Genomic DNA, 72,089 nt, shown 5'->3' on the forward strand with positions numbered 1-72,089 from the left:
AAATGAAAAATGTTTTCATTTTGAAAAAAAAGAGTTCGAAAATTCGCTCACGGTGTGGAAACTTCACGATCGCTTAGTTGAGAGCCTATGCTATAGCGCCCATCGCTTAAACGATCGTACACCCGTGCACTAAACGATCACACGCGATTTCTAAACGATCGCTTACCTTCTCTAAATGATTGCTTAGCGCGCCGAGCTTTTCTAAACAATCGCTTACTAATTGCTAGACGATCGCTTAGTAAAACCTACACGGTCGTGTACCTTTCTTTAAGCGACAAGCATCCGACTATACGATAGTCACCTACTATCTCCCACTTGCTTGTTCATTCTACACGATCGTCCTTTACTTCTTCCTCTACCAATTCCATCAAAGTCCACTCTTTGGATTCTTACTCCGAGAATACCAAGGGCTTCAAGTGGTGGTGTCATCCCGGTTGTTGTTATCCCAGTTGTTGTTTGTTCGTGCGCGGCCGTTCGTATAGACGATCGTGGTGCTACTAGGCAACTGTTTTCTGGGTGAGGGTCGTAGAGGGGTTGCTTCCGCTGGTTTGAGTTCGAGTGAAGATAGTCTTCAACTGGTACGTTTACTCAATCTGTTGTATTTTAATTGTTAAAACATGCCTATAATTAGTGTTAAAATTTTGTTAGAATGTGTGTGGTAATTCGGTCACAATGAAATAGGAAAGATCCGAACCCGCTCATGGATACTCTTGTTTAAGAGTTCCTTCAATGATTTATAGGTCCATAAGGTCCCTTTACTAACTCGTAAAACATGAACATTTTGAATTAATAAATTGAGTGAATTTGGAATGATATCAGTTTGAATTGTTCAAATTGAATTTCAATTTGAAAATATTCAAATTGAAACTAGGGTTTGAATTTGAATAGGTTCAAATTCGAATTTGGGTTTGTATAATTATATATGATATAACTAACGTTTAGTTTATTAAAATTAGACGGGATTGGAAGAATTCATCAAAGGTATGAAACTTGAAACCCTCTTGTGTTTTTCTAAAAATGCATGCTTTAGAACTCAAATTAAATGTAATTAAAGTACTTATTCATTTTGTTTGCTTCCGTTGCATACTTGTCACGAACCAATCTAACCTATAAAATTTTCATTTATTTAAACCCAACCCAACCCAAGAAAATTCATAACCCAATCCAAAACGAACAGATTAAGTTAGATTGATCAATTTTTTCGGGTCATCAAGTTTTTTGAACACTCCTAACATGGACAATAGTAGTACAATGAGCTCTACAATTTCCATCCCTATAGCAAGATGAAAAAGACAACAAGGGATCCAAAGAGAGCGTTAGCTCTTCGATTTCATCGATGGATCACAAAACTACCGACTGTTTTCATTAGAAACCCCTCTAAAATATTTTTGGCTTCTTTTGAGAACGATTCAACATTATACTCAAACATGTATCATTAATAAATCAAAAGCGGTTTAAAGAACCAAAAGCACTGCCAAATAAACTTTAAAATGGATCACTCAAGCTCAAAGTTCAATACACACTATCTATATAATACAGCCAGCCAAACAAAATTCTAAAATGGTGTTCTATGAAAATTCCTCATGATGGACCCTTGTGAATTTGTGGTCAGTACTACTACAGCTATTGAAGAATTCAGACTAGGATACATGAACATTCAAGCTGGGAAACTAAAGTTAGAGGCTTTCAATAGCCAGACCTTAAGCAAATCCCCCAGGATACATGTTGCCCAAAGGAGAAAAATTGTTGCATAAACACAGTTTGTGCGTATCATGTAACAGCTAGTGAGTTTATGCAATAAAAAGACTGTTGGAAGTAAAAACACGGTGATTCACTCAGTCTACAGGATCTGGATTCAAAACTGGAAGGATTCTCAAGGCAGATGAACCAAGGTGCATTCCCCGAATAATTCCACCATATCCGATCTTCACTCTGTGACACAGAAGCAATATGGAATCCCACAATGCTGTTCTTCCCTGAAAATAAAGATCAGAACAGTTATTTTTATCCTAATAATGTTCCAAAACTTGTAGTAGTTGAGATCAATTTCAATAACATGCTCAAGGGCAAACAACCTGAAGAGAAAACTGAAGCTTCTTATCCCAATACAAAGAGAAAACTGGAGGATTTTTCCTTCCAACAGCCAGTATGCAAGCTCCGGGATGAATAACGGAAGGAACACCATATATGATTGCTATGTACTTCTCGGGAAAGCGTTCTTTTGGAGGAAGAACACCCAAGAACAAAGGATTTTTACTGGACTGAGCCCCGGCATAGATTGAAGGTTCCAGATGTAACATCCACTTTGGATGCTCTAGGAAAGCACAGAATAAATATAGGAGTAAGTGAGAATCGGTTGGAAGCTCAAGTGTCCACTTCTTGTTCTTCTTATCATAAACCTCTCCAGTCCCAAGATACTCGTAATTCTTCAAGCACGTCCCTTCGGAAAGCTCTGTAGATTCACAAAGGCATTGGTGTGAAAGTCAGTAAAGTTTTTTTTTTTTTTTTTTAATCTATTCTTCTGCAAATTCCGGAGAGACCAATAACACGGCGGGAAACTGGAAAACATAATAAACTGATAATCTACGGCCTATGCCTACCTTTGATTCTTTGTACTGTATAATCTGCTCGAATACTGCTTTGAGGCAGTAAGCCTTTGACCCATTCACCCTTCATCAAAGCAAGGAGTTTCTGGTGCTCTGTAATGGCATTAACACACTCTTGCATGGTTGGAACTAAGGGATTCTGCTGAGGGGACTGTGGTGCATTCGCCAGAGGCATTTTGACTGCATTGGAGGTGGATGATTGTAAGCAATTATTATTATTTCTATAAGTTAACCTAAACTCCACCCTCCCCCCACCCCCAACCAAAAAAAGAAAGAAAAAAAAAAAAAAAAGGAAAACCAACTATCACCAGAGACCAATAGGAAACAGAAATTGTAGAAACTTTTGAACAAAATGATGGAAAGCCTTACTTGTAGAGGCATCTATAGATTGCAAGAGAGTTGCTCGTAATTGGTGGAGGAGTCCATCTTCATCAAGAGTCAGTGTTGGTTGCCATTCATTAGTCCTGTCAACCGAAGACACAGTGGGAAGGGATCCTGTGGAGTCGCCTACAGGACTTATAGCAATTGAGACACCGAGTTTAGCGGCCACTTCTTTTACCTTAAAAAACCAAGAAGATAAGCAGACTCATAAGGCGCAAAGGATGTGTAACCTACCAATATAATTATCATTAGATTTGAAGTTCAAAACTCCTCATCCAACTAATCAAATATCACTCTCAAACACAGCCATAAATCAGCCTAGTTTGAAATTCGCACACATAAATCTTAATACAGAGATACAAAAGAAATTAAAATGTTCCACTATACAGGTTAAAATTATAGGTTATAGCACATGCTCATATATTTTCTATGACATATAATTTATATTTATACCAAAAACTTGATCATCAACAAGTTAACGTGCCCAATATAGACTTCCTAAATTTTGGTGGCTTTGACTAAAGAAAATGATTGAAATTTCAGTCATGGCAAATGAAAATTAATTACTAAAGCACAATGTAGAACAGCCATACCTGAACATGACTGGTTTCAATCTTTTCTACAAGAGGATGAAGCAATGTGGAAGAAAACCATTGCCTGAGACAATCACGCCATTCTTCAATTTGTGGATATACTCCCAAATGCTTGAAAGCTTCAACCATTTCCTCCATAGACATTGGGGAGGGAACATCGCCCTCTACTTTCTTAGGAGGAGTGGTGAATTTCTGTGAACTCGGTGACATCCTTACAGGCCTCAAGGGAGTACTTCTGGTAGTTCCAGAAGTATTGGCTGAAGTAGCCACAGTACTGGGACTGGCTATACCAACACTGCCAATGGTGGGGGGTGGAGTTGCCAATTTTCCTGCAGACTCGGTTAATTTTTCATCTACTTCAGTAAGAAATCGTTCAAAGCCTTCTTCAGATGTAATTTCTTTAAGAGAGGATACTCGCTTGCTTGACCACGGGGTACACACCACTGAATCCCGTCCTGATGAACTCTGAGTAGAAGGCAATGGTGAGGCCACTCCAGAGACAAGATACAAGGAAGATGCAGAACCCGGGGATGTCGAAGGTGTTGCAAAAGACTGCATTTTGCTCCCACTGGCAGAGTTCGATTTATCTATGTTTCTTTGAGATGAATAACTAAAACTGCTAATTGATTGATGAAGAGGAACAAGAACATAAGAAGGAGAAGGTGATGAGTAGGGTTTAGATTTTGGAGGCTTTACAGCCTTTTCAGATGTCCCATTGTCAACCTTTGGTTTTAATCCCATAAGCCCCAGTTGACGCTTGGAAAGAGGTGTTTGTTCCTTGGTTCCTTTGGTGGCAGATACAACAGACACAACACCACTGAATCTTTTCCTATACAAGGATATCGCTTTGAAAAAGGCTAATACTGTTCCTAAAAAGATTAAGCCTACCACAATCTGTGCAGCCTTGGCAGACAAATCTGAAACATAGAAGCGAAGAATTAAAAAAAAAAAAAAAAAAATCAATACAGCCATAAGTGTCCAAGGTGGTAGCTCAAGCTCAAAGCAGACATAAACAAATGAGAATAATCTAATAGCTTACAGGCTGCCTCTTCAGGAAAGTTCTTGAGCTTCAAATTGCCAACAATCGCATTTTCCCTTCATTAATTCAGGAAGAAAAAAAGAAAGCCTTAGCTTCAATTAACTGGAAAACAGAACCCAGAGCATAAAACAATATCTGGAAACGAATTCCAGCAGAACTCTTTCTCAAGCACTAGTTCAAGACAACATTCATAAAACCCTCATTCATAACTAACGAAAATCTACATCCTTACTTGAACAGGACTGTGTCCTTCAGTTTTAAGGAGTCAGAAGTAACGGAAAGATTCACAGTCCACACAAAACAAAGCCATATACAGAAAAACGAAGATAAAAAAGTTGAGAAAATTAAAAAACACATAAAAGGAAGGTGCAGTAGATCAAATTGTACCAGGAAAGAATACGAAGAAAGGCAAATGCAGATACGGAGGAGAGGGAGAAGATGCAGAGGAAGGTGAACTTCGAAGGTTGGAGGCTGTTGGCGGTGAGAGCGGCGGATAGGGCCGGGTTCTGATAAGCTGAGAACTTCAAGGGCTTCGGAGAAGAAGAGCTATCGGCTCTTCTGCCATTTTCGGCAGCTTCCATTCGTAATGGGCCCGAGTTTGGGATTCAATTTAGGGTTTTGCAACAGAAACAGGGATTCGATTATACTATGACATTGGGGAAGATTTCTCCAAGATGTTCTTCTCTACAGAATCTCTTCATCTTGAGTAACGAGTCCCGTCAGTTTGAAATTGCAGTAAAACCCCATAGCCTCCAAGGGTTTTTCTCTCTCTCTCTTTTTCTCTTCAATTTTTATAAAATAAATGTAATATTCTTATTAGAACCCCGGACCATTCATTTTTTTGTTAGTATAATAGAAGATGAGAGATTTGAAAGATAGACCTCTTTGTTGTTGATCGTATGTCAATCGAGCTTCCTTTGGTGAACCTTCAACCTTATATGTTAATTACACCTAAGTTTAAGAAATAAAGATGTGTATTTTTTTGTCTTAGTTTAAGATTTTTTCCTACTCCTATTAGAGAAAATGGACATCTCTATATATGTTAGATTCCTCCACTTCTCATAATCTCTTATCTAATATCAAACCCCAAATTCAAAAAATATATATATACAAGAACATATGCTCCAATTAATAATCGGTTAAATAACCCACACTGTGTTTGGGGCATAGGGAGTAAGAGTTGTTTTAACTTCTATTTTGCTACAATAACACTATTTATTACTCGTGGTTAAAATAATCAACTTCCTCCCCTTCCAATATTTTCAATGACTTCACCAACTAGTAACCAACTCCAACGACCACCTTCGACTATTTTCTCCAGTGAAGACCACCTCCAATAGCCAATTTGGTGACAATTACCTCCGACAATCAACTCCAACAGTCACCTTGACCACCTATGTGACCAACTTTAGTGACCAATTCATAGTGTTTAATAGTCTTTTTTATGGTAATTTAACATGTTTTTCTGCATTTTCTCTTTTCACACTAAACCCTTTGTTTATTTAAGAATTTAGTTTGTTGAGACTATTCTCAGGCTTCCCTATGGATCAACCTAGTTTCCTATTAATACCACTTACTTTTGGTAGTTGTAGAATGGTATATAAATTATTTTTTATTGTAGACCTTCATAAGTTAACTTTTGAATTGTCGCGTTACTAGATAAACCAATTAGTTTTGCCTAGGTACTTTTCTAAAAGCTTTCTTTTGTGTTTGATTTTTTTTTCTTTGTATCTTTGTCCTATGCATGTCATGACATTCTCAATGAGGTTGGAAGCGATATAATGGAGTAGCTTGGCCAAGTAACAAGGTGAGGAACCTTAACCGTTAGCTTTCTGAGTACCTTTTCTTTTGTTGGTCAAGTGGTTGCAAGGAGATTGCAGCAAGTGCAGGTAAGTACAACTAGGCCAAATTATCGTTTTGCCGCTGTAGTTACATCTGACTCCTTAAGTACCACTGATCCCTCTAATAAATAATAGATCATAGTCTCACTATGACTAAACCCCTCTCGGGCCAAGAGAGGGTGTGGTGCCACATTGTTCAAGACTCGGAACTAGTTCTTAAGGGAGTAATTTATCTACTTACCCCTGCTTTTGGGAAGGAGTGAATTCCATCATGTGTAGCTGAGTTCCTAGCTCCCCAACCAGACGAATCCCCAAAATGGTAGGTTTGTTGAGTCGGCGATCTGGCCACTCTCACCCATGCAAATCAAAGGGCCGTCTTCATAGGCATGAGTTTACAACTCACTCAGGATTAAGGTCATGTTACCTATGGTCATCCTAGTGAAATGAAAGTCTCAATTATGAATGACGTTATATAACGAGACTAAACATTTTTTGGTCCGGTCTTATACAAACTTCTTTGTATAGAATATCCTCGCTCGCATGTCTAATACATGAATGATCAGGATCAGATAATTTGTAGCACTTTACAACATTTGTAACACCTACAAAGCGGGTCATACTCGTAGTGTCACTAGGATAAGGTATCCAACCTTATCCATATACTACAAACCATTTAGGTTATCACTTAAAACATGATCCATTTGTATGTTTCCGCATACATATTTAAGTTACAACGACAACCATGGATCTTAGTTTATTGGTTTGTGGTAAATGCAACTAAAATATCAAATATTTCATAGACAACGTGAATAAAATATCATATATTATAAATCACAAAATGTTTGTTCATACAAGTGTCTACAAACTACAGGACCCTACGAGATTTAGGGCATCAACCCCAACAGTTGAGAAGTTGAAGATGTGAAGGAATTATTTGGAGGAATAATTGTAGGGTCGACTGGTTTTTCAGTGTTGAACAGAAGACTATCATTACTTATGGCAGGAGGTTGAAGACGAAAAAGAGAGCGGAAGAGTAAAAAAAAGAAAAAAATTAGAGGAAAAATTGCTTTGATACCATATTAACAACCAACATTCAAAAGAGTGAATATCTTCACATATTTTATTAAAGAAATTATGAGTATATACATACACAGAGATGGGCTTTAACAAACTGATTAGGCCCAATCGAGTACTTCATTATCGAGCAACGAGTATTGCATCGAGTATTTTAAGAACTACTGATAATCACCATCGAGTATCACCTCATCGAGCATCGACTATTTTAAGAACTTCTGATAATCACCATCGAGTATCATCTCATCGGGCATCGAGTATTTTAAGAACTTTTGATAATCACTATTGAGTATCATCTCATCGAGCACCGAATATTTTAAATAACTTCTAATACCGGACCATTTTTTTGTTAGTATAATAGAAGAAGAGAGATTCAAAAGATAGACCTCTTTATTGTTGATCGTACGTCAATTGAGCCTCCTTTGGTGAACCTTCAACCTTATATGTTAATTACACCTAAGTTTAAGAAATAAAGATGTGTATTTTTCGTCTTAGTTTAAGATTTTTTTTTCCTGCTCCTACTAGAGAAAATGGGCATCTCTATGTATGTTAAATTCCTCCACTCCTCATTATCTCTTATCTAATATCAAACCCCAAATTCAAAGAAAAAAAAAAAAAGAAAAGAAAAGAAGAAGAAAAAGAACATATGCTCCAATTAATAATCATTTAAGGGGTCTTTATGACTTTAACTTGGAATAAGTTGATGAGTTAAATAACCCACTTTGTGTTTGGGGCGTGTGTTAAGAAAATGGGGAGTAAGAGTTGTTTTAACTTCTATTTTGCTACAATAACACTATTTATTACTCGTGGTTAAAATAATCAACTTCCTTTCCTTCCAATGTTTTCAATATCTTCACCAACTAGTAACCAACTTCGATGACCACCTTCGACTATTATCTTCAGTGAAGACCACCTCCAACAGTCAATTTGGTGACACCACCTTCGATAACCAACTCTAACGGTCACCTTGACCAACTATGTGACCAACTTTAGTGACCAGTTCATAGTGTTTAATAGTCTTTTTTATGGTAATTTGACATGTTTTTCTACATTTTCTCTTTCCACACTAAACCCCTTGTTTATTTAAGAATTTAGTTTGTAGAAACTATTCTTACGCTTCCCTATGGATCAACCTAGTCTCCTATTAATACTACTTACTTTTGGTAATTGTAGAATGGTATATAAATTATATTTGATTGTAGACCTTCAATAAGTTAACTTTCAAGTTGTTGCATTACTGGATAAGCCAATTAGTTTTGCCTAGGTACTTTTCTAAAAGCTTTCTTTTGTGTTTGATTTTTTTTCTTTGTATCTTTGTCCTACGCATGTCATGACATTCTCAATGAGATTGGGAGTAATATAATGGAGTAGCTTGGCCAAGTAACGAGGTGAGTAACCTTAACTGTTAGCTTTTTTAGTATCTTTTCTTTTATTAGTCAAGTGGTTGCAGGGAGATTACGGCAAGTGTAGGTATGTATATTTTTCTCGTTCGTAGGTCATCCTATGCAAGCATGTCCTAGGTTGCAGTAGAGTCTAATGCCACACGACTACTCTATGGGAGGGTATCAAGTCAAAAGGATTACAATTCCTACTGTCCTTGATGAGAGGAATCATTTGGCTATGGAAATCAAGGATGGGAGTAGAGCCAATACGATTCATACCCCGTTGTGCCTAATATGTCGATGCAGACTCATAATGTCGACCCAAATATGTCCCTACAAAATGTGGTGAGAGATTGCTAACAAAAATGTTCTTTTTAAGAAAGAAAATCTCCGTTTCCAGCATAAGAGTCTTTATTTTGAACTAGAGACTTGAATTGAGATATAGAGTTTAAGTGATTTAGTCACTCAAATAGTTGAATCATTTAGGAGGCAAGATGAACCCTTGTTGCAGTCATCTTTTGACACCATCGAGGCACATAATTGTGAGGTAATCCACATCGATAGTAAGAGTTGGAGTATAGCATATAGTGCTCAAAACTAGTTGGTAGACTAAAGAAGAATTTGTGATGAAACCTAAAAAAGCTCGGGTGATAAAGTTTAATGTTGGAAAGGCTTAGTTTATTTTATCCTCTAGGATTTCCCTTATTCATGAGTCTTTCTTCTTTAATTTCTTACGAGTAAGAAGTGTTATTTTTCTTTTCATTCTTTTGTTTATTTTGAATAAGTTGTTGAGTCAGTTTTTATTTCTTTTACTTTTATAGATATAAAAATCCAAAATGACTTACTTGCATGAGCACTTGTTGGTTTTGAAAGCTATATTGACCCAAGCCAAAAGATACGGCTAGAGAAATACGAGAACTTTTATGTGCCTAGACATATGAATCTCGTCAAGCATAATGACATAAAAAATTTGTGCTTCTTGGACGCAGCCAAGCGTCAAACATTTACTCACTTTCTTAGTTTAATTTCTTTTTATTTTTTGTTTTTTTTTGTAGGTTAAATTTATTTTTCTTTTCTATTTCTCAGGTGTCAATTGAAAGGAGAAAGATTAGGGAGAAGCAACCCTCGCCACTGGTGCACATCCAAATTTAAGCGAAGGTTTTATGTTTTCCTTCTATTTTTTCTTCACCTTTTATTGTTTTATACATTAAGAACAATGTGTGCTTTTGAAGTTGAGGAAGGTTGGATTTTGATCAAGACCTGTGATCTTGTTGAGTCATTGAGCATCTTGTGCATAAACTGTTTGTTTGCTTTATTGCTCGTCTTATTGATTAGAACCATTGATGATATACTTTTTATGTGATGTTGTTTGCTTTTGAGCAAGTTTGAAGTATAATTATGATTTTTTAGCCCATTTTTCCAAAAAAAAAAAAATATATATAAGTTTTCATGCATGCTTAGTGCTTTGCCCATCTATTTTAAGTCTCAAGAACCTAGAATCTTGTTCTATGGTCTAATTTTTGTTGCAATTCCAAAAGACCTTAGTGGTAGTTGTTAGGTTGTTCGAAGCACAATTCCATGATGCATGCTTAGATTTTAGCTAAGCCATTTGTGAATAAATAAAAAAAGAAAGTGTTGAAAAGCATAGTAAAAAAAAAAAAAAGAGAGAAAAAGAAAAGTCTTTGTTAAACTTATATTGCTCAATGCTAGCCTCTTTCATCATTAGTTGTTAGTGTGTAGGAAAGAAAGCGAGAGAGTTACCAAAGTAAGGCTGCAAAGTTGGAGTTCTTATACTATTTAGATGCACGTTGTTGCCAAGATTATTTGCTTTGTGATACGTAATTGCCTTGTTGAAATCACGTAGGAGTAATGTTAGGATTGTGTATTATTGATGAGTTGGTTGTTCCAAGTGGTTAACATGCATTTAGGGCTAATTTTAGTTAATAAATTGGGGACACTTGTTTGGGTCAACTAAACAAAGTGGGTGAGCCTTTGCATGATTGAATGACCGTTATCTTTATATGATCAATCAAGCAATTGGGTGAATTCGAGTTCCAAAGCTAGACCCATTTTACACTTTGATGTGAATTCAACCCTTGAACCATTGCATGCACCTAAAGAACCAATTACAAGAAGCAAGGCAAAGAAGATTCAAGAGGCATTTACACTACATCTTAAAAAACTAGCAAATTCACAAGAATCGACAAATAATTTTGAAACCAAAGTTTTATATAATGTTAGTTCAATGAGTCAAGAAGAGAATGGCATAAAGATGGCACGGGAAAAGTCCTATAGTTGGAAGATGATATGGTGGTCAAAAAAAGTGTGCAGATTTTGTAAAGAAAATATTGTCAAGTATGCACTGCATGGGGAAATGTGATGTCAAACCTTGTCAAACGTGAATAACTACTTTGCCGCCTTCTAGAGGAGATATAAAGAAATTTGAAGACTTTCTACATTCTTAGTTTTGCATTTTGACTTATAATTTAGTATGCAATTAAGTTTCAAGTTTCTAGGTGTTATTTTCTACAATTTGCAATTAATTGTATTTGAATGACTTTTGAGTTTCTTGGTCTATCCACGACCATTTGGCCTATAAAATGGCTTGTAATGTTCTTCAAAACTCAAATTATTGATGTAAAAAGCTTGTGCTTATTCAACCCTTTGGTGTTGTCTTTTTCTTTCAAATCTTGCTTTAGATTTGATATTTAAATCAATTCATTGGATTAGTCTTGATCAAGCTAATTTTGGAATGAGTTGTCTTAGGATCTAAGAGTGACCATCATAGATTCTAAGTTCGATCTAAGCAGCTTTCTTTGTGAGTGTTTGCAAGGATCCTAGAAGGACCTCTAGCTTTGCATCCAACAAGCATCACGGGCTTATCATTTGGTATAAGAGAATTTGTTCATTGTTCTTGGCCGACTTTAGAGGTGTTATCTTTACTTTATTTCATTTTTTTTCTCCATAGCAATTACCTACATCTTGTAACAAGACATACTAGAACTTGTCTTGAAAACTTCTTCAAATAAGCTCTTGGATCATAAAGGAAAAAAAAAAGTCAGCAAGAAAAAAAAAGTCAGCAAAAAAAAAAAAAAAGAAAAAGAAAAAGAAAAAAACAATAACAAAAAAAAAAAAAAAAAAGAAGAAAAGAAATCAAAGATCCAAAGCACATGAAAGTTTCTTGTCATTCATTTGAAAAAAAAAATCCTGATTTGTTTTATTTTTAGCCTAAGTTTAGTTACTCTAGTCTTAGCTTGTGAGAGTTGAACATTTTGAATTGGTTTTTATCAAAATTTTAGTGAGATTGCACCAAAAATATAAGCCAACCCTTACATCTTTAACCTAGTACCAAAAGCCTACCCTTGAGTGATAAACACGAGTGTTCTTAAGTGAAATTGGTGAAAAGTGTGGTGAGGTCCTTTTATTACTAACTTTAAAATGTCACAGGGTGAAGGAGTACCACAAGTACAAGATACTAATATGGCTATTCTTCAAGCCATTCAAGGCATAATGGAAATGATGAGAGAAGATAGGCAAGAAAGAAGGGCACAACAACAAAGAGTCTTACAAGAAGATGAAGGAGTAATTGACTTAGTTGAACAAGAAAGATAAATTGGAGGAAGAGGAAACATGAGAGAAAGATGAAGAAATAATATGCACCCTAGACGAGGAGAAAGAATCCATGAAGATAGAGATAGTGAAGTCAAGCTAAAAATTCCACCATTTTGTGGATCGTCGGATGCGGAGGCATACTTGGAATGGGAAAGGAAGATAGAACATGTGTTTGATTCTAACACATTCAGTGAGAATAAGAAGATGAGACTTGCCATTGCTAAATTCACTAACCATGTGGGAAATTGGTATCAACATCTCAAATCCGAGAGAAGGAGGAAAGAGAAGGATCCCATTGAAACTTGGGAAGAACTTAAAGAAGCCATGGGAAAGAGATATGTTCCAAAAAATTATGAAAGAGATTTGAGAACTAAATTGCAAGTTTTGAGGCAGGGAACAAAATGTGTAGCTGAATATTATCAAGAGATGGAAACTTGGATAGAAAGAGCAAATATTCGAGAAGAAGAAGAAGACACCATGTCTAGATTCCTTGGAGGTTTAAATCGAGAAATTGCTCATATCGTTGATAGATATCCACAATTATACTTGGAAGATATGTATCCTTATGCAATCAAAATTGAAGAACAATTGAGAGAAGAAAAGGAACATTCCAAGAGGTATAATTCTAAAGCTAATATCTTTTCAGATTCTAATGTTTGGAACAAGGATGGTTTTGTGAATAGGGGTGAAGCAAAAGGGAAGTTTGTGGCTCCTAAAAGAGTGGAAGCCGGGAGCACCTATACTAAAAAGAATGAAGCTTCAAAGGAGGAAAGAAAGAAATCTAGTTCCATTCAATGTTGAAAGTGCAAAGGATTTGGGCACATGAGCAAAGATTATGTCAATAAAAAAGTCATGGTCATAAGAAATGGAATTATTGATTCGGAAGATGAATGTGACAAGGTGGCCAACTTGAGGAAGAATCTGAAGCCTTTGATCATATTCTTAATTGAAAAAAGAGTACTTAATGTGCAGATCAAGGAGGAGGAAGTTGAAGATCAAAGGGAGAACTTATTTCACACAAGGTGTTTGATTGAAGGAACCCCATGTAGCTTGGTGATTGATAGTGGAAGTTGCACAAATGTAGTAAGTAGTTTTCTTGTAAAAGGACTGCAGCTCACTACTCGTCCACATCCAAAACCATATAAACTTCAATGGTTAATAAACAAAGGATAATTGAAGGTAAACTCCCAAGTTCTTATTTCTTTTACTTTGGGAAGATATAAGGATGAGGTTCGTTGCGATGTAGTACCTATGCATGCAGGTGATATGTTATTGGGCCAACCTTGGCAATATGATAGAGAAGTCATATATGATGATTTGTTGAACAAGTACACATTTACTTTGAATGGGAAGAAGTTTACTTTGCTTCCATTATCTCCATATGAAGTACAATGCGATCAAGTGAAATTAGAAAAGAAAAGAAAAGAATTTGAGGATTAAGAGAGGAGAGAAGAAAGTAAGTTAAGGGAGAAGAGCGAAAAAAAGGAGAAAAGTGAGGGCAAAAGATGAGTGAAATCCAAGAGAGAAAAAAGAGTGATTTTGAGGAAAGAAGAAAGAGTGTGAGTTTGATTATGAGAAAAAGGGAAGATAAGAATATGTTTTCATTCGAAACACCAAACTTTGTACTTATGTGCAAAGGAATGTGTTTAGTAACTGAACCTAACTCTAATGATGATTTTTCTAGTGCATTTAAATCTCTTTTGCAGGAATTTAATGACATGTTTCCACATGAAGATGCACCTACAAATCTACCTTCTTTAAGTGGAATTGAGCACAAAATTGACTTCATACCTGGGGCAACGCTTCCAAATATGGCAGCCTACAATCCAATCGAGGCCAAGGAAATCCAAAGGCAAGTAGAAGAACTCATGGATAAAGGTTATGTTCGAGAAAGCATGAGTCCTTGTTCGGTTCCAGTCATTTTAGTACCCAAGAAAGATGGAACATGGAGGATGTGTGTTGATTGTCGAGCCATCAACAAAATAACAGTAAAGTATCGACATCCTATTCCTAGATTGGATGACATGCTAGATGAATTACATGGTGCAAACTTGTTTTCAAAAATTGATCTTAAAAGTGGTTACCATCAAATTCGAATGCATGTGGGAGATGAGTGGAAAATGGCTTTCAAAACAAAATTTGGACTTTACGAGTGACTTCTTATGCCATTTGGTCTTACTAATGCACCAAGTAATTTTATGAGGCTAATGAATCATGTTTTGAGAGGATACATTGGAAAATTTGTTGTGGTATACTTTGATGATATTCTTGTTTACTCTAAAAATTTGAATGAACATATATTGCATGGCAAGACAATTTTGCTTAAACTTAGAGAAGAAAAGTTTTATGCCAATTTCAAAAAGTGTAGTTTTTGTCTAGACTAAGTCAATTTCTTATGATTCATTGTTGGAAAGGATGGGGTGAAAGTTGACGAAGAAAAGGTCAAGGTTATTCGAGAGTGGCCAACACCCACCAATGCAACCGAGGTGAGATCTTTTCATGGTTTGGCTAGTTTTTATAGAAGGTTTATTAAGGATTTCAATAGCATAGCCTCACCGTTGAACGAACTTATTAAAAAGAATGTGAAATTTGAATGGAAAGAAAAGCAAGAAAATGCATTCAATGAATTAAAAGATAAATTGACTAATGCACCTCGTCTTGCTTTACCTAACTTTGACCAATCTTTTGAAATTGAATGTGATGCAAGTGGGATAGGGATTGGAGCTGTTTTGATGCAAGAAAATAGGCCAATCATGTTCTTTAGTGAGAAGCTAAATGGAGCACAACTTAGCTACCCCACATATGATAAGGAATTGCATGCACTTGTAAAGGCTTTGCAAGTTTAGCAACATTACTTGTGCCAAAATATTTTGTCATCCACACGGATCATGAAAGCTTGAAGCACCTCAAAAGCCAAACAAAGTTGAACAAGAGGCATGCTAAATGGGTAGAATTCATTGAGACATTTCCATATATCATTCATTACAAGAAAGGTAAGGATAATGTGATGGCTGATACATTATCAAGAAAGTATGCATTGTTTTCTTCCCTTAGTGCAAAAATTCTTAGTTTTAAACACATGATTGATTTGTACAAAGTAGAGACATCTGAGTTTCATGATGTGTATATTCAATGTTTAGAAGGGAAAAACGTGTATGATTATATTGTGTCTGATGAAATGCTTTTTAGGAAAAGAAAACTTCGTATTCCTAAGTGTTCCATTCGAGAGTTTCTTGTGAAGGAAGCTCATGGGGGAGGATTAATGGGGCATTTTGGGGAATTTAAAACATATAACATGTTGGCTGAACATTTTTATTGGTTGAAAATGAGAAAGATAAAGTGTGTAAACAATGTTTCAAATGTAAGAAGGCTAAGTCTAAGACACAACCACATGGTCTTTACACACCTTTAGATGTTTCTAATGAACCTTGGGTTGACATTAGCATGGATTTTGTTTTAGGACTACCAAAGACTAGGAGACATCATGGTAGTTGATAGGTTTAGTAAAATAGCACATTTCATACCATGTAATAAAACAGATGATGCTACTAACATAGCTAATCTTTTCTTTAGGGAAGTGGTTAGATTGCATGGAATGTTGGGATTGGTGTCCTAATTCTCTCGGAGTCTCGTTGTTTTGTAAAGATACACATTGTTCAATGAATAAAATAAGTGTTATTTAATTGTGGCATTTACTCATATCCAATAAACAAAGTTCCTTGGTTATCTTATGTGAACTTAAGCATGTATATGTGATATACAAGTGGATTATGCCTTAAGCGATAACCTAAATCGGTCTGTAGTATAAGGATTAAGGTGGGATATCTGATCCTGGTGATACTACGGATATGGCCTGTTTTGTAGAGGTTTACAAGTGTTGTAAACTACTACAGATGATAGATCCTGACCATCCATGTGGAGACGTGGAGCGAGGGTGTCCTATACAAAGAATTTGTATAAGATCTGGACCACGAGATGACTAGACTCTATATATAACGCTGTTGATACTAGAGACTTGCATTTCACCTAAACGACCATAGGTGACATGACCTCAATTATGAGTGTTTTGAAAACTCCTGCCTTTGAGGGCGGTCCTTTGATTAGTATGGGTGAGAGTGGCTAGATTGCCAACTCAACATGCCTACCTTTTCGTGGACTTATCTGATCTGAGAACTGGGAACTCAATCCACAATATGAAATTTACTCCTTTCTCAAAGCAGGGATAAGTAGAGAGATGGCTCCCTTAAGGGCTCATTCTAAGGCTTGAACATAGTGGCCACAGCTTTTCTTTGGAAGAGAAGACTCAATCATAGTAAGACTATGACTTATGTTCATTAGAAGGATCAGTGGTACGTAAGGAGACAGATGTAACTACAGGGGCATAACGGTTATTGGCCCAGCTGTACTTACGAGCGATCTGTGAAGGGTTGTCGCATTGCTGATTGGTTAAGATGGACACATCATATATCTGTAGTGAGGAGAGTTCAACTGTCGGTCTTTAGTGGAGTGTCTGGCAGTTAACGGATGGTGGATCCCGTGACTAAAGAGTTTAGTCAGTTATTCACATACCATTGGAGCTTCGGATCTACAGGTCTATAAGGTCCCCCTTGGTAGCTTGGATTCTATTGAGAATTAGTTTTTGGTGTTGATTTGTAATGTTCAAATTGACAAGAGGTATTTTGATTATATATGATATAATCGGTATGATGTGTAAGATACATCTAGTGGAAGATTGATGTAAATAAGATTTACATTAAGTGCCATGGAATAGAAAAAGAACTATGGTTTATATGTTTCATGAGATGAAGTATTAAAACTATAGGTTATAAATATAGTATGATAAGTTGGTTATCATTTATCTAATAATTAATACTTTTTCTTTTAAATAACCAAAGTAGTGGGTGGTTATTGAATCATGGTAACCGTGAGTTTAAAAGGAAATTGGTTTCCTATTTTGAAAAAGAAGTTTTCACAAAAGTTTGAAAAAGTATTTGAATTTTCTCTCTAGCGAAAAAGAAACTCACGTTAGTCGTCAAGTAAATACAGATTTACTAAACGATGGTTGGGCGAGCTAAATGATCGTGCAGTGTTTACTAAACGATCACATAATTTTGCTAAAAAATCGCTGGCCCAAGGTAAACGATCGTGTAGAGTCTATAGGTGATAGACCAAGCTAAATGGTCGTATAGCTTTTGCTAGACGATCACATAACTTTATCTAAACGATTGGGCATCGACCTATACAATAGGTCTCGACTTCTCCCACTTGCCCAGTCGAGTACGCGATCGTTGTTTCCTCCGTTCATCTGCCTCATACCAAGTCCGAACAGAGCCCACCCTCTGGATTCTCACACCGAGAATATCAAGGTCGCCTTGTTGGTGGTGTCAGACTCAACTTGACACCGTTGAGGTTTTCTGGAGGCCGTTCGTGGTGCTGTGGAGGCCGTTTGTGTCGCGAAGGACAAGTGAGGAGTCCGTTCGTGTTGTAGAGGAGATCGTGACCGAGGATTTCGTTGAGGACGAGCGCGAAGTGTTCATGCTGTGTTCGTGCAATGTTGCAGTCGTGTAGATCGATCGCTCGTGGTCGCTGTTGTTCGAGCGGTCGTGCAACAAAGCATGGAGACATTTCTGCCTATGTGCGTAGAGTTTGTCTTTCTATGCATTTGAGTTTATTCATGCTGTAATTTCTCTATATAATTGTATAACCATTTGTTTGAAGTCGATTGTAAATGGTTTGTTGATTCATGATTATAATTTATAATAGTCTTATTCCGCTACTCATGGAAATCATCACTTCCGATTTCCTTCATGGAATTCCTAGGACCATTGTTAGTGATAGAGGTACAAAATTTTTAAGTCATTTTTGGAAAGTTTTGTGGGGTAAATTGGAAACTAAGCTTTTGTTTTCAACAACTTATCACCCACAAACCTATGGGCAAACTAAGGTGGTTAATAGAACATTAGAAACTTTGCTTAGGTCATTAATGTCTAAAAATCTCAAGACTTGGGAGGATACTCTACCTTTTGTAGAGTTTGCTTACAATAGAGCAATACATAGCTCCACTCATTGTTCACCTTTTGAGGTTGTGTATGGCTTTAATCCATTAACTCTGTTAGATTTGTCACCCTTACCACCTAATATGTTTACTAGTGAAGTAGTTGTTTCAAGAGCAGAATACATCAAACATTTGCATAAAGAAGTCAAAGAAAGGATAAAAAAGAAGATCAAAAGCTTATCAATAGCAAGAACCAAGGGAGAAAGAAAATGATTTTTAAACCCGGTGATTGGGTTTGGGTTCATCTACGAAAGGAAAGGTTTCCAGATCAAAGAATGTCTAAACTTCAACCAAGAGGAGATGGTTTATTTCAAGTGATAGAGCGGATAAATAATAACACCTACAAATTGGATCTTCGAGGTGAGTACAATGTAAGTTCTACTTTCAATATAGCTGGTTTGATTCCTTTTGATGTAAGAAATGAAGACCTTGATTTGAGGACAAATCCTTTTAAAAAAAAGGGGGGGATGATATGAATTCAACCATTGAACCGTTGCATGTACCTAAAGGACCAATTACAAGAGCAAGGCAAAGAAGATTCAAGAGGCATTCACACTACATCTTCAAAAACTAGCAAATTCACAAGAACCGACAAATAATTTTGAGACCAAAGTTTTATATAATGTTAGTTCAATGAGTCAAGAAGAGAATGACATGAAGATGACACGGAAAAGTCCTATAGTTTGGAAGATGACACGGTGGTCAAAAAAAGTGTGCAGATTTTGTGAAGAAAATGCTGTCAAGTGTGCACTGCATGGGAAAATGTGATGTCAAACCTTGTCAAACGTGCATAACTACTTTGCCGCCTTCTAGAGGAGATATTTAAATAAATTTGAAGACTTTCTACATTCTTAGTTTTGCATTTTGATTTATAATTTAGTATACAATTAAGTCTCAAGTTTCTAGGTGTTATTTTCTACAATTTGTAATTAATTATATTTGAATGACTTTTGAGTTTCTTGGTCTATCCACGACAATTTGGCCTATAAAATGGCTTGTAATGTTCTTCAAAACTCAGATTATTGATGTAAAAAGCTTGTGCTTATTCAACCCTTTGGTGTTGTCTTTTTCTTTCAAATCTTGCTTTAGATTTGATATTTAAATCAATTCATTGGATTAGTCTTGATCAAGCTAATTTTGGAATGAGTTGTCTTAGGATCTAAGAGTGACCATCATAGATTCTAAGTTCGATCTAAGCAGCTTTCTTTGTGAGTGTTTGCAAGGATCCTAGAAGGACCTCTAGCTTTGCATCCAACAAGTATCGCGGGCGCTTATCACACTTGTTATAATTTTCTTATAACTTCTACTCCTTTATTTTTAGGGTTGTATTCAAATAAAGAAAAATGAGCCAACTTATTTATAAATATAGCAAAATGTCATTCTCTATCAATGATAGACCGCAATAAATTTTTATCACTTAGATTTTTTCAGCATTTATCTTTTTGTAGCTTCTCTTTCCACAATAAACCCCTCATTATTACCATTTTATTTAGAAATTTAGCTTGTCAAAACTATCTTTAGACTTCCATTTGATTGTACCTATTCTCCTACTAATACTATTTAATTTTGATAGTTGTAGATGGATATTACAAAATTATAGATTTTTTTTTAAATAATGTTTTTTTAAAATATAATGACAAAAATAGGGTTGGAGGGAAACATTTTCTAAGAATAGGTGTTTTGTGAAACTATTGACAAAATTGGAGTAGTGGAATCGTGTACCGGGTACATGATTTCTATGTGGCAAACTCGTGTACCCAGTACACGAGTACCGTTTAATCTAGTCAGCACCATGTCGACTAACTGGTTGACCAGTCAAATGCAAACTCGTGGACCCAGTCCATGATTTGCTTTTTTTTTTTTTTTTATTTTTTTTAAAGTTTGTTGACTATTTTTTTTAATTGTAGATGTACAACAATATAAAAACTTTAGGAATTGATCCACAAATTCCTTCATTATTAAACTTAATTATATATTTAATCTATAATGAAAACATCTTGCACTCATATTTTAAGAAAAAATACCATGACATTAAAGAATATTTACAATTAGTTCTTGAATTTATAATTTGAAAATGAAAGTTTACATGAAATTTAAAAACGACCCCTGGCCCTTACCCCTCATGGGGGTTGTCTTCGTGTCCCTCTAAATTAGGTTCACCTTGTTGTCGTTGTCGTCTACGACGAATACATCTTCGATCGGTGTCAGCAACATTGAGTTGTCTTGTTTGTGAATAATACCTTCTACGTTGACCAATGTTTGCTGACACATTGAACCCAATTCTGGTAAGTTGTTCTGCACTGAATATTGTTGAACATCACCAATAAAATTATTTTGTACAATAAAAAAAATAAATATTAAACAATATTCATATCATATATATGGAAAATTTCTGATTTTAAATCTCTTACCATGCAGTAATAGTAAGGGCCGTTGGGTGTGATAAATCGCTCGTGATTGAATTGTACCAAGGAAAGTGGTCGTCTGATACAGCTGGCCCATTTGTTAATTCTCGTGCACTAACAATCATGTTGTACATGCCAATAGGATAAATATTCCACATGATTCGACGCCAGTCTTGGTCGTGCTTACCTCTCAAATTGATCTGGTGTAGTGTTAGGAGTGTATAGGACAACGAAGGTATCGTTTGTCGTAGACCGAACTGTCTAACATACGATATGGATGATGCCACTTCACTATATGGAAGCATATAAGAGGGAAATCTTTAAGACGCATCGACATATTTATTATGATTTTTTCAACGGTTATAGTTGACATAAAATATGTTAATATGTCAACCCAACAAAATCCAATTTCTAAGTTTAACCTATAAGATCTAAATATTATACATTTAAATCAGCCCAAATCTAAGATTCATAAACTATATATTTAAATCAACCCAAACAAATAAAAAATATATAAGATCTAAGATTTAAGATCTAAATACATATATTTCTAAGTTTAACATACTCTAAATCAGCCCAAACAAATAAAAAAATATAAGACCTAAGATTTAAGATTTATAAACATATACAGCCCAACAAATACATTAATCAGCCCAAACAAATAAAAACATACAAGATCTAACATTTAAGATTTATAAACATATACATATAAGATCAGCCCAACAAATACATATATTTCTAATTTTAACATACATATATTTCTAAGTTTAAATAAGCCGAAATAAATAAAAAAAATATAAGATCTAAGTTCGGACGATTATATATTGAAAAACAACTAGAGAAAGAATTTTACCGTTCAGATGATTTTGGACGGACGAACAAATGGAGGACGATTTCGAACAATTTTGTACGGACGGAGGCGTTTGGAGCAAATAGAGAAACACAAATGTTATATGGACGAATGAACGAACGATTTCGAGCAAATGTAGGCATTTGGATGCACAAGACAGAAGCAAAATGAGGAAGATTTCAGAATTTTGGATGGAGAAACGCAAAAAAAGAAGCAAAATCATTTGGATGGAGAAAATTTCGTTCGGAAGGCAGAAAGCTCTCGGTGAGGAAGAAGAAGGGGCGGGTGACGATTTAATGGAGAGGAAGTCGTGTATCGAGTACACGACTTAAGGTAATCGTGTATCGGGTATACGATTACCTCAGTCAACCCTGCATGACTGCTACGGCAGACTGCACGTGCTAGATAGACAGGGACTCATGTACCCGGTATACGATTTAGAGCTAATCGTGTACCAAGTACACAATTAAGGTGTAATCGTATACCTGGTACATGATTTAAAAACCTATTTTTGGGAATACTTCCCCTTCAACTCTATTTTTGTCATTATATACTAAAAAACATTATTTTTTTAAAAAAAAATTCCAAAATTATATTTGATTGTAGACCCTCAACAAATCCCTAGAGTATATCTCAAAGAACCAAAAATGCAATTCAATCAAAATTATTTCACTTATAGCATCCTTCACTACATGATAAAATTATAATAAATATATGAACATCATATATATACTCATCAGATGGGACAATATTTTTACAGCACAAACACCAAAAGTTTTTACATCAAATTAATGACAAAAGCTCAATCCAAAATCTAGGAAACCCGTCTAATTTCATTTTGAGGAGTTAAGGTAATTTTTTCTTTATGGTTTTCACTAGTCTCTCCTATTTTTATCTCCAATACCTTATTTGAAACAACAGATTCATTCTTTGCTACCACAGTTTCTGTATGTTCCTCTTCAACAATTTCATCACATTCAATCATACTGAAACTGTTGAGCTCAGAAAAAGTGGGAGCTCTATGATGGGAAGAGCTCATCTCTTCGGAGCTTAGGGTTTGGACGATGTTGCTATCGAGAGCTCGAGATGACGGGCGCTCGGAAGCGGAACGAGACGAGCCTTCCTGGTGCTGGCTCGAGTCGAGGTCATGGGGATGGGAATGCTTCTTTCTCTTTTGTTTCACATCTTTGTGCCATTTCTTTATGACTTTGGCTGTGTGTTCTTCTAATGCTGCAGCTTTGAACTGTGACCCCATCTAGTGATTTTACAAAAATGTACAATCTCATAAGCTTCATAATGAGGATATTATTATTATTTCCTTCTTAAAGCAACACTTTATATGGAATTGTTTTATATTTAAAAGTTCACAATGCAATACTTATCAACATCGACTTATGTCATAAACTAAAAAGTCAAATATTCGAATTTTAGTTCATAAAAACTAATACTTATTAGGGTGGAAAAGAATTGAAACTCATTGTTGATGTATTTTACCTGTGTGACAAGAGCATAGAGAGGCAGAGTAATGTAACTGCACAACACTTGGACTGTAACCCTACATTAGTTTTTTAAGAAAAGCTTTATTATTTCACATTATGTTTTCAAACTTTATCGTAAGTAAGATAAAAATTGGAAAAAATAGGAAAACTAAACACAAATATAGTTATGAATTAATTCTCTGAATAATTACAATGGGTAACATTTTTAGGGGTAATAACCAAGTTTGTAGCAATATTTTTAAAAAATTGCAAACATAACAAAATCATCGGCGATAGACTTTTATTATTAACAGACTCTTATCAACAATGTGGTATATCATTAATAAACTCCTATTAGCGACATGGTCTATCACTGATAGACTATCTAAATTTTGTCATATTTGTAATTTTTTACATTATATTATATCTGTTAATACTTTGACCCGATTATTATATTTTCAGTTGTCCCTAATTATTACTATTTTAACCACATTTATTGGTCATAAATTTGGTAATGCTAAAAAACTATCATAAATTTTCGAATAGACAAAAATCTCCATTGTTTTCTTCAAAAAAAAAAAAAAAAAAAAAAAAACCTTTTTCTTTCTTCTCTTAATTTGACTTGCCTATGGTGTGATATGAAAAGCCATTTTTTAGTAATCAATCTTTATATTTTTGTCAAAGTAAGCATAATTCAATTTATATAGAGATGTGTTAATGACCTGATTCGTTTCTCCTTTCCCTAGTGTACTAAAAAAACCAATTACAAGTTAAATTAGATGGCTTTATAAAAGCTAGCATTATTATGTCGAGAGAAATCAAATAAGGGAAGATTTTCAAAGATAGAAAAATAAGGGAAACTATTTATATAAAATATCAAACTTTAATCTTCTTTGATAGACGCGGATAGAAGTCTATCATTGAGACTATGTGATAGACGCTGATAGAAGTTTATCAATATCTATCAGTATTTTTTTACCATTTCTATAAATTGTTTGACACTTTTTCTATTTGTAAAAATTTTCCTAAAATAATTGTACATGGAGCCATTTTATTAATTTATCAGTACCATATTGCCATATTATCAGTATTAATTAAAGAAGTTGAATGATATACTTACGCTAAGACCACTCTTATGACGATGACCACCAACTTTTCGTGGTAGCAAGATTTTATCCCATATTGTAGCTGCAAATAATAGAGTATAAAGAAATTAAATCAAGTATATAACTGCAAAAAACATACAAATTTTTTAGTCCAAAGTCAAACTTTAAAAAAGGGTTATTAGTCCCTAAAATTCTAATTTCATATATGTGAAATTTTCAAAAATATCTACCTAGTCCTTATGTTTTTCAATTCTTTTTCTAATAAGACTTATTCTAACATTTTCCAAAATCCTCACATATCCATTAGACACATCATTCAAATTTGCACCTAATAAAACTTTGACCTTACGATTTAATATCTAACAAGTCATGATTTTTAATTTAAAGATGTCCATTATGTTTGGATGAAATCTATTATATACAAATTAGAAGTTTCAGAATCCTAACTATTAGACCGTTTGAAACTTTAGGGATTTATTAGACGTTGTATTAGAAGTTTCTAATTCAAAGACTAAACTTGATTATTCTTAATCAAGGAAAAAAGAAACATCCAAAAAAGAGTAAAGAAGATTTTTACCGTAACCCAGATGAAAAACGAAAATTCGAAGGAATTCTGAAAAGAAAAGGAAAAGAAAAGCGATTAGATAAAAAGAAGATGATAAGTAAATGATAGGCTTGGATTAGAATGACTTATTAAGTACTTAAAAAGACTTTTTTTTCACTTAAGAAAAATAATTCTTTAAACATCTAAATTTCAAAAAGTAAAAAGGGATTTGAGAAATTGCCAAGTTTACCATAAATAAAGTGAAATGAAGAAGGGTGAGAACAAATTTGGGGTGATTAAACCAGAAAAGATCATCACTTGGTTCCACCATTGGAGCTCCTTTGACCACAGCTGTCTTGTCTTGAAGCTCAAGGGCAAGCCTTGCTACTATTACTTCAAGTTTGGTTCCAAGAGCTAGCACTATCTACATTCATATATAAATTAAGAAACATTATAATTTAGAGATTCATAATCTAAATATAAATCTCGTAGCATATTCATAGTGGACTAAAGATTTCTTGGCACTGCTTTCTGCTTTTGGTTGCTGCGAAGATTTTCTTCTTTGCCAGTTTCTTGCCTTATGTTGCTCATATATTTAGTGGGTCATTTTGTCTACTAGGGTTAGCCGTGTGTTTTATGCAGAACATATTGTGTTTTAGAGAGAAAAGGGTGTGCGGCTCTATAGGAGTTCTTGTCGAAGATTTGTTCAACTTTTCTGTCAAATCTTCTGTTGGTTAGTAAACTATGATCTACGGTTGAAGTATTTGCACGGTCAATTGTGTTCGTAAGTAAGCTAACATTTTTGAAGGTTTTTCAAACATATGATGAAAAGAATGGCGAACCTTCAAAAGAACAAATATCACGTTCAGGGGAGCCTAAACGTGAATCTCAATAAAAGAGGGAGTCTCAAGTTTAGGGGGAGTCTAAACTCTTCATTAAGAATAAGCACTTTGTGAGTATAGATAGTGTGTACTATCATATAAGTATTCCTATATGGCACCTAGAGTTGAAAGAATTTAAGGTCCAGTTGCAGGAGTTGATTGATAAGGATGTATTGGACCCAGTGTGTCACCCAATGGAGCACCGATTCTGTTTGTAAATGTTGTTGGTTAAAAGCTGTATATGCATATCAAGGTTTCTATACAGGTTATGAACGTAGGTTAGATAGTAAATGCTGGCAAAAAGGTTGGTAACTGCTGCATTGCTTAATTCTACTGGTGAAACTCTTTTCATTTGAGCATTCTGCCCCCCAGACGTAGATGTGGTTACACCAAACTCGATTATCAACTCTATGCATTTACTCTCTCTTATCTTCTTCATGTCACTATATTATTTGTTTATTTTGCATGTGATATCGTATTTGACTTGTGTGATTAATCTTTAGATTCACCTATTTTTTAAATTTGAACAAATCTCAAAATATAAAAACTAATTAATTAGACCCGGTGCTTCTAATATTTCAAGTTGCTATAGATATTTTGTTAGATTGAGTTTGAACATCTTTATTAAGTTAGGATCTAATGTAACTTTGAAATGTTATATTGGTCTATATTTATTGGATTTCAATAAAATAAAATAGAAATTTACCAAAATGAAATTCTCAACTTACAATTAGTGGAAGGAAAGACACCCAGAGATATGCATTCCAGCCTGTTCATATAGTCATACATATAAATTATTTTCAGCCAATTTTAAATAAATAAAATAATACTTTATTCCAAATTAAAATAAATAAAATTGTTTTAGCTCTTAAATTTAAGGGGTAGAAAAAACTCACCATGTACATCTACAAGAATGAAGACAACTACTATCAGCCACATGAAAGGACTGTCATATAAGTAAGAGAAGAATAAGTTTAAAAGGAAATATAAAATTATTTAATTAATCAAGGGTATTATTATTATTATTATTATGAGGTTAATGTATTAGATAAACATATAATTTTATCTTAAAATTAATTTACAATAAAATGACAGTAAAACATAACCTCATATATCTTCTAAAGATTGTGAAATCTCTACATCTTTTTAAAATAGGATTTTCAAGATGTTCCGTAGGTCAAGATGTCATTCTGAGTTTACCATTCTTAAATTAGATGATCTCAATTTTGGAAGCAATTTATGTATTGTGAGGGAGAAATTGAATCCAATAGTTGACATTTAAGAGCGTTAATTAGAATTTATCCACTTAACTATGTTCATATTGAAACGGTATGAACGATGAAAATCTCAAACTATTTCATTATGGATATAAATTTTTATGGGCTCATGTTTGGGAATTTTCAAAAATAGAAAAATAAGAGAAACTATTTACACAAAATAGCAAAATTCAATCATTTTAGACTTCTACCAGTTTCTATCACTGATATTAGCCTCTAACAATGATAGAGCGAAAATTTTCTATAAATTTTTTGTTTTGATAATTTTTTTAGTGATTTTTTTTTTTTTTTTGCTTCCTAAGTCTTTGATCTAGTTTTTATTTGGTTTCTTGCTTCAATATATTACATATTTAGTTTTTAAATTTTGAGTTTGATTTGAATTTAATCCATAAATTTCAAAATATTACAATTTTACCCTTGACGAAATTTGAATTTAATTTTAATTTGATTCCTAAATTTCAAGATTTACACTTTTAACCTTAAATTTTCACTAAATTCTCAATTTTTATCTTTAGTCTTAATGTATATTAATTGATTTAAAAGAGTTAAAATAATTATAATTAATTAAATTTCACTATTTTTCATCATTATTAAAATATTAAATTTAAAATTTCACTTCATAGTTATTTAAAATTAATTAATAGACATTAATGCTAATGATTGAGGGTGAACATTCAATAAAAAATGAAATTAAAAAGTGTAAGACTTGAAACTTACTAAACTTGACACAAAACTCAAATCTTAGAGATATCAGTATAACATTTTAAAATTAGAGACTGAATTGAAAAAAGAAAAACTCAAAATTTAAGGATTAAATGTCTAACATTTTGAAATTAAATAGAAACAAAACTGGACAAAAAAATATTTTTTCCTTTTTTTTTTTTAATATTAAAACTTTTTTAAATATTAATTTAGATAATTTACCTGATACCAACGACGACTTTGAAGTCATCGTGCAATGATCTCTCAATATACTTTTGGAAGTTGAAGGAAATGTTTCCAGGTACATGAGTCTGTTTATAAAAAAAAAAGTAAATATATATTTTAAACAAAATGAAAATAATTCATGAATTTTTTTTTTTTTTTGTACGGATGATCCATTTATAGGCTTCTTTATGATTAATGATTCATTCTCCACAAATATATGAAATCTAACCATTTGCTTACATGAAAGTGAGAGGTGATCATGTCTATCGTAGTCTTAATGCAATGGTCATTCATATCGCGATTTTTATTTTTCTCTTATATTTTCTCCAGTTTTCTCATTGTTTTTTGGTGAGAAAAATGAAAATCTCAATAGAAATGACGATTATGTTAAGACTATATGATCATCCCTAATGCAATATAGTTATAAAATATTTTTTCGTGTTTTCTCCTTTTTTTTCACGATTTGTTGGATTTTCCAACAAAAAAGATGAAAATCCCAATGGACGTGGATATGACCATCTAATATATTATAAGATGTGGTAGTGCGCTCTGATAGTAAACAAAAACTTAAATTTCGTATTTGTGAGGTGGATCATTAATCATTAAGACTCTTCTGAAAGGTCGGTCCGTAAAAAAAAAAAAATCCTGATTCAATAATGAAATCCAAATATAAAAAGATTTTACTAACCACGATGAAACCATGGCGAAGGGTCAAGTAGTCAACTTTGGCCACAGAACGAAAGAACTGTCTGAAGAAGCATTTCTGCAAATTTTCAACCCAAATTAATTTCAAATTCATTTTTAAGAATTTTTTTTTTATCATTATTGTGCTTCCAAATTTATTTTATTAACTTTAAAATTTCTTTGATTTAGTGTTTTTTTTTTCGACAACAATCATATTATGTCAATTGCAGTTATTAACTCATCATATCTTAAAGTTAATTAAAAATTTAAAAGAAATTAAACTAAATTGTAATAAATTTTAAGCCAAGCTTTTCAATGAATATACAAGGGCTTCTTTGTTATGTTGATACTTTGGTTAATTTTAACCTCATATCTTATCAAGCTTATTAATTTCAAAAGTCTCCCTAATTAATATATTAATGACTGACATTAAATGTAATAACAATTTGCGAAGACACTATGTGGTAGATAACATCTTAAATTTTCTCTTAAAAATGTTATTAGATATATATAGACCATTGAGATTAATAAATTAATAAAGTACTACAAATCTTAGGTTGTCGAAAGTATCATTTTACTCCATATAGTTCATGTTTGACTTTGACTATTAACTATACCATTCGTTAATTTTAAATCATAAATTTATTTTTATATTACAATTAAATAATTAAGATGCTATTTAATAACTATTTAATTTTAAAAATTAGGTTTATTTTCTCACATTCTTTTATCATGATTTTTCTTATCCAAATTTAATTCTTTTTAAATCTACTTTTTTGTTTAGTTTTATTTTCAAGAACAATAACCAAAATACAAGAACAATAACCAAAATAAAACTGATATCAAATAGAGCCTAAAATTATTTTCATATGTTTTCTAGTTTGACAAATAAAAAATAATTTATTTCTTATTCACTAAGCTATAGGAGTGTACAAATGACCTGACAACCTGACAATCAAACTACCCAACCTAAACTATAAAGGTTTGGTTCAGTTGAATTTTTCTATTTTTTTCAGATTGAGTTGGGTCTCGAGTTGAATAAAAAAATTTGAGTTGACCTAATCCAACCCGAATTACATACGTAATAATAATAATAATAATAAATAAATAAATAATAATAATAATATATTTCTTTTAGAATCGATGAATTTGTGAATTTTTAATGTTTTACTTTGTTTAAAGTTTGCAATAGATATTACGAGTATTTGGTATTTAACATTGGAGTCTTATGAGATTTCAGTTATTAGACATGTGTTATCGATAAATTTAAGCATTTTAAAGTAATACAAAAAATAACTCGACAACCTAACCCAGTCCAAATTTTAAGAGTCGAGTTGAAGACAATTATAGAATCTTTTGGGTTGACAACTCGACCAACCTGAAATTTTAGGTTGATTAAAAAAAATCCTACAACCCAACCCATGTACATTCCTACTAGGTTGGATTGGACTAAGTTGTCATTATAGTTTACTAGATATAAGATTGCAAAAATAGAAATAAAATACAAACCATCACATACACACACATATATATGTGAAAACGAAAGATAGGATAGTAAGTGAACGTACAGTCCAGAGAAGCAATGGTGGAGTTGCACAAGAACTGATGTGCCGACGTCCGAATGTCGTTTGCCTTGTCAGCCGAAAACGATTTGGATCTAATAATTTCAAAGTTAAATCAAAATTAGTTGTTTTTTAGATAATAAAGATTTGAATCAATCTCAAGGAAACAAGGATAATACACATTAATTATTAACTACAATCGAATGTTTACCACACAAAAAAGTTGATTTTCTTAATCATTTTTTTTTACTATAGAAAATCAAAACCCAAAAAAGAGATTTGGAGTAGGTTTTTATTTAATATGTAATTAATTATTGGGTTGTTACCAATTTGCTAATTCTATGAATTGAATTATTGACTTTTAAAATTAATCTTTTAATAAGATACAAATAAATAGGAAAATTTTCATAGATAGAGTTAAACTATTCACATAAATAACAAAAAAAAAAAAAAAAAAAACTCATAGACTTCTGTCGGCGTCTATCAGTGATGGACTTCTGTCAGCGTCTATCACTGATGTACTTCTGTTAGTCTCTATCAACCTCTATCAAAGAAGATTAAAATTTTATTATTTTGTGTAAATAGTTTCTAATAAAAAAGGAAAAAAAAAACAAACGTGATATAAATCTAATTTTTTAAAATCTATGGTTCTCCATAAATTTTTAAGCCTGAGTTACACAAATATAAATTTTCTCCACCCTTAAAAATTTAGGTTTCCAAAGCCCTTCCATCAAGCCTCCCCAATTATTGTCTTTCCATAGTTCTTAATCTTTTTCTTTTTTCCTTAAATCTAATATTGCAAATTTATATTAGATTATAGTCTCTAAATTTTACCACCTATAGCATTTTAGTTATTGTATTTTTACTTTCATTAATTTCTTTACATCCAAACTTATAAATATCTAAAGTTAATCCAAAATATTTATTATCTAACTAAAAGGTAACTGAAAACAACCTGTTCAAAAAAAAAAATAAATAAAAAAATAAAAAAATTCATGGTCCATTTATTTATTTGTTTTTCAGAAGACCCATAGTCTATGTATGAAAGTCAAAAAGTAGCACCACCATGTACTATATGAGACCATATTAATTTCCCATAATTGTTACTTAAACTTCACAATAATATTAATATTGAAGCCTAAATTAATTCCGCGTATAGTTCAACTAGTTTCAAACATTATATATTTCACTTCCAACTATAAACTTCATCTTCACATGTTAGACTTAATAGATAAATAAATAAATAACTGGAACTAAGTTATCACATAACAAAATTAGGCATCGTTTGGTAACTATTTCTGTGTTTGATTTTTGAAAATTAAATCTATTTCATTTCTATTTCTTATAATGATTTGCATCTTTCTTGATTATAATAGTTGAATTCTAAGTCAAATTCCAAAAACAGAAATAAGTTTTTGAAAGCTACTTTTTGTTTGTTTTCAAAATTTGGCTTGATTCTTTAAATCATTGGTAAAAAGAATATAGCAAATAAAGAAATTTGGAGTTGAAACTAGTGTCTATAGACCTAATTTTCAAAAACAAAAAATGAAAAAATAAATAATTACCAAATTGGAGCCTTTCTACTAAAATAATAATAATAATAATAATTGGAGCCTTTTCAAATATATATATATATATAATTCAACGGAAAATAATAATAATAATCATAATAATCAAATACTAGTTTAATGGATATCACAATAAGTAAAATTAAATTGTTTCAATTACCATTGGCCACTTGATAATCCAACGTATGAGTTTCTTCCTCCCAAGCTTTCCAACGCCTCATCTGTTTAAATTTCGTTTGAAAAAAAGGGAAAAAAAAGTTAATTAAATATTCCAATCCAAATGCAATTATAGCTTAATTGACATTCATGTGTTAATAATTACGAGATTTATAATTCATATCTATCTACTTCCCATTCTGAAAAAATATATCTTGAAACTTAGCAAAAATATTTTTAACAAGAAAAAAATATAAAATTAACCTTTAAATTAAGAAAATAATTTTATTGAACGATTATGTCTTTTTTTTTCTTCAAAATAATAATAAAGAAATAATAAAATCATCATGAAAGAGACACTAATAAAATCATGTTAATGTATTTGATCATAACAATGAAGATATATAAATATATATATAGAAAAAGAATTAAATATTGATGATATTGACTAATTCCAATTTTTATTTTTTTGGAAGTAGACTTAGTTATTAGCGTTGAAATGTCTAAATTATTTGAAAATTTATTATTTTTTTAAAAAAGAAAAATTTAAATCTATAATCCTCGAAACTAAGGGTATACATGGATTTGATTGAGTTGAGAGAATTTTTTGGATCAACCAGAAATTTCGGATTGATTGAGTTGGCTACCCAAATGATGGCATCCAACCCAACCCAACTCAATCCAGCCCTTAAAATCTGAGTTGGATTGAGTTGTCAGGTAATTTATTTTTTCTTTTCTTCTTTTAATTACATTTTTTTATTAACTTAAAATATTTAAATTTGTGTACCTCACATATTAATATCAAAATCCAAGATATCTATTACAAATATTATAATATATATATATATATATATATATATATTTTAATAATACTAAAAATTCGAATTGGTTTGGGTCAACTCAAATTTTTAAAACTATAACTCGGACCCGACCCAAACCCAATAAAACATAAAAAATTTAATCTAATCCAAAATTAAAACTAATTCAACCAAATCTTTACAATTTAAGTTAGATAGTCTAGATTATTTGGATTATCGAGTCACTTCAACATTCCTATTCAAAACTATATGTATAACATTTTATTTAAGTTTCAGTTTTATTTGGGATGCAAAGTCAATGCATGACAATCATATCTATAGTAAATAAATTAAAAAGGTATACTGAAAAATTCAAATATTGTCACGCCCAAATTAAATTGAATACTAAAAATTCCGTTGACTGTCGACTTGGACAGTTTGACAATAATACTTGATTTATTACTAGCTAAGTTTATTAAGCATCGCAAAACGACACTACAAGCTACCATTTTGAAGCATTCTAGAATTTTGTAGCGTAACAAATAATTGGAAACCTTCAAAGAAAGTCAACATCAAACCTCCAGTCTTTTTTACTCTTTTATTATTTTTATTTATTGCAATTATTTCTTTCTTTATTTGTTTGTTTGAAAGAATATTACCTATATTTAAACACAACGTATTATTCTTGACTATCGAATTTTTAATTTGTTTTAGAATTATTTCTATTTTAATAATATCATGATCCGACTGTACATAGAAAAAAAAAACATGCTCTAACCACTCACACCTTAATTTAGTTCCCATATTCCTTTTCCTTTTCCTTTAAAAAAATTATTCTTTGTAATTTTTAAATATAAAATTTTATTTTAATTATCTTAAAATATTATTTTCGTTATGAATTATTTAACATCACTTAACAAAAATATGGGATTTCATTAGTTTAGTAAACACATGTCTGGATCATTTATCTTATACTATATTATTTACAATATCTTTTATTTAAGAACATTATATATATGAGAAGAAATGTTTTTTTTTTTAATTCAATAGAAGAAGGAAAAAAATCAAACTTTGAACTAAAACGTCATCTAAATATTTTAAAGTATAATATTAAAAAATAGAATATAGAGATTAAATTAATAGAGATCTTAGATAAATAACAAAATTAATTTTATATATAGAGAGAGCATAAAAGTTTGAAATTTTCTAGAACTATATTTAAAACAAAAAAAGTGAAAAGTTTTGACTACAACAATACATGATATAAGGTATTAATTAGTTCAATTTCTAATTTTCCTATTTTCATTTATGAACCTTTTTTATATCCACACTATACTTCTTAAACATTTATATTTATTTTATTTTGGTCCTGAAGTTACAAAATTTATATTTTAACCCTGAAATTTTAAAAGTAATTTGCTCAGTTTTTGTTATATTATTTTATCATCTAATTAATATTTACTTGCCAAATGCTAGTCTTTAACTTAAGATGCTTAAAATCTTGCCTATGTTAATATACTAGTATAGATATTTGTTATTTCGTTAAAAGAAAAATATCTTTTTGATCATTAGATTTTAGATTTAGTTTATATATTTGGTCCATAAATTTCAAAATACTAAACAATTAATTCTTAAGTTCAAATTTGGTTTTATTTTAGTCCCAAGTTTCAAAATATTACAATTTTACTTTTGAAATTTGAATTTTGTTCCAATTTTGTCCATACATTTATCATTTTTTCACTAAAAACTCTACATTGGTATTGTTTAATTTAAAAATTATACAATTTTATTTTTAAAATTAAAATTAAAATTTTATTTCATAATCCTTTTAAATTGATTAATACACATTGACATTAAAAACTAAAAGTGAGTATTTAATAAAAATTGAGGTTAAAATTATAAATCTATTTCACCTACCAAACAACCTAAAACAAAAACTCAAATCTTCAAGGATAAAATCGTAAAGATTTTGAAACAATTCAAACTATACTCAAAATCTAATGATTAAAAGTGTAAATTTTTAAAATTTAGATATCAAATAGAAATTAGATCCAATATCTAAAATCTAAATATGTATTTTTTTTCATCCTTTAAATAGAGTTTTTCGGCCAAAATAGACGAAAAATTTAGAGACTAAAATGAAATAAAGGAGTGAGAGAGAGAAAATAGACCTTGGCCTTTCCTAACGCCATGGTGAGGACACTGTAAACAATCTGCATAACAGCCAACACGAAGATGAAATTGTTGAGTTGATTCATTCCACCTTGTGACATCAATGACGCTTTCCCCTGCCACAAATTCAGCATTTAATTTCACTTTTTGACTTTTGAAAAAGAAAATTATAAATACTATTATGATCCTATATTTTCTAGTCTCTATTAATTTTGATCCGTTTATCTTGATCTTTGTATCTTCATTTTTTTTGTTCTTTTGTTCATTTTAGTCCTTATATTTTGAAAATTATTCATTTTCATTTTTAAATTATCAAAATGGTATTCTCTTAAAGTTCAAGGATCAAAATAAACTTGAAAGCAAAAAAGTTAGAGTGAACATTTTGAAAGTATAGAAACCAAAATTAATCAATGTAAAAAATAAAGTTACTGAAATGAACATTTTGAAGGTATAGATTAAAATGAATACAAGAAAAAAATTATAGACATAGTATTAAATTTTAATCGACATATCGATATTTCTATTATATCGTAAAAAAATTCACGAAACATAATAATTAAGAAACAAAATATCACTAATATAAATAATAAATATATTAATTTATTTGATAATTATAAAATATTTATTTATTAATTTAAATTTATTTTTTGAATTTATATAATTTTTCCAAAACATTGATGATAGGGATCAAAATAGTATTAACAAAAAAAGCTTGAACCGAGTTCACTCGCTCAACTCGACTCGTCGTGGACTCAGTCAGTATTCCCAATCCTTACCTTCGCAGTACAGTAATCAGAAGAAGATGAAGAAGAAGAAGAATCGCCGCTACTACTACTCTCAACTTTCTCCGGCAGCCATGAAAACGACGACTGATTTGATCGAAATTGCTCCATCTCTAAATTCTTATTGGCAGTGATCTGTATTTCTCTCTGGCACGGAAGCATGGTATACGCTACGCTATTTGGAATGCAAATCTTAGATACTGGCTGTTGAGTTACCGTCAGAGTTAGCGACATGAACCCTAGAAGCATCAACACTGCACAACCGATAAACAATTACGGATACTGAAATCATTAAAAACCTCCTCGATTTCAGAATTTTTGGGGAAATCGTACCTGATTTTAGCTTCTCAACCGCTTCGAACAATGCTGCTTTCCTCTTCCGCTTCAACCACTACGCCAAATCAAAATCAAAATCAAAATAAAATGGAATAGAATCTCTGCTACATACAACTAGATTTAGACTTACATTGGAGAGGAGATGAATCAAATGCTCGAGGAACAGAGAGAGGGAGATGAAGAAGAAGCAGACAGCAGCCACGGCCCAAGTGGAGGTGAATTGGAGTGAGGAAGGGTCTACGGCTGCGGCGGCCATTAAAACGACGACGACGACAACCGGAAGAAACGCAAAATCAAAATGAAAATCAAAGCAGTGGGATGATGTGTATTCTGTGAGGCGTGATGAGAAGGAAGAGATTTGATATTGATAGTGAAAGTGTTGACGAATTGAGAGTAGAGGGAGACTTTTGGGGGAGAATTGAAGTGAAGTCTTTCAAATGAAATGAAGGCTGTGCTTCGGCCTCTGGCGCCAGTAGTTCTTGGTGGAGGTTTTGTCTGAGGCGCCGTGTAGTTGAGAATTAGGAATTTTTAATGCCGTTCCTTTCGAAACTACCAATCTACTTATACTCTATTTTTAAAAAAACAAAATTAATTTTTTTTTAATTTATTTATTTAAATTGCCCTGACCCACCCAGTCGAGGCAGTTGAGACTTCATAGAATCGTTTCAATGGAGTTTTCACTCTTCAAATCATTAAAGTTTAAATCATTGGATAATTATGGCGACATTTTTTTTTTCTTTTTGAGTTTAGGAAACCAACAACAAAACCATCCAACTAAAAAATTACATCTAAAGGAAAGAGTAAGGGGACGTAGACAAAGACTTGTTAACCCAACTCAATGAACACCTACATCTGGGAGGTTTCCCGCCTAGGTGAAAAGAGATCCACTAAAATGTAACTTAGTTTTACAACATACACTTCAACTTACATTACAGTAAATTGAATACTAGCGAGCAAGTTAGACTCCCCCTAACACCAACACCGATACTGCTTATGGTGGAATCTGTAGATTTAGGCTCCTCATGCCACAACAACGACTTCACCTACTAGTTGAAAGAACGCTCAACCAGCACTCTACCACAGTACTATATCGAATCTACTTGGACAACCCAAGCTTCAAAGAACCATTGTATTTCTTTTTCTGAATATGCAATGACTCGAATACACGAGTTTTCTTCTGAATTATTGTCAATCAATTCACATCTACAAGAAAATGGCTTGCCCTAAAAACCACACTGAAGGCACAAATAAAGACAAGCCTCATAAGGCAAGAGAGCCATAAACGAAAACAACACAAACAAAGAAAAGTTCACCCTAGCAAATCTGCCACAAATAAGGAAAGAATATTCACAGCTCCCCTTTTGGAGTAAGATTTTCTTTTATTGGCAAACCAATCAAACTACAGCCTGAGCAACAAAACCAAAAAGAGACGAGAATAAGAACAACCAACAACCAAACAAAACAACCAACCAAAAAAACACTACCATGTTGGGTTTTATGTTCTAAAACTCGTGGTTTGTAAACAATAGAACTTATTCTGAAAATTCAATAAGTTGTTATTGAATAGATGTTTTGCTTATTAGAAATCCAATAAACCTAAAAATCCCTTGACTATTACATTGAGTACTTGAACTTTATGTGGAGACATAAAAGTGGATTAGGTTCGAGTAAATAGTCAAAATGATCTATAATATATGAATAAGATTGAGTGTTTTATTCTGGTAACACTATTGGATGCGGTCTATTCTATAGTTGTTACAAAGAGTTGTAAAGTGCTACAAACGAAGTGATCCTAATTTGTACATGTTGTGACATGAGGAGTGAAGGTGTCCCTGTACAAAAGGGTTTGTACAAGATCGGACCATGAAATCAGTCACTCTTACTTTATAACGCTGTTTACTATTTAAGACTGAATATTTCAAAGCGATTACTTAGGTAACTTGACCTCAATCCTGAGCTAATTATGAACTCCTGTTTATTCAGGATTATCTTTAGATTTGCATACGTGAGGGTTGGCTCAACAACGCTGACTCAATAAACTCCCATATCAAGGGTAAGACTGAATAGATAGTTGGGAACATAGAGTGAGAGACGAAATTCACTCATACCTGCTATTAGGGATAATAAAGAGGTTGTTCCCTTAAGTGCTGATTCTAGGTCTTGAACAAGAGGCCCTACCCTCTCACTAGCCCGAGAGGGACTCGGTTTATTGATTGGATCACAAATCAATTGTTCATTAAATAATCAGTGAGACTTAAGGAACAAGAGGTAATCTCGGGGGTAAAACAGAGATTTGACCCGACCGTTATTACGAACAACCTGTGAAGGGTTAACGAATAGGGGAGTTCAACTATGGGCTTTAGTGGAGTGAACAATTAGTTAACGAATGGGGTTAATTCGGTCTAATGAGTTTAGCCAATTAATCTCGGATGGTTGAAACCCATGATCTGTAGGTCCGCAAGGTCCCCTACTAGTTAGCTTTAGAGTAGTGTGATAAGTTAATTTGAAATGTTCAAATTAGAATTAAACGAAATTGGAGAATTAATATTTAAATATGATTTAAATATATGAAGGTGGATTTGTGTAAAATTAATTTAATATTTGATATTAAATTAATTTGAATTATTTAAATTGTTTAAATAGTTATTTATTAATTAAAAAAATTAATTTTGTAAAATTAATAATATTTTCAATTTTATAAAATAAATTAATTTATGAAATCAATTGAAAGTTGAAAAAGATAAAGAAAAACACAAATTGGATTTTCGGTTTTTTCCACAATCACCTTCAAGTTGCTCACCCATAACCCACCATCTTTAGGCTTCAATTACTTCAAGCATGAGCTGCATCTCATGTAACTATCTTCTTTGCATGACTGTCTGTAATATATTGAGAAGATTGGAGTGAATTTGAGGCATGCAATCTAAATAACTTTTGCTGAAAATTCGTGGTGAAGAAGGTGTTCTTCAATCAGGTTGCTGCTATGAGTACTTCTCCAAGTTCCCGCTTATTTTGAGTCCCACAACTCAATCTAGAGCACCAAGAGAATAGTGGGGAAGATCTTGTGGTGGTATGCAACGAGATTTGGAGAGATTTGCAGCTACAAATCGAGATTTCAAGAGTTCTACAAAGGTATAACTTAAAACCTATTTATTTCTGCAAGAGCATGCTTTAGTTTTTGCCAAAATTAATGAATTAGAATGTTTATTGATCCTTGTAACTTCTGCTGCATGCTGATACAATCCAACATACCAGCCCAAAAAAAAAAAAAAAAAAATTTTACAGATGATTTAAAACAAAGGAGCCTATTTTCTTTTATAACTAAGGAGTCCACCCCCTCTATCAAATTTTACCAATGTGGATTCCACTTCTTGTCAAACCTAACAAATTCTACCTTGGTAAGATATTTGAATAATCCACATATTCTGAAACATTCATTGTCTTCATCGACGATTATAATTTCCAAATAAGAGAATTATAAAACACTCTACCATAAAGAGTAGACCACTTGGAATATCACCTTTTGAGAATTTTCTTTTTTGTCACATGCCGATAAACCTTGCTGAAATTTATGGTACAACTTCCACTTACTTGGTTCATGTGGAAGTCCTTTAGCCATCGACATAACTTTCACCACACACCTTGCATAATTGCCAAGTCAATGTTTGTGTGCAAATTTGTGGAACCACTAACATCACTTCCTCCATAATGGTAAAGCGGTCATACCAAAATGATGATTTTCGTCTTATTCAGAGGGGGTCACTGCCTTTCCTGGCGAGAAAGGCAATGTTAGCATCTGACTTAGAGCCTTTTGACGAACCTGTTGTGTTAGAACAATCATTTTTCATGTGTCCAGACTGTCCACATTCCCAACAAACCTTTTTTTGCACGAACTCTTTCTTCTTATATTTGCTAGCTACCAGCATTGAATTCTTTTGTGAAGCATGTCCTTCATTCTTTTTTCCTTTGACAAAAGTTTACTAGTAACCTCAGAAAAATCTAAAGTTTCTTTGTCGTCAAGATTGGTTTCATGTGTCCATAAGAAGGAGGAAATGACTAGATGAGTTGGAGTGCCTTATCTTCATATTCTATCTTCACTCCTATCACCTCCAGCTCAGAAACAATGCCATTGAGAATACTCAAATGATCAAAGATTTTTGTACTTTCCACCATTCGTAACATGTGAAACTACTCTTTTAGGTACAATCGATTTGAGATGCTTTTTGTTTGATATATTGCTTCAAGCTTCTTCCACAACTCTTTGACTGTTGAAATTCCATGCACAATTGCAAGAACATTTTTAGCCAAATTTAGTCTGATTGCACTTGCAGTTCTCAAATTCATCTCTTCTCAATCTTCATCGCTCATGTTGGATTTCTTAGAATCTCTGCTGGACTCTCCTGGACTACCATCACCGCTTAATTCTTTAGAAGCATCATTGACTAGTCTTCCCTTCAAAGCCTTGTGTAACCCAACTTGTATTAGGGCATCCTTGACTTGCACTTGCAACAAGCCGAAGTTGATCATTCCATCAAAATTCTCTACATCAAACTTTACTGTGCTCATAAAGCTTGACATATCTGCTTCTTTTCCTAGCAAAATAGTAAATAGTGAACAATTTACAGTATTCACAAACACCGCAACCTGTTTCAAGAATTTCTTTCTGATATGGAAGTTCAGACAATGCTTAGAAATTCAAGAAACTACAAACCTGGCACTCTGATATCACTTGTTGGAAAAAAAATCTCTCAGTTATACCGCAGGAGTATAAATAGAAAATAACAGAGAAATTAAAAGAAAACAACAAAACTAAAAACACAAGAATTTGCGTGGAAAACTCCCCAATTGGAGAAAAACTACGAACAAGAAAAAATCTAGTATGTAAAAAATTGCTACATTCACACAAAGATCTCCCTCCGACCCCAAGTATAAAATCATTCTCTTCAAAACTTTTGTCTACTCATACCTTTTTTCTTTTTCTCACTCTCAAAGTAGAAAAAACAAATAGGAATTTAATTAGCATATTTAAGCTTAAAGTTTTTTTTTTGTTACTAATTGGGATGATTTAAAATAAAGGAGCTATCTCCTTTTATAATAAGGAGCCCACCCCCTCTATCAAATTTTATCAATGTGAGACTCCACATCTTGCCAAACCCTACACTAGCGTTAGAGAGTATCGATTCCAACCAAATTTCCACATATTTTCTCTCTATTTCTTATGTTTCTTGATTCTTGGATGTACTCAAACAATTCCTTGATGTCCATCATGAAGATTATGGACTAAGGTACACGTTCTAGCTTAGGCATAGAGTAATTTTTACCGTTTTGCACACTTGTGAAGTTTGGATTGTTTTATAATAATTTCTTGTATTGTCTTTCAATTCTTTCTCTGATTATGAGCGTTTATGATTGTATCTCTACTTGAGGATGTATGACCATTAACTAAAGCTTAATTTGCAATATCTGACATTTAATTGTTTATTAATCCACAAATCACAATAGGTTAAATTAGCTTGTAAGTTGTGAATCGATATCAACGAACATTGATTAATTAATATAGGAAAGAATTATATTGAATGATTAATTAGGCGTTTCCTATTAGAAATTCATCTTAGCAAATTTCTTAATCTTAATGCGGTTAGTCAACTAATTAGGTGCATTCATCTAATTAAATTGGCTAATTAGATAATCTGGACTCTCACCTAGCTTTTCTAGATGAGTTGGCTAAAGGTAGATGATATAGGAATTATCTGATGGACCTATGATCGGTTGAAAATTGGGGAATTAACACAAAAGCCTAAGCTAGATAGTTTAATTATTTGAATTCAATCTCTCTTTAATTTTATGCAATTAATTTTTCTTGCAACTAAACAAATCAATCTCAAAATCCCCTTCTGGTTACCTTAGGATTGTAAACAGTTTAATTGAGAAATTTTGTAGTTCCCTGAGCTCAACACGTGCTACCACTACCACAAAATTATGTAGAAACGATTAATTTATTTGGTTTGGAATTAGGCAAAAAATTTCACCGATCAGAGCTCCAATGTGATTAAATAGGTTAACGACCTTTCAATCAAAGTATGATGATTGTTCAAAAAAATAATATTATAAAGCCCCTCACAAAATAGTCATTGCTTCAACAATCTTGATCTCATTGTATATTAGAATGAATTTAGGCCATGTTTATTTCCCTAAAAATGTAATCCATCAATGATAATTTGAAAAGTGAACCACATTTGATTATTTTTATTGTTGTTGTTTACCTATATTCTGTAACATAATGAACCTGGAGTCGAGGCATCACAATTTCCTTGACATTTCGATCCATTCACAAACTACTTTTTGCAAGGAAACCCTTTTCAATTGATGCATAGATCGAATCAATGTCAGCTTGCACATATTGAAACAACCTCTAATTTTTTTGGCTTCTCAAATTTGCCATGCAATGGTGGAAAAAGAAAACGAGAGCATATTTCCTTCTAAATGTGACATTCAGACATAATATGGATTTTTTTTATTTGATTCCTGCATCGAACACACAATAGATAAATATGGATCCTTTATAGTCCAAGCACGTATGTAAAATTTCTTTGAATAAAAGGATCAATGTAATATTAAAGAGAATTGTTAGAATCTAATGGGTGGTAATAATCGTTTCAATAATGCCACTATATATATAAATTTTCTCAACTTATTTAAGAGACCTATGTGATAAATATTTTTTAAAAAAATTACATTTTTAGTCCTCAAGTTTTGAGAATAAATACATTTGATCATTTGGTTTTTAACATGCATTTTTCTAGTCCCTTGGATCTTAAAAATAGGCTTAAAAGTTCTTTGAGGAGGGAAGAATATAACACCCCGCAATTTAATTATTGGTGTGAAATATTCAAATTGAAAATTAATTCTTCCTTCCTCATGCATCCCCCCCCCCCCCCCCCCCCCCCCTTCAATTTCTTATTCCTCCAGCCTGAATCGATTTGGGTAAGATTTCGGCCGTTTGGGTTGTTTTCGGTTGATTCTTGAATACTCATTTACTTTTGGCATCAATTGGTTGATACCCATTGTGTTTCAACTTTGGATTCAAGTTTGTGAAGGTATTGAGGTGTTGTTCGGTGAAGTTGGAGTTTGTTTTAGCGAGTTTTGGTAAGTTCTATGTTTTGATTACCCTCTTGCGGATTAATTTTGGTTGTTGAGAAATTTTGGTAAAGTCATTTGGAAGTGATTTTTGACGAAGCTACATATGGATAATTTATTTGAGACATTGGTAGTGAAGTATGTATTTGATTCAAGCTTTAATCATGTAAGCCTAATTTCAAATTATGATTAGGGGGTTGATTCAAGAATTTCATTCAAGATGAAGAAGAGTTTGGTTTGCTAATTATTTGGGCTTAAAATTGGAGGTTTGGAAGGTGAATTCGAATTGGACCACACCTTAGGTAAGGTTATCTAGAAATATTTTGTAATATTTGGGTGTTTGGAATTTGGCCTTAACTATTAATTTTAAGCTTGGTTTATGTTTAGGCTTGATTAAGGATTCAAGAATTTCACAAAGATTCAATTGCTTTTTGGTTTGACCTAATATGAAAGTAAGTAATTTTACTACTGGAACTACCAACGGGCCAGACTCTAGATGGATGTTATGGTAGAATGACAACATGATAGACTGATAGTATAATATGATCAAAGTATGTTTTGGAACGAGTTGGCCCCATAGGTTATCGTTTGGCATTGCCCCCAATACTGTCTCATTATGTCTTTCATGTTTCGATGCTAAGGAAGTATGTGACAGACCCGTCCCATGTAGTTGACTATGAGCCCTTACAATTGAATGACAACTTGAGCTACGAGGAGAAGCCTATAGAGATCCTCGCTAGAGAGGTAAAAACATTGCGCCACTGGAAAATTGCTTTTGTGAAAGTCCTGTGGCAGAATCACCAATTCACGGAGGTTACCTGGGAGTGAGAGGATAAGATGAAGGCCCAGTACCCGGAGCTTTTTCAAGAATGAACTTTTGAGGATGAAAGTTCTTTGAGGAGGGAAGAATGTAACACCCCGAGAGTTTTTCTTCAAGAATGAACTTTCGAGGACGAAAGTTCTTTGAGGAGGGAAGAATGTAATACCCTGCACATTATTTTTTAGTAATAATGTAATTTCAGTAACTTTATTATTTGGAATTTCAGTAATTATTATAGTTGGAGGGCATTTTTTGGAATTTTGGACTTCAAGTGTAAGTGCGCGAATTTAATTGTTGGTATGAAATTATTCAAATTGAAAATTAATGGTAGTAATTAATTTTCTTTTGAAACAGAAAGGAATTTAATAGTATAAAACGGAAAGGAATTAAATGTAATTATATTTATTTATTTATTATTATTAATATTATTATTGTTGTTGTTGTTTTTTTTTTTTTTTTTTTTTTTTTTTTTTTTTTTATCAAAAGTCAATCCCCACCTGCTTTCCTTCCTCACGCACCCGCCGGCACCCCCCTTCAATTTCTTCTTCCTCCAGCCGAGACCCTAGCCGCCGCATCAATTTCTTCTTCATGAATCGATTTGGATAAGATTTCAAGTTTGTGAAGGTATTGAGGTGTTGTTCGGTGAAGTTGGAGTTTGTTTTAGCGAGTTTTGGTAAGTTCTATGCTTTGATTACCTTCTTGCGAATTAATTTTGGTTGTTGAGAAATTTTGGTAAAGTCATTTGGAAGTGATTTTTGACGAAGCTACATATGGATAATTTATTCGAGACATTGGTAGTGAAGTATGTATTTGATTCAAACTTTAATCATGTAACCTAATTTCAAATTATGATTAGAGGGTTGATTCAAGAATTTCATTCAAGATAAAGAAGAGTTTGGTTTACTAATTATTTGGGCTTAAAATTGGAGGTTTGGAAGGTGAATTCGAATTGGACCACACCTTAGGTAAGGTTATCTGGAAATATTTTGTAATATTTGGGTGTTTAGAATTTGGCCTTAACTATTAATTTTAAAGCTTGGTTTATGTTTAGGCTTGATTAAGGATTCAAGAATTTCACAAAAATTCAATTGCTTTTTGGTTCGACCTAATATCAAGGTAAGTAATCTTACTACTGAAACTGCCCACGGGCCAGGCTCTAGATGTATGCTAGCATGATAGATGGATGTTATGGCAGAATGATAACATGGTAGACTGATAGTATATTATAACCAATGTATGTTCTGGTATGAGATCTGAAAGATTTATTTGTGCACCTAGACACTTGAATGCTAGCATGAGATGATATGTGATTCCATATGGTTGTATTTGATCTGAGGATATTGAGGTATATATGTATGTTGTAGAACCATGAAGTTGAGGTATACATGTATGTTGTAGAACCATGATGTTGAGGTTTATATGTATGTCATAAATTCGTACAGTGATGATTATGATGTTGAGACTATGCAAATGTCCTTACTGATTAGTTAGATGCCCATTAGATTTTGTGTTTCCTTCGGGATTCACCAGTTTGTGTTTCCTTCGAGATTCACCAGTTTGTGTCTCCTTCGGGATTCACCAGAGGTAGTGGGCATACTTAACTACAGTAGGATAGGACTCAGTCTCCTTCTTGTTTCATGTGCATATGTGTCCCATGAGGACTAGAGTAATTTATATGTTTCACCAAAGGTGGGTATCTAGAGAACATAGATTCCCAGCCTGACCCTAATAGTGGGGTTACTTACTGAGTATTTTATACTCATTGTTTCCCATGTTGTTGTTTCAGGTAAGGGTAGAGATGCACCGGCGATGGACAAGCGAAATTCGTGATCGAGCCACTGGGACTAGTTTTTACACTTCCGCATCATGAAATTTAGAGTTCTTTTCATGTTTCTCTTAACTTTTAGTTTTGATGTTTAAAACTTACTTTTAAGAATCGTTTTTTAGACTTATTTACTATCCTTTATGATTTCTGGGTACCCTACTATTGTTTTAATATTTGAATTTAATGAAAGTCTTTTGAACTTACCTTATTTAATTAGTATTTATTTCGTCTTAACATAGTGTCGTTTTGAGTTCCATGCATGCATGTATTTAGTAACGACCTAACTTAAGTCCTAGGGGATCGGGTCGTTAAAATTTTAAATAATGATGTGGCGATATTTAAATTAGCAAAATATATATACTTTAAAAAAATTATCTCTTTCACTCCTTTTCCATTTTCTATCTTTTTTTATCTCTCCAACATTCACCCTCCTTTCCTCTCTAGTCTCCATTTTTCTATTCTTCTTGGTACTAAGGGTTGAGCTTAGGACACCTTAACTCGAGCTATCTTTACTTGTACCCTTATGGATAAAATCACCACTCCCACTTGTTGGTGCACCTAGGACAACATAAGAATTGTAAATTATAAGTGTTTTTCTTTTTCTTAAGCATTCATTGAAAATTATATTATAATACGAAAGAAGGAGAAAACGAGAAAAACAAATAAAACTAGCTTATTTGTTTGTTTGTCGTTGTTTTATTTATTTATTTTTTTTTATGTCAGACTACGTTTTGTGGGCAATATTGGTGTTCAGGAGTAGGAGTTGATTATAGAAGACGAGTTTCATGGTCCAAAAAAACTCATTAAATTAGAAGCCAACTTGTTTTCTATATTGATTTTATCAATACAATTAAATGATTTCAAATTTTCAAACCACACAGATCGTTGGTGCCCTTTAAACTATGACCTATGTTCGGACCAAAGGTTGTTGAACCTTTCAATCGATCAAATAATATTTATAATTTTACGATCATAAACTTCAACTACTAGGTAGTATCAGTAGCAAGACAGGTCGAACCATATAGAGTCTAAAATAAAATATCTCTAAGCTAAATAATTCTTTAGAAAGGAGGGTTTTAGTTTTATTTGAGAAGAAAACTAAATGCGTAAAAATAAAGTGCAAAAAGTAGGATAGATTGAGAGAGAGAGTGACGCATGAAACTGCCTTTATTGATTAAGAGATAGTCAAACTATCTATAGATTAATTCATCGATTTATCATGTGAAATAGGTTAATGAATTATTTAATCATCAAGATCAAAAATTTAAATTGGTTCACTTATCGAATTTGAGAGTTCTAATTGATGCAACCAACAAAATTTAAAGATATAATTCGATTTTCCCCTTTACATTTTGATCATTTCTTCAACTTTTGGTTTTCACTTTAGTAAATTCTTGTCATTTATAATGTTACATAAACGTTGAAAATGTTGACTTTACATTTTGACTGAACAAATGAATATATTTAGCACATGTGATAAAATAAAAATTGGCCAACCAAATAAACAAAAATAAAAGTGGGTAGCCGAAGATTATGGTTTAAGATATATTATCCACTTGCCCACCCTTATTATTGAAAATGAGCTATTTTCTTAGCGTCCTTTAATTATTTTTTCCCTTTTAGTTTAAAAAGGTAAGAATAAGAATTAAGACATTTTTAATCTTACAAATATATAACTTTAATCAATTAAAATACTCTTATTGAAGTTATTTTCTTACGTTACATGTCAAATCATTAACTTTTTTTTTTTAGTATAACATTTGTGGAATGAGAGATTGAATTTGTCAGACCCCCTCCTAGAACCCCTTACTATCTTAGGAGAATATATGAAAAGAGTTGATGCCAACCTTCTTATGACATCAACTGTCCATCTTTATCTTTCAACCTGTTCAATAGAATCTTAAGCACTCGATAAGCAAATAAAAATATTTATTTTCACCAATAAACAAACCAAAAGGGTTTAAACAGATGCCAAACTCATACATGCAAACAGTGAACATACTCATATATAGATTGTGATCCCAACTCCAAACTATTCTAGGTCCCTAATATGTACATAAAAAATAATCATTAACAAAACAACTGAACAACCTAAACTTCTCCTTAAAAGGCCTCAGGGTTTAAAACAATTACATGCATATATAATAAAACATATAAAACATTCAAACCCTAGAAACTTAAACATTAACATTTTCATTGGAAATCCTCATCATTCACACTTGATTGAGAGAGAGCTTTTTTGCTCGATTCCTCAACATCAATCCTTAGCTGATGTAGAGTAATCTCGATACAATCAGCGTTGATAGTATAGTACCTACGTGCATGTGGTAATGTTCTGAATACCGGAATACCTTAGGTATCAGGGGACTCAGATATCTTCATACCTTTAGTATCGGGTTTTCTCATTATTGTTGGTGCTGACAATCAACAAGCGGAAGCAATTAGGATCTTAAGCACTCTAATTCCATCAATTTTAATTAGTAAAGAAACTTGCAAGTTCAAAACATAGAAGTAGGGTTTCTGAAATTTACCTTTGAAGAATTCTTCAATCCTTCAATTCCAGCTTGAATCTTCACTCCAAATGCTTGTAAATCACCATTTTATCTTTCCTACTATTCTCTAGGACCTTATATTAGATTGTGGAATCCAAAATAAGTAGGAATTCAAGGTAATTTTGGAGAGGTTTACTGGTTTTGGTGTCTAATAGTTGAAGAATCCTTCTTCAACAAATCGTGAGAAAAATCAACCATCAAAATCCCCTTTCTCAACTGATTGAACTCTATTTTTATTAAATAAGTTCATGCAAAATACCTTGTAAGAAAAAGTGACACCAATTAGCCTTAATTGCTAGTGGATTTTTGGGTGGAAGAGGCTAGTGGAAGAGGTGGGATTTTTCCACTCACTTCCTTTTTCATTTTTCAATTGAATATACAATTGAATTTTGAAATCTAGTTTCAATTTTTTTAAAAATGAAATATATTAACTCATTAATTAATATATAAATAATCAATTTTAAATAAAATTAATTCTATAAGTACTTTTAACTAAAATTAATTCTTCATCATTAATTAAACAATTTAATTAATTTAATATCAAATATTAAATTAATAAACACATATTCCAAGCATGAATTCCTATTAAGGTATTTAATATTTAAATTATATATAAATATTATCCAATTCGCCAATTTCGTTTAATTCAATAATTAAATGTTTAATTATATCACATATAATTAACAATTCCCTTAGTTCGAATTCGAATATTTCAATTTTTCACATCATTCTATTCTAAAGCTTAGTCTGCTTTTGAGCTAGTAGGGGGACATAATAGACCTACAGATCATGGGCTCCAATGATCCGAGATTAATTGGCTAAACTCTTTAAACCAAATTAATCAACATTCGTTAAATACCAGGTCACTCCACTAAGACCCAATAGTTGTACTCCCCTCACTGTAAATATATTTATATCAATTTGATTTAACCATAATCAACATAGGTTGTTGGTAATAACGGTTGGGTAAAAAACTGTTTTACCCTCAAGATCACATCTTGTTCCTTACGTCTCATTGATCCTCTAATGAACAATTGGTTTGTGATCCAATCACCAAACTGAGTCTTTCTTGGGCCAATGAGAGGGTAGGGCCCCTTATTCAAGATCCGGAGTTCGTACCTAAGGGGACAACCTCTCTACTATCCCTAAAAGTGAGTATGAGTGAGTTTCGTCTTGCACCCTATGTCCCCAGCTATCTATCTAGTCTTACTCCTGAAATGGGGGGTTTATTGAGCCGACGTAGTTGGGTCAACCCTCACCCATGCAAATCTAAGGATAATCCTGAATAAATAGGAGTTCATAGTTAGCTCAGGATTAAGGTCAAGTTACTTAAATCATCGCTTTGAAATAGTCAGTCTTTAAACATAAACAACATTATAAATTAAGATTGACTTATTTCTTGTTTCGATATTATACAAACTCTTTGCACAAGATGCCTTCACTCGTATGTCTCCACATGAACGATTAAGGATCACATCATTGTTGAATACCAACGCACAAGCGCATATCAATACAAACTCCTCTATCGCATATCAATACATAGGTTGAATACCAACGCACGAGTTGACTTTCATTGCATAAGCCCCTCTCTCGACCAATGCCTTTCAAGACCTTGCATCCTGCCCTTGAAGGGAAACTCAACATGAGAAGTTCCTTGAGCGGAAGCAGATCGTCCAAATTTCATTGTGATTGAACACATACATTTACAGTCATACATAACAGATTATGCATTAGAAACTAAATTATAACATGCTTCTGAAATAAAACAAAGGTTGAGAGATTATACCTTTGAAGAACTATTCTTCAAGTAATCCCTTGATCAAACTTATTCACGAACGCTTCAAACAAGTCACAAACACTCTTCTCAAACAAGTAGCAAATAACAACTCGATCTTCGAACCAACATGGACACTACCACGTGGATTCCACAGTATGTTCAGAGTGAGAACTTAGGAGTGGTGGGCTTTGACTATTTTGGTTAAAAGGATATTTGTGAGTTTGGAGGAGGAAGACGATCGAAGAAGCACTATCGCATAGGAACTGCTTCAATCGTTTAGACTATCACATAATAAATGTCTTCCAATCGTGTAGACTGTCGCATAGCCTCTCTATTATCGCATAGACAAAGAGCCTATCATATATGCTCTGTGTTTGTCGTGTAGACTATCATATAGTCTATCTTTGCGTTCTTGTTGTAATTTGTTTTCTTGGAAATCTTTGCCTTATAAGTAAAAAATGAAAAACTCTTTTTCATTTTATTCCAATTGCCATAAAATTTTTATAACCACCCACTAAGGTAGTTTTTGAGAAAAAAGGATTATTATTCAAAATAATAAATAATATAAATAAATATGATAACCAACTTATCATATTATTTTTATAATCTATAGTTTTAATATTGCATCACATATAATATAAATTATAGTTCTTTTTCTCTATTTCATGACATTTAATATAAATTATATTTATTTTAATTTAACAACTATTTGAATCTCATTCAAATATTTATTTCTCCAATTAATGTATCAAATACATTATATCAATTATATCATATATAATTGAATTAATTGAATTATATCATATATAATTAAATTTCCTCTTATTAATTTGAACAATTCAAATTAACCCAAAAATTGATCCTTAACATAATCCTTTTGAGCTATCAAGAGGATCTTATGGACCTGTAGCTTGAAGCTCCAATGATGCATAAATAATTAATTAAACTATTTAATTACATTATCCACCATCGGTTAATTGTCAAACACTCCACTAAAGACCAACAATTATACTATTCACACTACAGATATATTTATTTGTCTATTAGATATAACCAATCAACAGTGCGATGACCCTTCATAAATTACTTGTAAGTACAGCTGGGCCAAATTATGTTTTTGCCCCTATAGTTACATCTAACTCCTTAAGTACCACTTATTCCTCTAATGAACAATAAGTCATAGTTTCACTATGACTAAGTCCTCTCTGGCCAAGAGAGGATGTGACCACTATGTTTAAGACCTAGAATCAGCCCTTAAGGGAGCAATTTATTTACTTACTTTTGCATCGGGGAAGGAGTGAATTTCGTCTTGTGTAGCTGAGTTTCCAGCTCCCCAATCAGATGAATCCTCAAAATGGTAGGCTTGTTGATTCGGCAATCTGGCCACTCTCACTCATACAAATCAAAGGATCGCCTTTATGAGCAGGAGTTTACAACTCACTCAGGATTCAGGTTATGTCAACTATGATCATCTTAGAAATGTAAGTCTCTATTATCAACAGTGTTATATAAAGAGACTAATCATTTTGTGGTCCGGTCTTATACAAACTCTTTGTATAGGATACTCCGCTCGCATGTCTCCACATGAATGATCAGGATCAGATCATTTGTAGCACTTTACAACATTTATAACACCTATAAAGCGGGTCGTATCTATAGTGTCACCAAGATAAGGTACCCAACTTTATCCAACTACTACAGACTATTTAGGTTATTATTTAAACAAGATCCAACTGTATGTCTCTCCATACTTGTTTAAATTTACATAAAATAACCTCAGATCTTAGTTTATTGGATTGAATATATACTCATAAAATAACACTTATTTTATTAATAACAATATGTTTATACAGAGTTTACAAACTACAAGATTATAAGGAGCTTTAGGACACCAATCCCAACAGTCCTCACGGCTTAAACACTTGCGTTAATCCTTGCCACTTACCAATATCTCCCCTAGCCTCTATGGCACTCTTCAACACCCCTCAAGCCAACATATATCTTGCGCCTTGCTGTCTACCTAACCCTTGCCTTGGTAGATCCTTCTAACCCTTTCATGGTCCTCAATGCAAACCTTACTCTAGATTATCTTTTCCTCTGTGATCCTTGGACGAATGAGAATTCACAACTAACCTCAAGCTCTTATTTCTTCTAAGTGTCACATTGCACCTTTTACCCGAGAGCCTAGACTTCCACACTTAGAATATTTTTTTCTCTTCTAAGAACCCCTAAGCCCCTTTTCTACAGACAACATACATACAATGAGATTAATCGTACATCAATACATTATCTTAAACATACTTACATAGTCAAATAAGTTCTAGGATTTACAGGACCTCTTATCTCTAGGATGAAAGGTCATGCCAATTACAGTCGAGCTAATCTCACTTTGACAAATCATTAATTTAACTTATATACAATTGTCAGAAAATCACACAAATGAGTTCAATGTTAGTTTTTATAAACGTGCAACAAAAGAAAACAAAATCATTAAGTACTCTAATTCATCAATTTTAGCTCTAAAATCAACAAGCTTATCAAATAATAAAAGAGTTTCAAACATACCTTTGAAGATCTTCTTCAAATTTGATAATCAGCTGCAATTCTCTCAAATCCTGGTCGTAGACCACCAGTAGAGTTTTCCTACTATCCTTTAGGAGACTTAGATTGAGTTGTGGCACTAAAACAAGCAAGAATTTAGGGAATTGAGAGGAGGAAGAGAATTGGTTTTCTGGAAAATGAAGAATCCTTCATCAGCCCTTTTCCAGCCTTTTCTTCTCACCTATTCATCTTTCAATTCAAATTATACTCATCATTTTTATGCTGAAACTTCATGCAATCACATTGCATTTGAAGAGGATAGCTTATACTTCAACAAATTGAAGTGGATTTGAGTGGATTTTGAGGTGGTTTACATGCAAATGGGAAGAGCCCATTTAGTGGATTTTAATAAAATTGAAGATTAAAAAAATTCAAAATCAATTTTAATCTTCAATTTTAACTAATTTAATAAAACTCAACTTTTATTAACTTTACAAAAATTAATTCAATAATTAATTTTTCTAATCTTAATAATTAATAATTAATTAAATAATTTAATTAATTCTTATTAATTTAATATAAAATATTAGATTAATTTAACACCAATTCCTTCACCATGAATCCCTATTCATAAAATTAATATTTAAATGTTAATCAATTCTCTAATTTCGTTTAATTCCATAATTAAACGTGTAATTATATCACATATGTTTATTAATTCTCTTAATTTGAACGATTCAAATTAGCTTATCAGGTTATTCTAAGGCTAATCCTGTTTGTGAGCTAGTAGAGGAACCTAATGGACCTACAGATCATGGGCTTCAATGATCCGAGATTAATTGGCTAAACTCTTTACACCGAATTAACCCTCATTCGTTAGCTACTGGGTCATTCCACTAAACCTCAGTAGTTGCACTCCCCTCACTGTAGATATATTGTGTCCATTCGATATAACCATGATGAATAAGTTAACCTTCACAGGTTGTTCGTAATAACGACTGGGTCAATAGCTGTTTTACTTTCGAGATTACCTCTTGTTCCTTAAGTTTCACTGATCCTCTAATCAACAACTTGTTTGTGATTCAATCAACAAATTGAATCCCTCTCGTACCAATGAGAGGGTGGGACCCCTTATTCAAGACCCAGAGTCAACATTTAAGGGAACGACCTCTCTACTATCCCTGAAAGCAGGTAGGGGTGATTTCTTTTTGCACCCTATGTCCCCAACTATCTACTCGGTCTTACTCCTGAAATGAGAGGCTTATTGAGCTGGTGCTGTTGAGCCAACCCTCACCTATGCAAATCTAAGGATAATCTCGAATAAACAGGAGTTCATAGTTAGCTTCGGATTAAGGTCAAGTTACCTAGGTCATCGTTATGAAATAGTTAGTTCTAAAAACAACGTTATAAAGTAAGAGTGACTTATTTCTTGGTCCGATCTTATGAAAACTCATTGCACAGGATGCCTCCATTCTTCATGTCACCACATGAACGAATCAGAATCACTTCGTTTGTAGCACTTTCAACTCATTACAACAACTACAAAGTGGGCCACATCCGATAGTGTTACCAAAATAAGGCACCCAACCTTTTTCGTATACTATAGATTATTTTGACTATTTACTCGAACCTGATCCACTCTTATGTCTCCACATAAAGTTCAAGTACTTATGTAATAATCATGGAACTTTTTAGTTTATTGGATTTATTTCTAAAATGAAATAAGCAATTCATATATTCAATAACAACTTTATGGAATCAAAACTTCAATAACAACCTTATTGATTTACAGAATAAGTTTATTGTTTACAAACCATGAGTTTAGGACATAAAATCCAACATTCAAGTTGGCGTTGTAATAAAAATAAATCAGAATGGTTAAATTACAAAATTGGGTCACTATGGTTCGAGTAAAATTTTAGTTTTAGTTTCTTTATATAGCTTCAAATGTTTTAATTTGGTCACTTTAGTTAACTAATTAAATTTCACAAATCATAACACACTTTTTTTCACCTAATTTTTAGTTTAGTTAGTTTTTGTCTTTTGAAAATAAAAATCAATGTATTCCTTTCAAACTTTAGAGATTATATCAATTAAAAGTTCAAACTGATAATTGTATTAATTAAGGACTTAATTTTTTATTTTTTATTTTTTATTATTTTTTTTTTTATAAATGAATCAATTTACACCTTGTCATTGATATTTATAACTATTCTCATTTGATTCCATTTAAAATCTACTCTTCTAAAAAAATTCTACGATAATAACAAGAAAAAATAATGACCACGAATTCTTCTTAGATTAGTAGAGAAATTTGAGAAGATGGAAAACCAATCATACTAATGAAAAGCCATTACAATCGATTTGATTCTAATATTTCTCTTTATTATTGCATTATCCCTTAAATATAAAAAAGTCTCATACATGTGTGAAAATTATATTATTAACAATTTTACATTTAGTCCTTAAATTTTGAGTTTTGTTTCAATTTAGTCTCTAGATTTTAAAATGTTGCAACTTTACCCTTGACATTGGAGGAACTCTTATCAAAGGGTAACTATGAGCGGAAGCAAGATCGTTCCAAATTCATTATGACAGAAATACCGCATTCACAAACATACAACAAGTTATGTATCTGTTAACAAACTACGACATGCTTTTAACAATTAAATAACAAAGGATAAGAGACTTACCTTTGAAGAACATTTCTTCTGTGTATCCCTCGCTCTCGTCAAGATCAACAACTTCTCGCTGTCACTGTGCACGCTAAGCCTATCGTCCACCAAATCTCGCCGTCGCTCACCACTAAATGGTCTTCAACACGAACAAGCAACAAGGAGGACACCACCACTCAGTAACCTCAGTATTCTCGGAGTGAGAATCTAGGAGGTGTGGGCTCTGTTAGATTTTGTAGAGGGGAGGAGGAAACTACGATCGTTTACAACGACCAAGCAAGTGGGAGAGATTTTGTGTCTATCGTATAGACGGGTGCTTAATCGTTTAGCAAAGGGTGCACAATCATTTAGTAAAATGGGGCTGATCATTTAGGAAATCTAGCTCCCGCGTGTAATCGTTTAGAAAAAGCTATACGATCGTTTAGGTAATCTGTGCGTGTACACGATCGTTTAGGAAAAGTTGAGCTATCGTGTATGCTCTCGTTAGCTAGATGATGATTAGTGTACTAATCGTGAAGTGATTATTCGATCTCTATGCAAAATGAAAACTATTTTCACTTTATCCTTCAGTTATGAAAACTGAATACAACCTCCCACTATCATGTACGGTTATGGAGAAAAATCACCAACAATTATCTCATACTTGTTTAATTAAAAAATAAATATAATCATATTATATTTATAACCTATAGTTTTAATATCACATCATATGCAATATATAAACGATAGTCTTTTTCTCCTCCACTAGATATAAATCATATTTATATCATTTTTCTCTAATTAATGTATCTCATACATCATGTCGACTATATCATATATAATTGACTAGTTTAATCATATCATATATAATCAAACCCTCTTTTGTCAATTTGAACACTTCAAACTGACCAAAAAACTGATTCTCAACTTGAATCCATTGAGCTACCAATGAGACTTTATGGACCTGTGGCTTGAAGCTCCAACGGTACGTGAATAGCTGACTAAACTCTTTAGTCACAAGATCCACCATCGGTTAACTGCCAAACACTCCACTAAAGACCGACAACTGCACTCTTCTCACCACAGATATATTTCTATGTCCATCGAATGTAACCAATCAATAGTACGATAACCCTTCATAGATGCTTGTAAGTACAACTGAGCTAATTTACTGTTTTGCCCCTGTAGTTACATCTAACTCCTTAAGTACCATAGATCCATTTAATGAACAATACAACATAGTCCTACTATATATGGACACCTTTTGGGCCATGAAAAGGTGTGTGGCGCCACATCGTTCAAGCCCTAGAATCAACCCTTAAGAGAACAATCTATCTACTTACCCTGCTTTGGGGAAGGAGCGAATTCCATCTTGTGTAGCTGAGTTCACAGCTCTCAAATCAGACGAATCCTCAAAGTGGTAGGTTTGAGTCAGCAATCTGGCCACTCGCACCCATGTAAATCAAAGGACCGCTCTCAAAGTCACGAGTTCCCTACTCACTCAGAATTGAGGTCATATTACGTATGGTCATCCTAGTGAAGTGAAGTATCTGTCATGAACGAAGTTATATAACGAGACTATAACACTTTGTGATCCGGTCTTATACAAACTCCTTTGTGTAGGACGCCTCCGCTCGCATGTCTTCACATGAATGATCAGAATCAGACCATTTGTAGCAAGTCACAACACTTGTAACTATTCTACAAAGCGGGCAACATCCGTAATGTCACAAGGATAAGGTTTCCCTCCTATATCCATATACTACAGACCATTTTAGTTATCATTAAGGCATGATCCACCTGTATGTCTCTACATACATGCTTAAGTTACCACAACAACTAGGGATCCGAGTTAATTGGTTTGTGGTAAAGCAATTAAAACATCCCATGTTTCATAGACAATAGTGAAGAAAATACCATATACTATTACATCACAAGCGTTTGTTCAATACATTGTTTACAAACTACAGGATCCAACGAGAGTTTAGGGCATCATCCCCAACAGACATTTGAGTTTTATTTGAATTTAGTCTCTAGATTTGAAAATTTACATTTCTAACATCAAATTTTCATGAATACTCATTCTTTGTCTTCAGTGTTAATGTATATTAATAAAAAAAAAAATCAAATGAATTATAATTAATTAAGTTTCCCTATTATTCACCACTTTTAAAATTAGATTTAAAATTTCACTTCATAATTACTTTGAATTAATCAATAAACATTGATGTCAATGTTTGAAAGTGAGTATTTCATGAAAAATTGAGGCTAAAAATGTAAAATTTTGAAATTTATGGACCAAATTCAAACAATACTCAAATATCCAGGGTAAAATCACAATATTTTGAAACCTGGGGACTAAATTGAAACTAAATTAAAAAAGTATGGACTAAATATATAACATTTTGAAACCTAAGGATCAAATAAAAATTAGATTTCAAATCTAGGGATCCAAATTTTTTTTCCCCCAAAAACAACCCTACAAATTTCGTAGTTTTTAGTATATTTTCTATTAATATTTTGGTTAACTTTGGTTCATATATATTGTAAGTAGTATTTTTTTTTCCCATTTCTTTTCCTTTCCAATTTTGGTACTATCTTTTTATGGGTATGCTATGAAGCACATATACTTCATGTGAGGCAAAGAATCAGTATCAGACAAGTATCGGATACCGATACTTCTAGATACTTCCCAGATACGTATCTGACACGCGATTTGACGTATCTATACTTTCAGATACTTTCCAGATACGTATCTAACACACGATTTGATGTATCTATTTCTATGCATACTTTTTTTTTTTTAAGAAAAAAGACAAGTAACTCATCTAATCTTTCCCAATCTAAAATTAGGCAACTTATTTAAAAAGCTCACTACTTGAGTCAAAAACTAAAAGAAAAAAAAATAATGGACCAAACCCTAGACTAGAAACATCTAATCTTCATCTTTACATTTGAGTCTCCACAAAACCCACCAAAATATAAACCATTTGGATATCTTCAACAATAAGTTCTTCGTTTATCTTCGTACTTCTCTCTCTAATCTTCTTCTTTTTCTTTGCAATACGAGTCACTTTTCTATTGTATTTTATTAACTATTATACTTTAACATCTTAGATGTTGCTTTTTTTGTATTGTATTTCAGTATTTGTATTCTATTTTGTGCTATTGTTATTAATTTGTATGCTAAATTTATCTATATCCTAGATTTTTTTAAAGAAAATAAATGTATCTTCAACATATCAGTATCCTCGTTTTTTAGAAATATATATGTTAAAAAAATATATTAAAAAAAATGACGCATCTTAGACGTATTTGTATCTTAGTTTTTTAGAAATTGACGAATCGCCGTATCCAATCGTATCCGTATCGTGTAGTCGAATCTGTGTCTGTGCTTCATAGTGGATATGAATTGAAAACTTGCAAACAAAACCGTGTTTCAACCAAACCATGTTGATGTAATTAAAAACTACAAAAATTTTATCCTGTGAAATTTATAGTTTTATTATCATTTTAAAGATAAAATAGAAAAGTAAAAATTCTCGTCAATGACCTCATCTATAAAATAAGACTAATTCAAATTTCTTTATGTTATGTTATTTAAAGTATCCGAAATCACATACAAATACATGTTAATTAACACTAAAATTTGAACTGTTTTCAAATATAGAAAAATGAACCACAATATTTATAAATATAGTAAAATGTCATCATCTATTAGTGTCTAGATTACTATCATCTATCATTTATAGACATTATAATAGATGCCTATCAATAATTGTGATACTTTGCTATATTTGAAAATATTTTCAATTGTTTGCCATTTAAAACAATTTTCCCTTAAACTTTCTATTACTTTTTTTTGCTTTGTAATCAAATCACATTTAAAAAGTTACTTTTAATTAGTTAAAAATAATTTTAACAATTTTAAAAGCATATTTAAACCTTTAAAACATTATTTTTAGGGACTTTCTAACACAACAATTGTGTAGACGAAGATCCAACTTCCATCATTTTGATAAGTTATCATTAAAGAATGTGCCTTTAATATGTACCTTTTTTTAGTGCATATAAAGTAAGATAAGGTTTCTTTTTTAGTCTGATTTTTTTTTCTTTAAAACTTTTACTTTTACTACTTTCATTGAACATTACAAGAAAATGCTTGCCCAATATCATTCATCTCCTTTCAAGTTTATTTAAAAAAAATTTTTCTCCCCAGAAGAAATGGACACACATGTACTACCAACCTTTGTATCATATAATTGTTAAGTTGACCTTTTTAGTCGTATAAAGATATTTAAGGACTGTTTGGGGGACAACATGAGATGTTATATCCCCACATCCTATATTTTGGAGGCCCATTATTCTATCTCACGATTTTAATTTTTTGTGGGCCCATTTTCGGAACATGTTTCGTATCTCACCATCATTTTTCTTCCGTGTATCGTATATCATCTCAGTGCTTGAACATACTCGATTAGAACTCTCCAGATATTAGAACTCTCCATACATTCGAACTCCCCACATCCTAAATCATCTTATTGCCCCAAACAACCCCTAAACATGCATCTTATGTTGTAACTATCTTTTGCATTTCAATTTAGTGGTCAAATCACAGTTTGTCACGTGGTAAATTTTTTTATATCTTAATTTTTATCTGCTATATGATAAGGATGTTAGACATATTCAAATAATAATATGTTTACTTAAAGTATGAGCTATGTATGTGGATTAATAATTTATCACATTGGATTATTTTATTAGATTGGACCCTATTATGTGATCTAATTAATTAAGGTCCTAGATTCCTAATTGAGTATGAACTTAATGGGCAGAAGTCTATTCCTAGTTAATTAGGATTTATTGGGAACCCTAATTGAACTAGTATATATAAAGAGACCTTAGGGTTATGGTCCCCAATATACCAAAACAATAAGCACTCAGTCTTTCTTGAATCCCATCTACTATCTAGAGAGATCCCACTAAGGGCATTCAGAGTTGAGGAAGACTATAGTCATTTATCATCTTGAAGCTATCATTAGTTTCTCAATGAAATTCGGTATGTCATTATTCTTGACAATTTGACATGAATGATCATAGAGTTTATCTATTCAATATAGATTTAAAGTATTTATACTAACAAAGGATGCAAAGCGTCGCACTATAGAATGAAGCTAAATATTGTTGTCGGTGATATCCTCTTTCTTATTCTAAAATTAAAAATATTTTTTTTCATAATTATATTTCATAAAAATAAATTTTGATATTGTGCCACACTACTTTTCAATATATGGAAAAAAAATATAATTCAAGCACCTCAAATCCAATCAATTTCAAAATTTCACAATACAACACGCATCAAGTCAATCATCTAATTAAGACTTAGTTTGAAAGGGTTGTAATTTTTAAAATAGTTGTGGATATTATATATTTAGAAAAAATCAATTGTGATATGAAGTAAATTTCGTGTTCGAGATAAATTTCAATTTTAAACCTAAAAAAACATATTAAAGTGTTTAGCTCAACTACTTTTATATTTATATTGAATATCAATGATTTTTAAATGGATATTTAATATCATAAGATAATTATTTAAAAGATTTATATGCACTAAATTGAAAATAACTTTTTCTTAAAAAATCTAAAATATATAATTAAAATTCAAAAGAAAAATGAATCAATCCAAATTAAATTTAGTTCATATTAGAAAATCGGCGTGAAAAGGAAAAGACATGAAAGGATATGGATTTGAAGTTTTTTTAAATTTAATTAGAGAATATGATAGATTTTTAGGAATGTTAAATTCAAATTATGGTATTTAGGATGATTATCTTATAAGAGTAATTTGAAAAATGATTTTACATAAACTAATTAATAATTAAATTTATCAAACAACTTAAACTATTAAAATTCTCTTACTCTAGTTTCTTTCTTAGTTTTATTATTATTATTTCACAATAATTTCGAGGATGAGAATGGAACTTTCCAACCAATATTTTTAATCTTTAAAATACAATCATCTCAATGAGGCCTAAGATTATATTACCATAACATTGCAATAAAGTTTAATGGTTAAAATATTATTACATTTTTTACAAGCTTTTGTTGGATTTTGACAAAATATTAGAAGTGTATTTTGTTCCACATCGGTTAAATTAAAGAATGAGGATGAGCTCCGAGCCTATAAAAAGAACCTATACCTCTAGTTTCAAGTCGTCTCAGTTAGAAATAATTTAAGTTTGGATGTGCTAACTCTAGTTAAATTTCTTTTATGTATTCTCTAGTTTGAGAGTGGAAATATGGTGTGAGTAATATAAAAGATTTGAGAGAGTACTCTTGTAATTGAGATCAGGAGTGGATTTCTTTTTTATGGGTCGTGGTTTTTTAATTTATCTGTTATTTTTCTACTTATTCTTCTGATAAAAGTGTGATGTTTTTCTCAATAATTTTATGGTTTGCGTTTTCCTATTCGATATGACGAAGATTGATTATTTGAACTTAATTAACAAGATGAAAGGGATAAAAATGGAATAATTGATTTTTAAGATGACGTATTTTGTCCAATAAATTGTACTCGATTCAATACTATACCACTTTTTAAAGGTTGAACAAACCAATATTGAATATGAATAATTGTGATTTGTGAATATGGTAATGCCATGTTCATTTAACATTTATTATAATAGGATTCGCATCTACATTTACTTTTTATTTTTATTTATTATTTATTATTATTTTTTGGAAAATGGGAGGTTCACTTTCATTCATTTAAAGTCATGTATATTATATTTTCACACACGGTTTGCACTTTGTAGGTGGGAATTAATTTGTTAGAGAGACACGTGTTCTAGGTTTCCAACACACGGTTCAAATAATAATTAATTTCTTCTACCTAGTTTTCACAACTCTTTTTTTTTTTTTTTCTTTCAAATTTATTTGAAATGCCTTCTTATTTTTCTTCCTATTTTTATTATATGTTAAATTATACAATATAGGTTGTACTTTAAAAAAAACATTATAAAATATATACTTGAATGCTGAATTAGTCGGTTTCAATTATGTCTTTCAACTTTACATTTTTTTCACCTTTAAAATTTGAAATTTTTTAAAATAAAAAACATACCGTTGATAGTTTTCTATTTAAATGAAAGAATATGAAAAGTAATGTGATTGTTGGTGTGTAAAAGTTGTAAGTTGTATGCGATTGGAAAGATGTTGAAGATTTTTTGTAATTGTTACTGTTATGAGTGATTTTGGACCAAAAGGATAAATCTAATAAATGAGGGAGAAAAGAAATCGGACCAATATCAAGATAAGTTCATAATGGGCAAGGGGAGAGGAGTTAGACCTTTGGGCCCAACTCCTTCGATCTCAAGGCTGAAGAGCCCAACTTTCGTATAGGGGTGCCCAACACGCCCTCGAGCTCAAGAATTTCTACATAGGATCCGATCAGGTTATCAGATAATTGGATACTGAAAGGGAACAAAAGAAGACTTAAGTTAACCTCCTCTATAAATATACATCAGTATAGAGATATAAGATATTTTGAATCCTACTCTCAAACTCTCTCTAATTTCCACATTCTTTTACTCTTTAACTTAAGCATTAGAGTGTGTGTAACAACACCAGTATGCATATTTTCTCTTTTGCAGACCACGTTCTTTCTTTTTTCAAACAAATTTATTATGGATGTCATATGAAGGTCAAGTATATTTTTCAGTCTGAACTTTTGACATCAATAGTTGCCCTTCATTTTCAACTTAAAAAGATAATCATATTAACAAAAAAACTCTCCAAGAATATTTTTTTTTCTAAAACAATATAATTTCAAAGTTCACGAACATAATGTAAACATTCTCCAAAATTTTATTATTGTATAATTTAACCTCCATTACAAACTAGTATTACGAAATTGAAAGTTTTTCTAGTTAGACAACATTTTAAGCTTAGAGATCTGTTAAACATTTTTTTAAAAAAAAACTTTAAATACCTATTAAACATAAAAGAAAAAACTATAGAGTTTGTAGTTTAACATAAACATGTTAAATTTTTTTTAATTGAAGATTTTTTTTTTAATAATATCAAGTTTAAGTTAAACATCTACTCCATTACTTATGGTTCGAAATGAAATTTGTTGAAATTGAAAGTTGAAGGTAAAAATTGATACACGTCACTAAGGTCAACTCCAAATAAAAATCGATATTTTTTGATATGATATATATCAATAATTGGGGCTTTATTGATATTTGACTTGGCCAAAGCAAACAAAAAAGGAAAAGGAAGAAGAAAGGAAAAAAAAAAAAGAAAAAAGAAAAAGGAAAAAGGAAAAAGAAATGTGAAATGATGTGCTGTTTTCTTGTAGTTCCTACGCGAAGTACTCGCGAAACCGACCATGAGTCAATAACTAACGCCCCCAAGTTTGAAAATTTTAATCATACTACAATTAATATTCATTTCTAATTACAATTGCTAGCATTTTTAGGAATAATAATCAAGTTTATAACATTGTTTAAAAAATTTGCAAATATAAACAAGTCTATCAGCGATAGACTTCTATCGTTATAGACTCATACTAGTGATATGGTCTATCACTGATAGACTCCTAACAATAATATGGTCTATCACTGATAGAATATTTAAATTTGACCATATTTGTAATTTTTTTATATTATGTTATATCTGCTAATACTTTGGGTCTAATGTCTATATTTGCAACTGTTCCTATTTGTTATTTGATCTTAATTTAGCATCCTAATTTTAAGTTTGTGTCTACTAGATTTTAAAACTTTTATAAATGATTAACACGTCTTTAAAGTTTAAGTTTTATGTCTAATATATTCTTAAACTTTTAATTATATTTTATATCTTATAGGTCTGTGATATATTCAATTTTTTAAAGGATAAATTGATAATTGATCTATTAAATTTAAGATTGAACTTTATGTCTATTGAAACTCTAAAGTTTCAATTTATCTTTGGTAGATACGTGAATTAAAATATATGTAACGACCCGACATTTCGAGATCTCTAACAAGGGCCATTACCTCATAATTGCACATTTAAAACCAAAGCATTTTGACCATTGAGGTAAAATTTATTAAAATAGGAATGATAACTTCAAATCAATTTATTAAATCAATAAATAAACAAATGAATAAAACTTTTGTTCGAGGTCTCCTAAAAACATTTACGAAAAATAGCAATCAAAATATTAAAATTTTCTATCTAACATCATGATCTAGTTAAGAACATTTAAGTGGTTGGAAACATAAATCTGAGCGGAAGTGATTCTCTAGTCCCATATGGCATGGTCATGGATCCCTCTTATTACTCATCAGTTTGTTCTTGTCCTTACTTGAAAACCATAATATTAAAAAGGATGAGTATAAAATACTTAGTAAGTGACCCTCAACTGGGGCCATTTGGGTGATCTGTTAAACCTAACTGAACATTGGCATAATGTACATATCATAACATAGTATAAGTAGTGTTCCAAAGGATCACAAAACATGGCACAGGTAGTGACCCTGTGCGAACATAAATCATAGCTTAAGTGGAAAACGTAGTGGTTCCTAAACATAAAGTGTACTTAACTTGTTAGGAGAGTTAACCGTCACCCCTTAGCCTAGCATGCACACAACAGTCAATGAGGCTTAAACAAACAATCATAGTCCATGACTTTCCAACATATTCATAGTGTTCATGAAATCACATAGCTTCGTAAATAATTTCATCAATCATTAGCATGCTTTTATGTTGGAAACGACAAGACCCTCAAACGACGAACAAGACATCATCAAACGGTCAGGTCATGGTAGTCGATCAAAGAATAAAACCTGCAAAACAGAAGCTCGTCATAGGCTGAGTCGCGGAGCTCGCTCTCTTTAAGACGTTTTACGGCTTTTCCCAAGTGTGCAAGCAAGTCAGAAATACTGCCACGTCGTCCCCAGGATAAAACAACCTAGAAGGAAAAACCGATCAGAAATGCACCGTTACCGATCGGAACACACACCCTTCCTGACTAACTGCTCGAAAAACAGAAAGTGGAGTGAAAAGTAGGATAGGAGAGGAGAATTGAGAATTGAGAACTTAGAGGAAGTGATTAGAAGAAAATATGTGAATGAACTGCTGAAGGCCATGCCTATAGCGTGGAACAGTTGAGTGAGAAAGAGGCGAGCAGCCTCAGAATGTGCGAGGGGCCGGAAGACTCGTGCGGAAGACCAAGTTTTCCCTTTTCTTTTTCTGTTTTAAAACATAACAATAAAAAAATAATAAATAAAAAAACAATATTTTTATTAAAGAGAATAATAATAATAATCACACACATGTGCCTCGCCACGCCTGACCGGACGAACGGCGGTGCACGTGTGGGACGTCCACCGAACCCACATTGATCTATCTCCTCACTCCCTCCAAAACATGGGTACCCCTTGGGGCCAAAACCCAAAGCTCAAGGTTGGAGTACATAAGGGAGGCTTCCAAATCAAAATTTTCCAATGTGGGATTCTTCAACCAAAAGTTGGTTCTCTCTTATTTTTAAAAATTAAATTTTTACCCAACAATCCCCCACTTGAATATTTAAACAAAAAAGAAATTTTTTTTCATCGAGTAGTTCCAATCTATACAATATTGTGCATAAGTAAAGGTGTCTTACGACTTGAACCTTTACGTAGTGTAGATAATTAAGAATATACTAGAGTAACCCTTGGTTTTGAACTCTATCTCTAACAAAATCTCACATAAAGTGTCATTAAGGTGTAGTATGAAAGCCCGTGCTTTAAGGCCTAGCACGTGTATCCCGGTTTAGTGAACGCTTTACAGAGTTTTTCTAAAAACTCCATAGGAAGTGACCCTCACTTCTACATTCACATAGGTGAGCCTATCAACAGTACTCCTGTAGTTAGGTACCCCATTTGTCATCAAGTATAGATCTCATTAAGAACTAAGTTCAACCTTTCTTATGCTTCAGGATATCATGCTTAGACTATAAGTCATAGGAATGGAACTCTGTGTTTGGTTTAGCATGATTCACTATATATCACTCGTGATCAGTTATTACTCATTGAACCCGTTTCTTGGGATCTCTAGTCTACAGGTTGGGTTTTCCTCACCGTGATTCATCTTTTTATAGGCATGAGTCCCATCCTTTCTGAGGTTCTAAAAACCTTCTCTCTTGCCAGTTCTTTCGTCAAAGGATCTGCCAAATTTTCATTAGTTCGTATATGATCCACTCTAACTGCACCAGTAGTAAGAAACTCTCTAATGATACTGTGCTTACGATGTATTTGTCGTCTCTTTCCATTGTAGTAACGGTTCTAAATTTTTGCGATTGCTGCAGTACTATCGCAATGGATCAATATGGTTGGTACCGACTTTTCCCATAAGGGAATCTCTGATAGCAGACTTCTAAGCCAGTTTGCTTCTTCACTAGCTGTCACTAGTGCTATCATTTCTGACTCCATCGTAGCTTGAGCTAAAATAGTATGTTTCTTGGACTTCCAAGAGACAACTTCGCCTACTATATTAAAGATATAGCCATTTGTAGCCTTTGAATCATTCGAAAGAGAGTTCCAATTAGCATTACTGAACCCCTCCAAGACAGCGGAAAACTTGATAATATAATTCTAGGTTTTGGATTTTCTTCAAGTACCTCATTACCCTTCCTATAACATTCCAATGCTCTTTACTAGGTTTGCTTGTAAAACTACAAAGTAATTATCTACATATAGACACAAGATAATGCAGAGATTATTTTCAAACTTATAGTAGATTCATTTGTCACTTTCATTAACCTTGAAACCTTTAGATAGGATAAGGTCGTCAAATTTTTCATGTCATTGCTTAGGAGCTTGTTTTAGTCCATAGAGAGATTTGTCTAATATACATACCTTATTTTCTTGACCATGGACTATAAAACCTTCAGGTTGTTCCATGTAAATCTCTTCTTCAAGTTCACCGTTTAGAAAAGCAGTCTTTACATTCATCTGATGTACTACGAGGTTATAAAGGGCAACGGGAGAAAACAGTACATGGATTGAGGTAATTCTAGTGACAGGGGAGAAGATATCAAAGAAATCTACGTTTTCTCTTTGTTTAAAGCCCTTTGCCATTAACCTAGCTTTAAATTTGTCAACAGTTCCATCAGGTCTAAGTCTCCTTCTTAAGATCCATTTGCACCCTTTTGCCTTGCAGCCTGGGGGTAGATCTACTAAGTTCCAAGTTCTATTTGACTCAAGCGAGTCAATTTCATCATTTATGGTTTCTTGCCATAGATTGGCATCTATTGAGGATAGGGAAACTCTCAGATCTTTAGCATCTTCTTCTACATTGTAGGCCAGGAAGTCATTTCTGAAATTTTTGGCAGTTCTAGCTCTTTTGCTTCTTCTAGGTTCTGGGTCGGTCTCCTCTCTAGGGTTAGGATTTCTAGCTAGGGTTAGACCACTTGATCTTGAGCCCCCACTATTCCTTTATTTAAAAGGAAATCTATCTTCAAAGAAGTCGACATCATTTGACTCAATAATCACTTGGTTCACTAGATTATAGAACCTATAGCTTTACTATTTAAGACATAACCTATAAAGATGCACTCGTAAGCTCTACTAGCCAACTTTCTTCTTTTTGGGTCTGAAATCCTTATAAAGGCTAGACAACCCCATGTTCTCAAGTAGGACAAGTTGGTTTTTTATTCTTGAGAATTTCGTAAGGTGAAGTTTTGTTTTTAGACTTTGGGATTCTATTTAGGTCATAACACACGGTAAGGATGATTTCACCCCACTAATAAGACGTGGCTCCTGAACTAAGAAAAATAGCAATTACTAGCTCAACTAAAGTTCTATTTTTCCTTTCGGCTTTTCTGTTTATTTCAGGAGAATAAAGTGCGATTTTTTCGTGTATTATTCCATGTGAGTTAAAGAACTCATTAAAATTGTCCGAGTCGTAGTTGGTTCCCCCTATCACTACGGCGTCTTTTAACCTTTCTATTAAACTGATTCTCTATTTTAGAAACAAAAAGTTTGAAGGCATAAAAACATCACTTTTGTTTTTTAGCAAATATACAAAAGTAAAATAAGAGCAGTCGTAAAAAAAATAATGAGATATCTTTTACTGTTCCTAGTCAAGATGCCATCAAATTCACATAAATCAGAATGAATTAAATCTAGAGCCTTTGAAATTCTAAGTACAGATTTATGCGGAGTTTTAGTAATTTTAGCCTGACTACAATACTCACATTCATCAAAATCATTCGTGGATGACTTAGGTATCATTTCTATCCTAATCATGTTACTAATTAAATTCTTGTTCACATGACAGAGTCTAGCATGCCAAAAATTCATAAAACACAGCATATACACAGAAGATCTCATTTTATTAAGGTCTAAATTTAATTTGAACATTCCCTCAATTGCATACCCTTTCCCTATGAATACATTATTTTTGGTAAGGGTATATAGGTCTGCCTCTATAGTTTGAGTAAACCCAGCTTTGTTGAGGAGATAGCTCGAGACCAAATTCTTTCTTATCTCCGGAGTGTGCAGGACGTTCTTCAACGTGAGGGTCTTCCCAGAGGTAAACTTCAGTTTCACCTCGTCGGTTCCAGCAATTTTCATGGAGTGGTGATCCCCCAACAGATTATTCTTATCCTTAATTTCAGTTTAAGTTTTAAATAGACTAAGGTCGTGACAGACATGGCGCGTAGCGCCAGTGTCTATCCACCACCCTTCACAACCACCGATCACATTTACTTCTGTGATCATGGCGACTAACGGTTTTTCTATCAGGTTCACCTGACCAGCAGGACGACGCTTATTCCTATAGTTCCTAGCCATGTGCCCAGGTTTATTACAATTAAAGTAGAGGAACTGTACTGTTTCTCCTGAAGGGGGCTTATGCTTTTTCTGTTGGTTCTGGTTGCTGAAGCTACGGTTCTAACCTTTCCTCTTTGTCCCCTTAGATTTGTCAGGTTTTTTACCATGACAGAGGTAGGTTTCCTAGGTACTGCATTCACTTCCTCCCTCTGGTCCTGCTTTTGAGCTTCCTCCTCGATCCTTAGCCCGATGATAAGATTCTTTAAGGAGAACTTCTTGGTCTTATGCCTCAAAGTGTTCTTAAAGTTCTTCCACAAAGGGGGCAGTCTATCAATAATAACAGCAACTTGGAATTGTTCGTCTAGAGGCATACCTTCAGTAATTATCTCGTGGGCTATCTTTTGGAGTTTATGAAATTGGGCCTCCACGGATTTGTCATCCTTCATTTGGAACTTGAGATAATGGCTAACAATATATTTCTTCGACCCGACCTCCTCGGTGTCATACTTCTTTTGCAGGGCATCCCAGATCTCCTTTGCTGTCTTCATTGGACTGTAGTAGTCATACAGATCATTAGTCAAACCATTTAAAATAAAGTTCTTACAAAGAAAGTCTTTTTTCTCCCAGTCAGTATCCTTTTTTATCTGTTGTTCAGTTGGTTCTTCTAAAGGGACAATCGGCTTATCTCTTGTACAAGTTTTGACAACTTTCTTGACGGCAAGAAATGACAACATCTTTTGCTTCCACCGTTTGAAGTTCGCTCCTTTGAAACGAAATGGACGGTTGAAGTCAGATGTCATAACGTCGTTGTTGCTAGTGAGGTCATTAGTGATGTGGTGGTAAACACGTCTTAAAATTGTTGGAAACGGCAAGACCCTTAGACGACGAATAGAACAGCAACAAACAGTCATGTCACGACGCTCGAGCAAAGAACAAAACCTGCAAAACAGAAGCCCCTTATAGGCTGAGTCACAGAGCTCGCTTTCTTTAAGATGTTTCGTGGTTCTACCCAAGTGTGCAAGTAGGTCAGGAATACTGCCACATCGTCCCCAAGATAAAACATCCTAGAAGGAAAATTAGATCGAAAATGCACTGTTACCGATTGGAACACACACCCTTTTTGACTAACTGCTCGAAAAACGAAAGTGGAGTGAAAAATAGGATAGGAGAGGAGAACTAAGAACTGAGAGGAAATGATTAGAAGAAAATGTGTGGAACGATCAAGTGAGAAAGAGGCGGACAACTTCAGAATGTGGAAGGGGCCGAAAGACTCGCCCGGAAGACCAAGTTTTTCCCTCTTCTTTTTCGGTTTTAAAACATAACAATAAAAAAATAATAAATAAAAAAAATATTTTTATTAAAGAGAATAATAATAATAATCACACACACGCGCCACGCTACGCACGACCGGCGGTGCGCAAGTGGGACATCCACCAAACCCACATTGGTCTATTTTCTCACTCTCTCCAAAACATGGGTATCCTTTGGGGTCTAAACCCAAAGCTCAAGGTTGGAGGAGGCCTCCAAATCAAAATTTTCCAATGTGGGATTCTCTAACCAAAGGTTGGTTCCCTCTTATTTTTGAAAATTAATTTTTCACCCAACATTTTATGGTACCATCTAGTTAACTTTTTTTATTTAACTTGAGTGTCCAACTCAAAGGCATTCCAGTAGAAAATCACTTACATAATAGTCATTTGATCCAAAACCACCTCAATTCTTCAATCTCCAGTGCAACCTATGCATAGACCACCAACAAGCACTTAATAACTTAATTAGAAAAATTAATCTCAATCCATAAAGGGGCATAAAACCTTAATACTTACCAAAATCTTTTTGAAATGACCTCTAATCTGCTGGAGAACGAGCCAACGATATCCTAAACCTAAATCTAACTTCAATACATTAAGGGTATGCCAAACTTAGTCCAAGATTCAAAAGGGTATCTAATATATTCCAAGAAACCACAAGAATGTACCAAAACTCACCCAAAAGCTCACCTAAAACCAACCTACTGGCGACGGCGACTAGCGGCAGAACAATGAGATATAAGCAGATGGACGAGATCGGTGACGAATGTACAAAACGAATGACATTGACCCACGACAAACGACGAATGGCATCCGACGGAGCGACAGAGTCGACAACACTGCATGTGGTGATGGTTGGCAAACAGAGTGGCAGGATGGTCTTCGTGCGAGAAGCTAGGGCATCGTGGGTCTTGCAGCGACGAGAAATCACACGAAGAAATTCTTTTCTTTTTCTTTTCTTTTTGACTTTGCATGCTAACCGAGGAGATAATATATATACTTTCTCCAAAACCCTAATTCCATATACATATACATATACATATACATATACATATATATACATATACATATATATATATATACATATACATATATATATTTCCTTTTCTTTCTTAAATTCCAAATTCAATGTAAATTTCAAAATATTTTTATTAATTAACTCAATCTTCCAAAACCCTAAATATATACATATATATTATTTAAACCCTTTTCCTTTTCTTATATATATACACACACATACACACACATATTTAACTATTTTCCCTCCATCACATCCCACTTAAACCTCTCACATCACCTCAAAACAACCAAATCCAACAATAAATTGAATCCAAATTCCTAATTAATTAATCCAAACCCAAATACTTCCTCAATCGTAAAATCTCTTTATCACCAAGATTCAAATTGAATTATTTTAACATAATAATTAAATTTCAAATCCCTAAAATTCAACACGCCTCAAGTTATTAAGTTAATAAATCCAAATTGAATTAACTCAACATAATAATTCTATTTCGGCCTCAAAATTCTAAAATATAACTCAAATAGTTCATAGTAATT

The 72,089-nt window shown here is 32.7% G+C and overlaps 2 protein-coding genes and 1 pseudogene across 2 annotated transcripts; 1 reads left to right on the plus strand and 2 right to left on the minus strand.

Annotated features, from left to right (window-relative positions):
- Nucleotides 1-1,472: 1,472 nt before the first annotated feature.
- Nucleotides 1,473-5,549, minus strand: LOC120083853 (cytochrome B561, amino-terminal protein). Its single transcript, XM_039039740.2, has 7 exons — nt 5,007-5,549; nt 4,620-4,675; nt 3,581-4,497; nt 2,976-3,165; nt 2,601-2,786; nt 2,076-2,452; nt 1,473-1,976 (listed from the first exon to the last, which is right to left on the minus strand). The coding sequence occupies exons 1-7, from the start codon at nt 5,198-5,200 to the stop codon at nt 1,836-1,838; spliced, it is 2,061 nt and encodes a 686-aa protein (XP_038895668.1). The 5' UTR covers nt 5,201-5,549; the 3' UTR covers nt 1,473-1,835.
- Nucleotides 5,550-13,380: 7,831 nt separating this feature from the next.
- Nucleotides 13,381-15,940, plus strand: LOC150034363 (uncharacterized; annotated as a pseudogene).
- A 6,599-nt stretch (nt 15,941-22,539) lies between these two features.
- On the minus strand, nt 22,540-36,644 carry LOC120082713 (MLO-like protein 3). The gene is made up of 15 exons (XM_039037993.2): nt 36,239-36,644; nt 36,106-36,163; nt 35,767-36,026; nt 34,990-35,106; nt 32,026-32,086; nt 30,304-30,392; nt 28,740-28,814; nt 28,049-28,137; nt 26,744-26,793; nt 26,576-26,616; nt 25,217-25,390; nt 25,000-25,035; nt 24,437-24,504; nt 23,333-23,393; nt 22,540-23,093 (listed from the first exon to the last, which is right to left on the minus strand). The coding sequence occupies exons 1-15, from the start codon at nt 36,362-36,364 to the stop codon at nt 22,653-22,655; spliced, it is 1,746 nt and encodes a 581-aa protein (XP_038893921.1). The 5' UTR covers nt 36,365-36,644; the 3' UTR covers nt 22,540-22,652.
- Between the last annotated feature and the right edge of the window lie 35,445 nt (nt 36,645-72,089).

Source organism: Benincasa hispida, chromosome 8, assembly GCF_027475165.1.
Source record: "Benincasa hispida cultivar pf3 chromosome 8, pf3_genome.v1.1, whole genome shotgun sequence".
Lineage (NCBI taxonomy): Eukaryota > Viridiplantae > Streptophyta > Magnoliopsida > Cucurbitales > Cucurbitaceae > Benincasa > Benincasa hispida.

What these genes read in the sequence shown, in the direction of transcription:
- LOC120082713 (XM_039037993.2), bottom strand. Translation starts at nt 36,364, where the DNA reads ATGGCCGCCGCAGCCGTAGACCCTTCCTCACTCCAATTCACCTCCACT. An exon ending in TGGCGTTAGGAAAGGCCAAG is followed by an intron (nt 32,087 to 34,989) that starts GTCTATTTTCTC and finishes AAATTTAAACAG; the next exon opens with ATGAGGCGTTGGAAAGCTTG. An exon ending in CATTCTTGTAGATGTACATG is followed by an intron (nt 26,617 to 26,743) that starts GTGAGTTTTTTC and finishes CTATATGAACAG; the next exon opens with GCTGGAATGCATATCTCTGG.
- LOC120083853 (XM_039039740.2), bottom strand. Translation starts at nt 5,200, where the DNA reads ATGGAAGCTGCCGAAAATGGCAGAAGAGCCGATAGCTCTTCTTCTCCG. An exon ending in TTTCTTCGTATTCTTTCCTG is followed by an intron (nt 4,676 to 5,006) that starts GTACAATTTGAT and finishes GAATTAATGAAG; the next exon opens with GGAAAATGCGATTGTTGGCA. An exon ending in AGCTTCAGTTTTCTCTTCAG is followed by an intron (nt 1,977 to 2,075) that starts GTTGTTTGCCCT and finishes CTTTATTTTCAG; the next exon opens with GGAAGAACAGCATTGTGGGA.